The sequence below is a fragment of the Acinonyx jubatus genome, chromosome C1, assembly GCF_027475565.1.
Source record: "Acinonyx jubatus isolate Ajub_Pintada_27869175 chromosome C1, VMU_Ajub_asm_v1.0, whole genome shotgun sequence".
NCBI lineage: Eukaryota > Metazoa > Chordata > Mammalia > Carnivora > Felidae > Acinonyx > Acinonyx jubatus.
This window is the reverse complement of record NC_069381.1, coordinates 91,343,529-91,404,476: the sequence shown is the minus strand read 5'-3', so window position 1 is coordinate 91,404,476 and position 60,948 is coordinate 91,343,529. Positions and strand designations below refer to the sequence as shown.

At 36.8% G+C, this 60,948-nt stretch overlaps 1 protein-coding gene across 5 annotated transcripts; it reads right to left on the bottom strand.

The window, feature by feature from the left end:
• Positions 1-889: 889 nt before the first annotated feature.
• On the bottom strand, positions 890-48,899 carry GPSM2 (G protein signaling modulator 2). Of its 5 annotated transcripts, none has more exons than XM_027058444.2 (15): positions 48,571-48,709; positions 36,732-37,036; positions 28,413-28,634; positions 27,894-28,029; positions 27,422-27,564; positions 26,757-26,880; positions 26,528-26,643; positions 23,837-23,992; positions 22,608-22,716; positions 21,304-21,433; positions 18,744-18,814; positions 14,569-14,745; positions 11,882-12,041; positions 10,805-11,022; positions 1,971-2,735 (listed from the first exon to the last, which is right to left on the bottom strand). In XM_027058444.2, exons 2-15 carry the CDS (start codon positions 36,785-36,787, stop codon positions 2,508-2,510), a joined length of 2,046 nt encoding a protein of 681 aa, XP_026914245.1. In that variant the 5' UTR covers positions 36,788-37,036; positions 48,571-48,709; the 3' UTR covers positions 1,971-2,507. The 5 variants fall into 5 exon arrangements, 4 of the variants coding, with proteins under 4 accessions (XP_026914242.1, XP_026914243.1, XP_026914245.1 ...); XM_053214560.1 differs by lacking the exon at positions 48,571-48,709 and adding an exon at positions 48,362-48,476; XR_008295117.1 differs by lacking the exon at positions 36,732-37,036 and adding an exon at positions 3,542-3,728 and having other exon boundaries at positions 2,599-2,735; positions 48,571-48,899.
• Positions 48,900-60,948: the final 12,049 nt, after the last annotated feature.

Sequence of the window (60,948 nt, the reverse complement as noted above, 5' to 3'; positions counted from 1 at the left end):
TCTCTCAACTCTCCCAGCGATGACTGGGCCCGCTTCCTGGCCACCTGTCTTACTTTACCCTCAGCTAAGAACTGAACATTGCCAGGAGAATTGAGTTATTAGCACAGCTTAAGTCGGTAATCTGGGTTTTACACAGTCCGTAGACTTTGAGAATAGCTCTATTTCAATATGTACTTTACACATTGGTCAAGTACATTATTTTTGCTAAACAGCATAATCTCTCTACATCCCTGGTCAAATACTAAAAAATGCCACTGTCAAGATTTTTAAAAACTTACCTCAGCAAGAGGGTGTCAAATTTAACGTTAATATTATTTTCTAGTTTCATCTTGCAAACATCTTTAGTATTTCATCAAAAAGGTGTAGTATTCCCCCCCCCCCCAATACAACAGAATTTTGTATAAAAATTTGTAACATAGTAGGTATGTAATATATGAACTAATGCAAAGGATGCCTGCAGTTTGGGGATTTTTGAACATCAATACATATAAAGGCCTCTCTTGTGGCACCTGGGTGGCTCAGTTGGTTAAGCATCTGACTTCAACTCAGGTCATGATCTCACAGTTTGTGAGCTCAAGCCCTGCACGGGCTCTGTGCTGACAGCTCAGAGCCTGGAGCTTGCTTCAGATTCTGTGTTTCCCTCGCGCTCTCTCTCTCTCTCTCTCTGCCCCTCCCCTGCTCATTCTCTCTCTCCCCCCCTCTGAAAAATAAACATTGAAAAAAAAGCCTCTTTGAGGGCCAGACCTGTTTATGCCAGTTGGTAAATATGCACCTAGGGGGGTTAGGTGTCCTTTGAGCTGTGATTAGACTCTAAAGAGTATCGAATGCCTCAGGTGACAGACTGTAACAATGAGAGTGGAGTTAATGCTGTTTGAACTCCTTTTTATCAATCTAAAAACGAGTCTGTAAAAAATTAAAATATCATCTTTGTATTCTTTCATTACAGATAACTGTTGGGGGATGCAGTCCACTTTGACAGCTAGCAAAGCAACATACATTCAACTGCTGTCGAATGACAGCAAAGAGGGAAGACTAATTAAAGCAAACTGAACAGATCAAGGGCAGTCTAGAACTTGGAATAATAGGCTTGTTTATTGTCCAGCTCATATTTATCAAAATCAAGAATTGTAGCAACAGGCTTTTAGGAGAATCAGTAGGGTATACAGCTTTTTAAAAGCAGTTTTTAAATGGAATAATGAATGTTTACAGGCTCTTAACTACAGTATACGCAAAATACTTATTTTACATTATTGTGGTTTGGTATGCTGTCTTTGCTCATTGAATATGCTTATAAGAAAAAAACCCATGAAACTTACATACAGGTTTTAAAAGGACGCTATCTAGGACATTATATCCTATATATAATATATACATCATAAAGTGATCCAGGTGTTAACAGAGTACTTTTGACAAAATTTGTCTGATCTTAGAACCAAGAATACTTTTTTTTCTGAGCCTTTAATGTGATTCCAGATCGAGTAACTTTCTTCTGTTTTATTTTTGTGAATATTGGCCATTTGGAGAAGTGATTCTCACTGCCCATCAAGTCACCTGAAGGACTTTGAGAAAGGACAGAGGCCCAGAGCCCCAGATACCATCCCAGCTGTGCAGAATCAAAAGCAACCAGAGGTGAATGCGTTCTGGGTGTGGGCATTTGCATTTTACAGTTCAGCCTTAGCCTGTCCCATCCTTGCTGTCTTCTTTTGCTAAATTTACTTCCTGTCATGTTGTATTGTGTACCCTTGTAAACTGCCTTCAGTTCCTGAGATGAAGGGAGGCTTAATGACGACTGAGAGCTTAACCTACATCTTTCATACTTAAATTTTGTGAGTTTTCATGTGTTCTCTATTTTCATGGCCTAGGTTCTTGATACAACCACAGGAGTTTGGGGTTTTTTGATATTAGGTCTTAAACAGTATTTTGCAACAGAAGATATAATTTTAAGCCACACACACTTTAAAATTCAAGGGTCCAGAACATGCTAAAAGTTTATTTCTTAGAGTTGTTTTTATAATGGGTTTGAACTAATAACATACTGAAAATAGGATTTTTAGCAGAAAAATCTAGATTCTTTTAATAAAGACTATATAACTTTTTTACACATTGGTCAAGTATGTTATTGTTTACTAAACAGCCTAATTTCTTACTATATCCACGGTTCAGTATTTAAAAAATGCCATCATCAAGAGTTAAAAAAAATTATCACTTTACAAACACTACGTAAAGGAATCTAAAAAGTTGCCAAAGAACACAATCCCAAGCATTATTCAAAAAAGTTGATGAAGCACCTTGTATAAGACACCTCCACCCTGAAACAAGTGAGTGTCCAGAGAAATGTGAATTAATGCTATACTATTAAAGGTTAAATATTTACATCATTCTAAAAACATTTTAAGCTGTATTACAGTGCTATAATTTCTCCTTTTAAGGAAAAAAAGAGTTTCCCTGCAGTGTTCTGAAAGGAAATAAGGTCGTTTAAAAAAAATATATCCATAATAACTAGTGGTTTATTTTTTTCCTGTATTTTTAAATTCCAACAAAGCATTACTTTGCAAAATGTCTTTCAGCCCAAATTCAGCGTCTCTGTTTTGATCTCTTTGTAAAAGAACTCTCTGTTCATCCATTCTTTTCGCCTGAGAACGTAGAATCAGGCTAAAAAAGTCCTCGTCTGGTACTGTTGGTCCCTTTGTGGTGGCAGGTGGTGGAGCACATCTTTGATCATCTAATCTGGACCCCTGAAAATTTATGAGAGAGATTGAAACACAAATATTGTAGGGAAGGAGAACACCAGGTTACATTATGTTGTCATCACAAGAAAAACATTTTTTTTTTTTTGCCTTGTCTCAGAAATTTAATCTTTAGACCTGAAACCTAATAAAACCTTTTCAAAGACTTACATAATCAGAACATAACAAGTACTATGTAGAAGTATAGCCATAAGCTCAAGACTTTGGTAAGATTACTTAAGATACAAGGTCAAGTCTTACATAATCAGCATTGACAACTTACCAATCCTTAGAAATACAATGTTATATATAAAACCCCTGCAGCACTACTGTGTCAGGTCAGGGGTCAGCAAACCATACCCTGGTGCCTGTTTTGTGCCTAAAGTTTCCTTTCCGTTTCACCACAATACTCATGTGTCTACTAATTACGAATTAAGTGTGGCTGGCAGAGTCCAGCAGTTGTAAGGGCCTGAAAAGCCTAAAATATTTTCTATGTAGCCCTGTACAGAAAGTTTGCCTCGCCCTATCTTAATCTGTTAAAGAAGCCAGATTTTTTTCCTTGAAGTTCTAACTTCTGATTCTTCTTTTAGAAGTACATTACAAATGTTACCCATCAAATAAAAAATATAAGCATTTAAATGTGTATAGTATAGTATTTGGTATTGTAGCTCCAGAGTGGGACTGTGACAGCTGACATTTGAGTGCCTACTATGTTGCTGGGCACCGTGCATTTATATGCCTTAACCTTTCGCCCCACAGCCAGCCCTGTGACTCTCAGTGGCCGCCTTGTCAGCAGCCCCCCACCACCCACACACCTGGCTCCTGCTTCTTCATTTCTCTTGTCTTTAAGTTGGGGTGATTTCATTGTCCTCCAATTCATCCAACACTTCGGTACTTCACCTTAGACCTCCTCTCCTCTGGTCTCCAGTCTTCACCTCTGCCTTATCCATTAAGCTCCCATCGTCATAGGCCAGACTTGGTCATTCTCAATAACTGCACTGTCTTGAAAATCAGGATTTCAAACATCTCATGTTGACTGCCACCTCCAATTTTCCAGATCAGGCTAGAGAGTACTCCCCAGGAAGTTTTTGTTAAATTGTGGTAAAACAGAATGTTTACCACTTTAACCATTTTTAAGTGTACTGTTCAGTATTAAGCACATTCATACCGCTGTGCAGTCATCAGCATTATCCATCTCCAGAACATTTTCATTCTGCAAAACCAAAACAGTAGCTCCCATCCTCCCCTCTCCAGCCCCTGGTAACCACCATTCTTTGTCTCTGTGAATCTACTTTGCCTCATGTGAGTGGAACTGTATTTGTCCTTTTGTGACTGCTTACTTCTCAGCATAATGTCTTGAGCCATGTTGTAACCTGTGTCAGAATTTCCCTCATTTTTAAGGCTGAAAAATACTCCATTGTACATGCACACCACATTTTATTTATCCATCTGCCAATGGGCACTTGGTTGCTTCTACCTTTTGGCTATTGTCAATAATGCTGGCTGCCTGAAGGTAGGTGTACAAATATCTGCTCATATCCATGCTTTCAACTGTTTTGGGTATATACCCAGAAATGAGATTGATGGATCATATGGTAGTTCTGTTTTTTAATAATTTTTTGAGGAATCACCAAACCATTTTTCATAGCAGCTCCATTTTGTATTCCCACCTGCAGTGCACAACAGTTCCAATTTCTCCACATCCTTGCCAACTGTTTAATTTTTTTAATGTTTATTGTTTAGAGAAAGACCGAGCATGAGTGGGGGAGAGGCAGAGAGAGAGAAGGAAACAGAATCTGAAGCAGGCTCCAAGCTGTCAGCACAGAGCCCTACCTGGGGCTTGAACTTGTGAACTGTGAGATAATGACCTGAGCCGAAGTGGGATGCTTAACTGACTGAGGCACCCATTTTTTTGTTTTTTGTTTTAATGGTAGCTTCCCAATGGGTTCATGAGATGGTATCTCATTATGATTTTGATTTGCATTTCTCTAATTTGTGATGTTGAGCATCTCTTCCTGTGTTTATTAGCCATTTGTAGATCTTCTTTTGAGAAATATCTATTTGGATTCTCTGCCCGTTTTTGGAATAGGGTTTTTGTTTCTTTTTTTGTGGTTAAGTTTTAGAGTTCTCTATATTCTGAATTAATCCTTTTATTGATTATATGTTTTGCAAGTATCTTCTGTGGGTTGCCTTTTTACTTTGTTGATAGTGTCATTTGATGTACAAAAGTTTTAAACTTTGATCAAGTCTAGTTTGTCTATTCTTTTGTTGCCTGTGCCTCATAACTAAGAAATCACTGCCAAATCCAAAATCTTGAAGCTTTCCTCTTATGTTTTCTATAAGTTTAAAGTCTTAGCTCTTACATTTAGGTCTCTGATCCATTCTCAGTTTTTACATATGGTGTTAGGTAAGGGCCCAGCTTCATTATTTTGCATGTGGATAGTTTTCCCAGCAGCATTTGTTGGTGAGACTCCTTTCCCCATTTAATAGTCTTGGCACACTTGTGGAAAATCATCTGAAGACACATTCAAGGATTTATTTCTGGGCTGTCTTTTCCATTGGTCTATATGTCTGTCATCATGTCAGTACCATACTGTTTGATTACTGTAGCTTTGCAGTAGAATTTGAAATCAGGAAGTGGGAGTCCTCCAACTTCGTTCTGCTTGCTCAAGATTCAGTTATTTGGGTTCCCTTAAGATTCTATAGGAATTTCAAGATGGAATTTCCTGTTCTGTAAAATACCTTATTTACATTTTGATAAGGAATGCATTATGTGAATCCATAGATTACACTCTGGGTAGTACTGGCATTTTAACAATATTCCCATTTATGTAATTTCTTTCAGAAACATTTTATAATTTTCATTGTTCAAGTCTTTCACTTCCATGGTTAAGTTCATTCCTGCTGATGCTGTTTTAGGAAGGTTTTCTTAGTTTCCTTTTTGGTCTGTTAACACTGTTAGTGTATGGAAACACAACTGATTTTGGGATATTAATTTTGTACCCTGTTATTTTGAATTTGTTTCTTAGTTTTTTTTTAACGTTTATTTTTGAGAGAGGGAGCGAGCGCGTGAGTGGGGGAGGGACAGAGAAGGAGGGAGACACAGAATCGGAAGCAGGCTCCAGGCTCCGAGCGCTCAGCTCAGAGCCCGACGCGGGGCTCAAACTCACAGACTGTGAGATCATGACCTGAGCTGAAGTCGGACGCTCAACCGACTGAGCCACCCAGGCGCCCCATGTTTCTTAGTTCTAACAGGGTTTTTTTGTTTGTTTGGTGAAATCTTCAGGATTTTCTGCACATAAGACTCCTTTCTGAACAGAGATAATTTTACTTCTTTCCTATCTGGATGCTTTTTCTCTCTTTTTCTTGCCTGATTGCTCTGCTCGAACTTACAGTACCATTTGAATAGAAGCGGTAAAAAATGAGCATCTTTGTCTTATTCCTGCTTTTAGAGTAAAGCTTTTGTCATTTACCATTGAGTATGATGGTAGTTATAGGTTTTTCATAAGTGACTTTATTGCGTTGTGGTAGTTTCTTACTATCCCTAGTTAGTTGAGTGTTTTTATCATGAAAATGTGTTGAATTTTGTCAAATGCTTTTTCTGCATCAGGTTTGATGATCAGGTGTTTTTTTTTCCCCCCTCTTTCATTCTATTAATGTAGTGTATATATTACATTGATTATTCCCCTATGTTGAACCATCCTTGCATTCCAGGAACAAATTCCACCTAGGCATGGTGTATAATCTTTTAAATATGCCATTTGATTCTGTTTGCTAGTATTCTATTGATTTTTGTATCTATATTCAAAAAGGATATTGGACACGTAGTTTTCTTGTAGTGCCTTGTCTGGCTTTGTTATCAGGGCAATATTGGCCTCACAGAATGACTTAGGAATAGAAAGTATTCCCTTTTCAGTTTGGTAGAATTCACCAGTGAAGCTAGCAGGTCCAGGGCTTTTCTTTGTTGGGAGGTTTTGATTACTGATACAGTATCCTTATAGATTATGAGTCTGTTTTCTATTCATGATTAAGTCTTGGCTGATTTTGTTTCTGGTTATTTGTCCATTTCATCTAGGTTATCCAACTTATAAGCATTCACGGTATTATCTAAAAATTCTTTTTATTTCTGTAATTAGAAGTGATGTCCCTACTTTTGTTTGTAATTTTAGTAATTTGAGCCTTTGTCAGTTGTGTTAAACCTTTTAACTAACCTGCTTTTGGATTTGATTTTTTTTTTTTTCTGTTCATTTCCTTCTTTCTGCTACTTTTAGGTTTAGTTTGTTCTTTTTCTAACCCCTTAAGCTATAAAAAACTAGGTTGTTGATTTGAGATATTCCTCTTTTAACATAAGCATTTGCAGCTCTAAATATCCCCCCGAGTACCGCCTTCCCTGCATCCCAAGGTTTTAGGATATTGTATTTTCATTTTTATCAGTCTCAGGGTATTTTCTAATTTCCCTTGTGTTTTCCTCTCTATCCACTGGTTAATTTCCACAAATTTGGGAATTCTCTAAAGTTTTATTTATGTAGAGAGAGACAGTGTGACCCAGGGGAGGGGGAGAGAGAAAATCCCAAGCAGACTCCTCACCTTCAGTGCAGAGCCCAGAACGGGGCTTGAACCCACAAGATCATGACCTGAAATGAAACCGTGAGTCGGATGCCCAACCAACTGAGCCATCCAGGTGCCCCTCCTTATTACTTTAACTCCATCCTGTTGCGGAGATGTGGAGAAGATACTTTGTATGGTATCTAATCTTTTAAAATTGTTGAGACTTGCAGCACCTGGGTGGCTCAGTTGATTAAGCATATGACTTTGGCTCAGGTCATGGTCTTGCAGTTTGTGAGTTCCAGCCCCATGTCTGGCTCTGTGCTGACAGCTCAGAGCCTACTTTGGATTCTTTGTCTCCCTCGCTCTCTGCCCCTCTCCCACTCATGCTCTGTGTCTCAAAAATTAAACTGTTGAGAATTTGTGGCCTAACATGGTCAATCCTGGAGAATGTCCCATATGCATTTGAGAAGAATGTGTATTCTGTGAGAACTAGCTGATTTATTGTGTTGTTCATCATCTGTCTGGTTGTCCTACCTATCACTGGGGTGGAGAGTCTTGAAATCGCCAGCTATTTTTATAGAAATGTCAATTTCTCCCTTCAGTTCTGTCAATTTTTTCTTTATGTTGATGGCCTGTTACTAGGATTTCAGTATTTTTTTTTTAATGTTTATTTGAGAGACAGGGAGGGAGACACAGAATCCAAAACAGGCTCTGAGCTATCACTACAGAGCCTGACACAGGGCTTGAACTCACAAACCATGAGATCATGACCTGAGCCGAAGTCTGATGCTTAACTGACTCAGCTGCCCCAGGTCTTCACTATTAAAGCCACCAGGATTACTGACAGTTGTCACTTCCATACCCTTCATTTTCCTACCTCCTTTCTTAGATGCAGCCTAGGTTCCAAAGTCCATTATTAAAATCATTTCCTGGCATGTGCTTCTCTCCTCCTCCATCCTAGTCTATCAAATTACTGACCCTGATTAAATCTCTATCCTTAAGTAGCTGGTTATGCCTTGAGAAAATACATCACTGTACTTACTTCAGTGACTGTGAACTTCGAAGGAGTCCTCAGCGTAGTTCAATAATCCTATTACTTTTTGCTGGTCGACATACTTTCAGTTTCTCAAAGTAACTATGTTCTATTCTCTTCAAAATTACAATGCTCCAACCCCAATCTCTGTTAACGGCCCTACTTCTTACTTTGCTAAGAAAAGAAAAACCAGAGAATTCCTACCTGCACCTAACTCCAAATTTGTACACACATACTCTGCTGCATCACTGGTTCCTCCCTCTACTTGATCATTTACATCAGCAGACATGAGGTATTAACTCCCAAAATAAGAAAAAAACCAACCTCTATATACTTCATCTTTAACTCTTTGAAAATCCCTTGAAAGTTTTGTTTACTGTCTCCCCTTTAACACTTTCCATTTTCTCAACCCCCTCAATCCTTTGTCCCCATCACAGTATCTTTCAGAATGACTAATAATCTCCACATTGCCAAAGCTAGTAGATCAGTCATCATCTTACTCGGCTTCTCAGCAGTGTCTGACACAGTTGAACATTCCTTAAAACATTTTCTTCGATTTGCTTCTACCACTCTCCAGGCTGACTGCTGCTTTGCTGGCTCATCTTCCTCTATTCAGGTAGATTTTGGAATGCTCAGGGCTTAGTCCTCCTATTTCAGTATCTATTCTTTAGGTAGTATCTTCCTGGGACTTTAATACCAGCTATATGCTGATGACTCCCAAAGTCATTTCTCTCTGGGGCTATAGGTTTTTTGGGGGAAGGAGGGGAGAGTGAGTATGCATGAGCCTGGGAGGGGCAGAGACTGCGCCGAGTGTGAAGGGGGCTTGATCTCATGACTGCAAGCATCACAACCTGAGCCCCCCAGGGGCTCCAGATTTTTATATCCAGTTGTCTACTCAACATCTCCACTTAAATACCTATTTATGTAACTCAAATTTACATACCGAAAGTAGAACTCCTGCTTTTTCTTCCCAAACCTGTTTCTCCTCTCAACTTCTCTATTTTAGTAAACTGTACCATCCACTGACAACAGTTATTCAAAGCAAAAAAGGCAGGAGCCCTTCTTGATTGTTTCTTATACCATCTGATTTATTAACAGGTCTTGCCAATCAACCATAACTTCACAATATATCCCTGTTCTGACTGCTTATCATCGCTACTACCACCACACTAGTCAAAGTCATATCTTTTGCCTGAATTACCACATTGGTTTTCTAGCTGGTTCTCCTACTAACAGCCTTTGCCACTCCACATGCTTTCAGCAGTAGACAGGATGATCTTTCAGACCCTCCAGTGTCCTCCTATCACATCTGGAACACAAGACCTCATCATGGCCTATAAGATCATAAGATCTAGGCTGGTTACTTCTCTATCCTTATCCCCTACCACTCTCCCTTACCCTTTATTTACTCCATGCCAGTCACACTGGCCACCTTGCCATTCCTTGAACCTGCTAAGCTTTTATATCCAAGAAGGGACTTGTCTCTGCATAGAATGCTATTTCACTAAATATTCACATGGCTATTTCACCTTATTCAGATCTCTGTTCATCTGTCAATCCAAGAACATCTTCCCTAACCACCACCACCCCTGGCTACCCCACCCTTTTATCTGGCTCTAATTTTCTTTATAGCAAGTATCAGTACCTGTCATATAGTATCTATCTCTACACGCGCAGAGACTTACTTATTGTCTCTCCCATTAACACATAGGATCCTTTAAAAGCAAGTACATGGCAGGGCACGTGGGTGGCTCAGTTGGTTAAGCATCCGACTCAGGTCATGATCTTACAGTTTTGGGAGTTTGAGCCCCATTTTAAGGCTCTATGCTGACAGTGTGGAGCCTGCTTCAGGTTCTCCCTCTTTCTCAAAAATAATAACTAAAAAGCTTTAAAAGCAAGTACGATATCTCCATAGTAAGTGCTCAGTTTTTTTGCTGAATAAATGAGAGGTTGGTAGTATGTATCATCCTCTCCTCTTTTTATGAATGAAAAAACAGACACAGAACTAGGGTCAGGCAGTGGAAATGTCTCTTTAGTGAAAATAAGGATTATTTTTCTCATGGTCGTGTTCAAGCCATCTGAGGTATTCCTTAACCATTGTGGCAAATAATTATTAAAATAAAAAATGAAAGCTATCTCATTTCTCCTAAAGCTCTCAACAGCATAAAGGGCCCCAGCTAGACTCTCCCCATATTAATCACTGGTTGCTCCCGATACTAACATTTAGGAAAGCGGGGCTCTTTTCTAGGTCTCCTCCCAATGCCCTTCAGTCTCCTCTCCACCACAGGTCAGAGAGAGGCATCAGCAACACCTTACCTTACCACCCAAAATACAAAATAAGAAGCTATCACAGGGATCTATAGTGTCTGAAGGATCCCTAAATGATAAGTGTGTCCCTAATACAAAATGAGCCTTTCCCAAATTATAATCAAAATACTGCCAAAGCTCTCAACAGCATTTGAGCTACACACAGACCAACAAAAATATGCATACATACTTGACATTTTACAAGGATGTCAAAGAAGTCTTCATCAGGCTCTTTGTTGTCATTAGTCATCAAGTGGCCAAGTACGGACTTATTGTTGTTTTGTGTCAGACGAAGCCCTGGCAAATTACTGAAACTGGCCCTTTGGTCATCGAGACGACGGCTCTGTGAGCTGGCAAGAAGGTCTAAAAACTCATCTGTGTTGGGGGACACCACGGAAACAGACGGTGCTATGAACAGGGGAAAAAAGTCCCAAACATTATGAAAATATTTAAGCATATTTTTAATATACATCTAGTTCTTTCTGCCTTTTTCAGTCCCAACATCCACTGCCTCCCGCTTTAGCTCTGAGAGGCTGGGGCCTGACCAGATGGGCAGGGAGGGAAGAATAAATCCCAGAATACTTCAGGTGATTCACTTGGAGGTTATTCAGATTTGACTATCTTTCCTTTTATCAACCACCTGCTCAAAATGTAACTTTACAAGATCTTGGGCTAGATTTCAGAAGGTAAATAATCTCTCTTACATAATTTCTCACGTGAGGATGAATGAGACTGTTTTTATTCTCTGCCCTGCATGGGAACCACTTAGCTAACTTAAACTATTGCTGCTAAGTCCTGGTCTACAGAGGAAATCTTCTGGTAGCTGAAAGAGAAAATCTTAGGTAATCCATTTTAGACCTTTCTAAGGCTCAGGCAGGCCTTAGCTTCAGCCTGAGTTAGAGGTTCCTCTTCAGTCTGTCTTGGCTTTTCTTTTTAATCCAGACAGAAAGCATTTGTCTTTTACATAGAATTATAACTAATTTTTTCCTATTTTTAAAGTTAGATTTTTTTTTTTCCTCCAGTCCCAAAGAATCTAGGGAGGAAATATGATATAGTTAGTAGAAAGTACCTGGACTAAAATACAGATAAACCTAGGGAAACCGAAACAAAACCTTGTTTCGAACTGAAGAAATACCAGCGTTTCAGATACACCTGGATTCAGGCTCATTTACTGTACCTGCTCTGATGAGAACTAAACTCTCAGAAAGAAATCACAAGAATATCAAAGGGAACTACTAAAATTGGGGGAGAAGCACAGATCACTCACCTTTCATCATCACTCGAGGTGGAGTGGAAGAAGCCGCAGCTGAAGCAGTCCCGCAGCTCTGTTCTTGTAAGCAGCACCTCTGATCATCCATCCGATTGCTCTGAAATCGGCTTACCAGGTCAAAGAACCCTTCGTCTCCAATAATACCTGCACCGATTTTCTGAAATATTGAGAGAAAATCTGAATATTCCAGCATTATCATGAGATCAATGGAACAATATCATGATATATATGCAAAAGGGTTAAGATTAAAAATTGACACTTTCGGGGTGTGTGGGTGGCTCAGTCGATTAAGTGTCCAACTTTGGCTCAGGTCATCCTCTCGTGGTTTCAGTTCGAGTCCTGTATGCAGCTGTCTGCTGTCAGTGAAGAGCCCGCTTTGGGACCTCTGTTCCCCTCCCCCCCCAAAATAAATAAACTTTAAAGAAAAACTTACATTTTCATTATAAAGAATTCAAGATGGCAACCCTGGTAATCAAGTTATTTTAATCCAATTAACAAAAAGCATTTCTAGTTATTTTAGTTTTTAATCTCTGTATTTCCAAGGCTAAAGAATAAAGAAATGTACCTCAACTCTGGGGAACTGCTCCAGATATTGAATGAATTATGTAAATATTAGTGATCCCAGGCTCAAAGTTTGGTTCTAAGATTCTACAACAGAATTTAAAAGTAAACTAAGAACTGAAAACTAAGAAAGCACACTGATTTCCAAGATCCTTTATTATATTTACAGATTTGAAGATCTTGAAAAAAATGTGAACTTCAAATAAATGAGTATTTGAGGCAGAGGGGAACTGGTCATACTTTATTTGGAAGGCTTCAAAGCTTAATATGACAGATGCAATGTTTAATAGAAGTTTCATTCTTCACAATGATGTAAATATTATAGTAGATATATATATATATATATAATGTCCTAGGCCTCAGGAAAAAGGCAGAACTAATTCTTCAGGGAAATAGGGGAAACTGGTATTTGAGTTGGCTCCTGAAGAATGAATAACCATTAGCAGGGCAGATATGTTTCATACTGATTAATGTGCAATTCCAAAGGTCTGTAGTATTCAGGGGATTAAGAACTGAAGGGTTGGGGAGGTGAAGAAGGAAGAAGCTGCCAAAACAAGGGCCTCTGTGTGATATACAAGTTATACTGTGTGAAATAAGAGAAGCACTGGTAACAATTTTAAACAGAACTGACACCTCCAAAAGGTTGCAGAAATTACGTAGGGAAAGAGATCAGGTTCAGGTGCCTATTCCAAAAATCTGGCTAAGAGATGCAGTACTGCCCTAAGAACTAAGACACAGTAGCAGAGGTTTATTTTCAAAAGGTGGGGGTGGGGACAGATCTAAAGGATGTAGGGATTGATTGGATATGATTAGGGGGAAGGAGTCTAGAATGACACCTAACTTGGGTGACCGAGTACATAGCATACATAAAGGAAACAGGAGGGTTTGAGAGAGTACAGTCTTTAACATGCAATCTGAGGTTTGGGATTAAATATATACATACGCTATAGTAAGATGTATTAATCACTAACAAGACTTTCCTAGGTGCAAAAAAGGCTCAAATTCAAACTTCTAAACATTAAAACACAGGAAGGGTCCAGAAGTGGACGTTTTTCAGTTGAGCTAAGTGGGCTTTGTTAAAACCTGAAATCTTGAACAAAGGGTATGCCTTTGAGATCTGCTCTAGGTCTATAAAAATATTCCTGAGCCATTTTTATATACCCATAAAGTTTCCTTTTGTTAGTCATACACATAAAAAACTGGTAAAAATCAATACAAAAGACACTACCAGGGTACAGATATGATGGGATGCTGACAAGAGGACCAAGAGAAATTGGTCAAAAAAATAAAAGACCAGCAGTTTTTCCAAAACCTCAGTTTTCCAAAAACTGAGCCACTGAGGGGTGGCTCAGTCGGTTGAGTGTCCAGCTTCAGTTCAGGTCATGATCTCATGGTCTGTGAGTTCGAGCCCTGCGTTGGGCTCTGTGCTAACAGCTCAGAGCCTGGAGCCTGCTTTGGATTTTGTGTTTTCCTCTCTCTCTGCCCCTCCCCTGCTTGCACTCTGTTGCTCAAAAATGAATAAACAAAGAATTTAAAAAACTCTCATTGGAAAATGGACTTGATAATTGGAAATATCATCTTTGTAATTTATTTTGGTTCTTTTATCAGAGTGTAGGGTAGCTAGATTAGAGATATTCCTGATATTTTCTTATTTCTAAATATTTTAAGTTATATTTAATAAGCTGATTCCCGTGATCATTTTTCATCAAAGCAGTTTTTAACTGTTATAATTTCAACATAAATAGAACTTGATGCTAGCAGATACTATTTTAAATGAGCATTTTAAAATCCTTGAACCTATGAATTTAATTTGTTCTAACTTCTACAATGAAAGGAGTTTTACTAGGAGACACTGTAGTAAACTAAAAGGTAGTATTTTTGTAATCAGTGACAAATAATTACTGTCCAGAGCAGTGAAGCAACATATCCATGAATGGAGTAATTACAGTTTCTAGCTTTGAAGAAGACAGAAAAGATAGGGAAATATGGAAGACTTCTTTGAATAAAAAAAGATATTTTATATTAAATGTCTAATATAATTTATCAAATATTCAGTATGAATACAAGAAAACTAAAATGTAGGTACTCAAAGCAGAATACTCAAAAACTTATTTCATACATACCCTCTCAGAATTTGGAATTCGATTATCAATGGAATTACTGGCATCTTGGAGAACTTTAGTGGAGGAATTAGTTTTGCATTTTTTCCCCTTCAGTCTGTTGACAAAGAGCAGCTTCGCAGAAGGTTTGGCAATAAGAGGTTTTTGTTTAGCAAGAATTTCACTGTTCCAGTTCTGTACCTACAAAATTATAAACAGATATGGAAAACAGGGCATGAAAAAACCAAAGCTATTTCTGGTTTTCTATCATATTAACCTGCCATTGCCACTCCTCTAGTGTGGGGTGCAGCTAGATCTCTTAATAAATTCCTTTTTGCCAGTATATCTATTTTCAACAGCTTGTACCAAATGCATACTGTGAATTTTTCATCACCAAAACATTAAAATGGTGACTTTTAGGAACTTAAGAGTAAGAAAACAGGGGCACCTGGGTGGCTCAGTCAGTTAAGCATCTGACTCTTGATTCTCACTCAGGTCATGATCTCAGAGTTTGTGGAATCAAGCCCCCATTGGGCTCTAAGCTGATAGTACGGAGCCTGCTTGGGATTCTCTCTCTCTGCCCTTTCCCTGCTTGTGCCCTCTCTCTCCCTCTCAAAATAATTTTTTAAGAAAGTAAGGAGTGCCTGGGTGGCTCATTCGGTTGAGCATCTGACTTCAGCTCAGGTCATGATCTCACAGTTCATGGGTTGGAGCCCCACATCGGGCTCTGTGCTGATAGCTCAGAGCCTAGAGCCTGGAGCCTGTTTTGGATTCTGTGTCTCCCTTTCCTCTGCTCCTTCCCACTCACACTCTGTCTCTCTCTCCTTCAAAACTAAATAAGCAAAAAAAAAAAATTAAAAAAAAAAAGAAAACAAAGTTTGCCAAAATCCCATAAAAATATGAAAGGTCAAAGAGCAAATTTTATTCTGGATGTGAGTTAATTAACCTGTTACAACTGGAAATTCTGGATATATGTGGAATTTTTAACGGTATAAATTAACATCTAAGCCATACAGCAGTAATTTTTTTTTGTCATTTTTTGTTTTCACTAACTACTAAATTCTCAACAGGGAAAACATCAGTCATTTATATAGGCCTAGACCTGGTTTAAATATACTTAACCTCTAAACAACAGACTCAATATAACAAATATTTACTGGGGGTTGTGAGAGGGGGGGATGGGCTAAATGGGTAAGGGGCATTAAGGAATCCACTCCTGAAATCATTGTTGCACTATATGCTAACTTGGATGTAAATTAAAAATAAAGTTACTAAAAAAAACCCCAAACCCTAAAATAGCAAGAATGACTAAAAACCATAAAAAACAAAAAACAAATATTTACTGAGTGGAAAGGAAAAACACAGTATGTATAGTAGCTACATGACATTTGCAGCTTTAACATTCGGTCTTAAGTGTTTGTAGTCCAAAGGTCTATAAAGTTACATCACATGAGACACAAATTAGGATAAGTCTTGCCCTGAGGCTATTGTACCTGAGTGAGAGATAGCTAGTGAGTGAACAAGCCAGCTATCTGGGTAAATTCTGGGTAACAAATGAAGTTTGTTTTATTTTTTTCCCTCTGTTTCTTTTCTCATACAGGTGATAAGGAGAAACTATTTGTTGGGGTGGACTACAGGGTCTATTGACTGGAGAAAAGTAAACAAGCTCAATTATTAGAACATAAAACTCAGGGTGCCTGGGTGGCTCAGTCGGTTAAGCACCTGACTCTCAATTTGGGCTCAGGGCATGATCTCATGGTTTGTGATTTGAGCCCCATATTAGGCTATGTGCTGACAGCCTGGAGCCTGCCTGGGATTCCCTCTCCCTCCCCCTCCCTCACTCATGCTCGCTCTCTCTCTTAGAAATAAATAATAAACTTAAAAAAAAAAACCAACATAAAACTCTACCTAAATCCCAAGTGGAAATGTGAAAAAAAAAAAAAAATTTTAATCTTTATTTTTTAGAGAGAGACAGCGTGTGAGCAGGGGAGGAGCAGAGAGAGAGGGAGACACAGAATGCTAAGCAGGCTTCAGGCCCTGAGCTGTCAGCAAAGAGCCTGATGCGGGGCTCAAACTTGTGAACCTCAAGATCACGACCTGAGCCGAAGTTGGACGCTAAACCGACTAAGCCACCCAGGTGCCCCAGAAATGTGAAAAATTTTTAATGTTTCCTATATACTTATTTGGACTTCTCAACAAAAACACTGAAGAATACAGACTGGAACAATGTCTTCAAAATTATGTAGGAAAATTATTTCCAATTAGTAATTCCATAGTAAGAATTATCAGTCAAATGTGAGAGTAGCAAAAAGGCATTTTCAGACATCCAGGGTCTCAAGAGTTCCCTTCAACTGTGTTCTTTCCTAAGAAATATCTTTAACACAGAATCTCCTTTCTTCTTTACATATGCTTCTTAGCTTGGTCGAGAATAATGAAATAATCGCAACTTTATTATGAGGGAAAGAAAACACAGAACTAATTCCAAACATATTTTAGAGACAAAACTTTGCCATTATTTGGCTCTTGGAAAATTAAAGGGTTGAATCTAGTCAGCTTCTTAATGAAATCTATTGTTAGTACCACTTCAGAGCTAGGCACAAGGCAGCAAATTAATTTTGCTAATTAGTATGTTCCTACAAGAAATAGGAAAAGAGACCTAAATTGACTTAAAAGGTGTTTGTTTTTTTTCTCTTAATTTGCAGGGGTGCCTGGGTGGCTCAGTCGGTTATGTGGCCAACTTTGGCTCAGGTCATAATCTCAAGTTCATGATTTCAAACCCCAAGCCAGAATCTGTGCTGATAGCTCAGAGATTCTGTATCCCCCTCTTTCTCTGCACTTCCCCTGCTTGTGCTCTGTCTCCCTCTCTCTCTCAAAAATAAACAAACATTAAATAAATAAATTGCAGATTAGTCTAATTAATTAATTGCAGATTAGTCAGATTTGCAAACTGACAAGATAAGATGTAGACAGATATCTGGGGAAATCACAAAGTCCTTCAGGAGTTAACTAGGATTTCTGAAAAACTTTATATATATCTGGCTGATTTGAACTTATGAAAACTTTTCCCACAAAAAAGTCAATATTAAAAAATCATATGCCTATTATAATAGGGCAGAAAAATGTTTAATAACATGGAAATAATAACTACACATTATAAAATATCTATAAAATATTAATATTCACATGAAAATGCAAGATGAATAAATACCAAAATATTACTTGTAGTTACCACTGAGGGTGGGATTACTGATAATTTTAATTTCCTTGTTGAAATTTTCTGAAGTTATTATAATGAACCTATTTTATAAAAAGTATTTTAAAAAATATACCATAAAAGAACAACAGCCTGCTTTAACAATGTAAAAATTAAAGGTGGAAGAAAGGACCTAGATTTCTTTTCTTCACTAATCTTTTCCCTGGGTGGGGGGATGGGTGAAATAGGTGATGGAGATTAAAGAGTACACTTAGCACGATGAGCACTGAGTAATGCACAGAAGTGTTGAATCACTATACTGCACACCTGGAACTCCCATACACTGTATGTTAACTACACTGGAATTAAAAAACTTAATAGAAAATTATAAAAGAAAAAAATAACTTTTCTAATTATAAAGTCCCTTCTCTGTTACTGAAAACAAAAGCCTAAGGAAGATGCATCTTGAATAAACAGTTGTTAGTGAAGAAAATGCTTTTAAGAAATGCAGCCAGAAAAACTAGCTTGATCATACATATCACTTATCTTACTAATAATGTTGCTGTTACTTAGTTGGGGGAAAAAAAGCTTCCTAACCCTTTAATTTTCCCATTTAAAAAAAGTAATTAAAAAAAGTAATACGCGTACATGTTAAAATGTTCAAACAGTTCAAACTAAAACTGTGTACAAAGTATCTCTTCTGAGACATCCACTCCTTTTCCCAGAAGCAATTGTTATTTTTATTAGCAGGTTTCTTAGAGATTCTTCCTGAAATGTTTTAAGCATCTACAAAGGATATAGATGCATAATGCTTCTCTTAAACAGATGGCAGAATATTAGGCACATTCTTTTTAGACTGTACTTTTTAAAAATTCTTTTTAAAGGAAAATTTTAAAGTGATACCCATACAACACAAGGTTTATTTAAACTATTCATGTAAGTTAAAAGTTACTTAAATATTTGATTATAACAGTTCAAGAAATTTAAAAACCTAAAGGCTGCCAACCTTTTCTGGTGTTAACTTCATAAGTTCCATGTTTTCCATACTGTGTCGGCGTCCAAACTTCGGGCGTGCACCTTTGTGGAAAAAAAAAAAAAAAATTCAAATACATGGGGAAGTCCTTAAGACTACAAATTCAGCATGACTAGGTTATTCAATTTTAAAGTCTGTTACACAAGCCCATATGGAAGGAGGAAACATACAAACATGTATTTTTTTAAGAATAATAATTTTCCATACCAACTACATAAAAATAGAATATACACTCCCTCTAAAATGCTTTGATGTAGGGAAGTTACATTTTGGTTGGAAACTAACTTTGGTTACTGACATTACCCCTTAATTTAGAAAAGGCATTTTATAATAACTGGTTTTATACTATCCACAGAAACTCTTAAAAGAAAATGAGAAGGACAAATCCCGTATGATCTTATAGTGGAATCTAAAAAGAAAAAAAACAACCCGAACTAGGAAAAAAAGAGATCAAACTTGTGATTTACCAGAGGCAGAGGATTACGGAGGGGGAAAGGAAGAAGGTGGTCAAAAGGTACAAACCTCGGGTTATAAGGTAAATAAGTACTAGGGATAGAACGTACATCATGATGACTACAGTCAACATTGCTGTATGACACTTAGGAAAGTTGCTAGGAGGGTTTATCCTAAGAATGTTCATCATAAGAAGAATATTTTTTTCCCTTTTGCTATCTGTATGAGAAGATGGATGTTAACTGAACCTACCGTGGTGATCATTTCACTAGGTATAAATCAGGTCATCATACTGTACACCTTTAATTTACAATCATGTATGTCAAATATTTCTCAAACTGGAAAAAACACAAATTTAAAAAAACCACTAAAATGATTATAGTAGGGGAAAAAACAAACTGTAGGGTAGTTTAAGTAAGTAAAAACCAGTCGGTTAAATGTTCGACTTTGGCTCATAATCTCATAGTTCATGGGTTCGAGCCCTGCATAGGGCTCTGTTTTCAGCATGGAGCCCGCTCCAGATCCTCTATCCCCTGCCTCTCTATGGCCCTCTCCAGCTCATGTTCTATCTCTCAAAAATAAATAAACATTAAAAAAAAATAATAAGGGGCTCCTGGGTGGCTCAGTTGGTTGGGCATCCAACTTCAGGTCAGGTCATGATCTCACGGTTCGTGAGTTCAAGCCTCGTGTCAGGCTCTGTGCTGACAGCTCAGAGCCTGGAGCCTTCTTTGGACTCTGTGTCTCCCTCTCTGTCTCTCTCTGCCCCTCCCCCACTCACATTCTCTCAAAAATAAACAAACAATAGAAAAAATTGTTTTAATTAAGTAAAAATTCAAGGAAAAGGCTTTAGGCCTTCAATTTCAAGGTAAGAATCAAAGTAACACCTCTAGTTCTATATTGTTACTCATATTCATTTTAAGATCACATTAGATGAGAGATTTAATGCTGACCAGGAAACATGTTAAATAAACATAAACATGGTCCTCAAAAGTTTTTTCAATAAAGTTAGCATTGAATATAGAGAAATATATTTTCATATCCATTTTCACATTTTCATATCCATTCAATATTTTAAAGATTAAGCAATATTTTAAAGGCATAAGGAATATGATACCTAATACCCAGCTTAACAAATAAACCACTATCAACATATTAACTCCTCTGTGACTCTCTGAAAATGTGCCTCCTCCTCCCTATAATTTTTTATATTTTCATATATTTCATATGTTTCATCTATATATTTACATATATATAGATCTCCAAGCAATTTAGTTTATTTTATAATAAATGCTCTCATACTGTATATATCATCTAACTTGCTTCCTTTGAGAAACTTTATGTTTGTGAGATTCAGCCAAGTTCATATGTGTAGTTTAATTTTGACTGCCATTTTAGGACTAGGAAATTCTTTATCCATTCTACTGGGGACAGAGATTTAGAGTGCTTCTTATTTTCTGTTATCATAAGCAGTACTATTACAGAAATTCTTGAAAATGTCTCTTTCTCTTAGTGACACGAGCAAGTGTTTCTTCCAGTTTGGATATCAGTGGTATGTAACTGGCAGTGGAAATGCCAGATCATATGCTCAGTACATCCTCAACTTTACCAGAATGTTGCCACATTGTTCTTGAGAGTAAACACATCTCTATCACCGTCAACACTGAATGAGAGCTTCCATTACCCACATTTCAATACTGGTATTTTCAGACCTTTTAATTTTCATCTAAGAGATAACCTTAGAAATGAAACAAGAGCTAAACAAAAATCAAATATGTAAAAACATTTGAATCAAAAAGAATAACTAAACAATAAAATATTTTAATTTTGTCATCAAACATTTATAAATTTGAGTGACCCTATAGAAAATAATCATACCTTTACCATTCCTAAGTTCAAGATAACAACCGTAAAATACCATATTCTATAGTGATACATCAACAGGACTATGGTAAAGCAAAAAGGTACTATAAAAATTTGAGCTTCCTAAGTTATATATTCTCTCTGGAGATGGTTAACATGTGATGAGTAATTTAAATGTAATTGAGGATAAAGAAATTGGGTTTGAAGACCTGTTACTTACCATGCAAATTGTTATCAATTTCAATATTTTCAGACATTATTGAATTATTTGTGCTGTAGCTCAGACCAAGAACCATTTGAAGATCTGAGAGATTCAGTCGTGCTGTTAGTTCACCACTTCTATCCCCAACCTACAACCAACAAGCATTTATATTTTAGAGTAGAATTAAAGACAATGGTGAAGATTGGCTGAAAATGTTATGAACCTAAAACTGGAAGAAAATAGAAATGAAAACAGATCTATTAGAATTAAGAGACTGAATGAAATGGGTTTTTCCAATAATAGTTGCTTTAAAGAAAAGGGAAGCTTCTAAAATATGGCAATAGGAAAGCTGATTACATTCTACCAATACTTCCATTCTCTAAATACTAATTGCTCTTAATCTCTACAATCATATTTAATAACGCAGGTTATTCTGTGACACATTAAGTTGCCAACACATGAATAAAATTTCCTTAGAATATTGTTTCCATACCATAGTAATAGTATCTATTAAGCCAGCAATAGATATTACACTAGGCACTTTTACATACACTATCTCTAATTCTTATAATGATTTGCAAGGTAGATGTTATTCTTCCCATTTTACAGATGAGAAATGAGGTTCAGAAAAGATTTCCAAGCTCAAATAGCCAGAAAGCAGAACTGGAACAGGAATAGATAACAATATTTTTTTTTTTAATTTACTTTTTTAATGTTTATTTATTTTTGACAGAGAGAGAGAGACAGACAGACAGACACAGAGCATGAGCGGGGGAGGGGGCAGAGAGTGAGGGAGACACAGAATCCAAAGCAGGCTCCAGGCTCTGAGCTGTTAGCACAGAGCCCGACGTGGGGCTCAAAACTCACAGACAACGAGATAATGACCTAAGCTGAAGTCGGACGCTCACCGACTGAGCCACCCAGGTGCCCCAGGAACAGATACAATCTGGATTATAAATCCTTGATTATAACAACCATGTTAAAAAAAAAAAAAAAAAAAAGACAACTACTACAACAAAAAAAACCCCGTTTTTTCTTTCCATACCATGCTACTTTTCCATGTAGAGACAGGAGGCATATTTTAGTAATCTTTCCATTCCCCTATGCCTGGTCTTACCTTCCTATCTTCCTACATCAAAGCCAATGCAAACAGACCTCTGATCTGTATCTCAAAATGCTTTGTGCAGTTTTTATGCCAAGGGAATAACATAGATTTATTACTAGGTTATACAGGAGAAATCCAGAGAAATAATAGGCCTTCCCCCACCCCCCCACTAATTTGTGAATCACATAGCACAGACAGCTGTTTTTTAGTTACATACCTCTCTTGAAATTTCCAAGTGCTTTTCAGCAAAATGCATTGCTTGATCATGATTCCCTAGAGCTGTGTATGCATTTCCTAAGCTCCAACATGCTCTTCCTTCACCAATTCTACAAAACAATTCAAAGCTAAGATATAGTTATATGAAAGGAGAGCTGTGTGTAGAATAAAAGCTATTTAGCAGTAATTAATGGTATAAACAATGTTTTGGATTTGTTTTTTTTTTAAATATATGAAATTTATTGTCAAATTGGTTTCCATACAACACCCAGTGCTCATCCCAAAAGATGCCCTCTTTAATACCCATCACCCACCCCCCATCAGCCCTCAGTTTGTTCTCAGTTTTTAAGACTCTCTTATGCTTTGGCTCTCTCCCACTCTTGGATTTGGTCTTTCATATAAAGAACATACTATCACATCACTGGAGACATATTAGAATACCCAGATAATACCAAACTCAGAGTCAAGCAAAAAATGGGAAACATCCTTTTCAAACATACAATTTATTATAAAATAATAAAATCTAATAGGTCTTCTAGTTAAACTGCCCATTTTCTTTCCATGACAGCCCTACCAGGTAATCATTCAGTCCAGGTTTGAACACCACTGGGGAGAGAGAATGTACTACCTCTTGAAGTAACATATTTCATTTTGAACAATTACAGAAAAGCAGTTCTTCATACTGAAGTAAAAATCTCTTTCTAAAGTAAACATCACAGACTAAATGCCTGCACAGATTCTGTTTTATCATACAGTTTTTTATTTAAAAAAAATAGCCACCAATATTTAAAAATCAGAAGATTTCAAATAAAACTCAGGACTTCCAGCTTCTCTTGAAAACAGAGGAGTACCTGGACATTACAGACCCTTGGTCCTGCCTGGCATCAGTTAGCTGGAGCTGAGTAACAGCTGTCCCCTTACGCTGGGCCTTATCTCTAAGATCACCACAATTCCCACACTGTTCTAGTCAGGAGGACCTTTGCAGGCAACCGAGTTTGTGACCTACTTATTGATCTTGGTTCAAGGCTATATGGACCATCGCAAACTCCTATGACATGCTGGCCTTCAAGCAGTAACGTACAGAGAAGGTAACTAAAATAGAAGAAATTCCTTAAAAAAGAATTAAAAAGAAAACAAAGGAAACAAACTTAAAAACAAAGGAAAAATTCTAAGGATTCAATAATGCATCTATATTTTACTATAATTATAGTAGGGAGCTGTATAACTTACCTATCATTTAGCTCTTGAGCAATTGCTAAGTGCTTCAGATGATAATCGATGGCCTTTTCATAGTCTTGAAGCAAAGTGTATGTATTTCCGAGACTATAGCAAGACTGTGCTTCTACAGCTCTGTCTTTAAGCTGTCGAGCCAATAGCAGTGTCTTTCTAAAAAAAGAAATTAATTCTTACATAATGATCATTTTTATTTTTGGCTATAATAATCAAAAAATAAAACACTCATTTTTCTTCCTGCCTCTAAAGTAAATTTATTTTAGAGTTTAATATCTCATACTTTCTCCATTACTTTCAGACAAAATGAAGTTGTTTTGGAAACACAAAAACCAAATCTAGACTCTCAGAATAAATTTGAGAGCCCTATTAAATATTCTTCAGAGAAAAGGAATACTGACACAAGACTAAGTGTCTCTAAAAAAACTATCCAAGTTGTAGTGGCAATAGCTTAAAAGTAAGAAAATTTTGTCCAAATAACCTCTCTTTTCAATTATACTGTTGTCTTTGCATTTTGTCAAAATTCAAAACATAGTACTCAAAATTCTAATGTGTAGAATGTGTACAATCAGTAGTCACTGATTCATGAAAAATATTAAATACCACATTTAAACATTAACCAGATTCTACCTAACACACATTGAATCAATGAGAACCTAGTGTCCCAGTTAAGAGTGTGGACCCTAAAGTTAGAATGGGTTCAAATCCCAACTTTGGCAATTATTAGCTCTGTCACAGGGCAAGTCACTCAAACTCTCTGTTTCCTCGTCTGTAAAATGGGGAAAATACCTCACAGGGTTTTGTGAGGATGAAACACATTAGTTTATATGAAGTGCTTAGAATGGCATCTTGCTCACAGGAGATGGTAACAAATGTAAATACTGTTTTGATTATTATTATCAGCACTTAAGCCTACAGATGCTTTAGATCCAGTAACTTAAATGACTCCTACAGTTTCTGCCAAATAGTACAAATATTTCATGTGATTTATGATTACACAAAAAATAGGTATATGATAGATAATATAGTTTTAAGCAAACAAGCCTGAAATTTTATATTTAATGGTGATACCTTCAAAGCTGTCACCTTGGGAGACCACACACTTATTCTAACACTGCCTCCTCTCAAACATTTTTGCAAGACTTCTGGAATTGCTTTGATGTCCTGGAGTATTTTTCTGGCACACCATTATTCTTTGACGATATAATTTGTAAATATTCAGAAGTCCTTCTGGAACAAATTCAATTGCTAAAGTAGGTTTACCAAACTGCTACTACTACTGCTTTCTATCCTGAAGGATAGCGATTTAAAACATTAAGATAGCCTTCTTGTGCAGTCCTGAGAGTTCTGAGTTTTAGCCTGCTTATGGAGAGGGCAGCGGGAAGAAGTTTCATTACTTCGTACTCCTGTTCTTTACTCAAACAGCCACCATCCACTTTATTGCAGAACTTTTAAGTATTTAATACAAGTAGATCATCTATTAATTAAGACATTTCCATGTCTTTTGGCTTTAAAATATAAGAAACTTTTATATTTAAAATCAAAATATAGGGGTGCCTGGCTGGCTCAGTCAGAACAGCATCCAACTCTCAGGGTCAGGAGTTTGAGCCCCACGTTGGGTGTAGAGCTTACTTAAATAAATAAAACTTAAAAAAATAAATCAAAATAAAATCAAAATCAAACTACATATTCCTTATATAGTTATGTATTTTATTTAGGAGGATATCTTATATCTAACTAATCAACGAACAAATATTAACCATTAGTCAATGTTTAAAGTAGGGTGGAATGACATTCTAGTTTTTAAGATGGACCTAAAGCAATTTTACCTTTTGTTTTTAGATGACAAACTATCCCAAACCCTCTCACACTGGATTCTTTAACAATAAAATACAACTCAATCATTGTATCTTTGGTTCAAACTGGCTTCTGCCTAAGGTCTATATGGGCCTTCAATCCCCACTAATTAGAGAAAACTCCAAACTAGAAAGCACAGACCAGACAATCTCAAACAGTCTACACTTTCCTATTATCTATGTGTCAAGTCTATTGAAAGGCCAGAAAGACCCTTCCCAGAAGAAGCTAGGTTTGCCAACTCCTCAGGCAAGTGAATGGGGGCCTCAGTTTATGGTGAGGATCAAAGATGGGCAGGAGAGGGTGGGTGAAATGTTCAACATGAGGGTACAATGGTGGGGAAAAGAATTAAGTGATCACTGATGAAAACTAGGGCATATTTTTGTTACCAGACTTTCTTGTGGCTTTTTGCAAACACATAACTGGGTGAAAAAAAGCATATAAATATACATACCCCACACACTAAACAGGTTTAAAAGACTTTAAAAGTTTAGAATTTCATTTAAAAACAGTTTTAAAGATAAAAACTAACAAAAATATAAAGGAGTCATACTGCTATGATTAAATCAAAGGTACAATATTTATTTAGGACTATGAGCCACGTCCTATGCAAAGTAAATGCTTAATATATTCTTTCATTCAATCCTCACAACAATCCCAAAAGCATCGTCCGTTGCTTTTGGGCATCATCCGTTACAGATGAAGAAATTGAGGCTTAGAAGTATAAGTTCCTGCTGCTAGTATGTGCAAAAAGCAAGTTTTAAACCCAAAGTCTATGATTTTATAGGACTGCATAACTATTCATTTTACATTTATCTATAGAAATATTAGACTAACTTGTAGTATTCAGAGGCAGTTTCAAATTCACCAAGAAATATATATGCATTTCCAAGGTTGCTATATGCTCTTCTTTCAGCTGCTTTATCTCCAAATTCTTTTGCAATAAGGAGACGCTGAAACAGAAAATTCAAGTTAGATATAGCTATAACAAAACTAAAGAATAATCTAATCACTATTCAGAACACTGATGGGGAAAATGATCTGGCCTCAAAGCCTTGCACTATACCTGTTCATGGGCTATAACCGCATCCCTGAAGTTGCCAAGGAGGTAATGTGTGTTTCCAAGATTTCCAAAGGCACGTCCTTGGGCTGCTCGGTCACCCAAAGCAGTCACTAGTGATAGGTTTTCCCTAAATGATAACAAAAGTTGTGAAAAAATACGTTTGAGAAAAAAATGTATTGATTTAATTTACAAATCAAATTCTTATCAAAAAAATTTCTAAGCTTACAGTCATAGTGTAAATTTTAGAGGTATATGTATGATGGAGGATGATTATGGGAAATAAATGGGAACACTTTACTGAACCATTCAGGCAGGTTTCTGTCCAGAGTCAAGGACAGAGTCAATCTTGGAACCGTTGCAGCTAAGAAGTTCTATGAAATTCTACTGATAAAACTAAATTTACTCCAAATAGTTTAGACTAACGATTGATATTTCTTGTTTTTGCCACTAAGTGGCACCGGTTAACAATTTAAAGGAAAGCTTTTCTGGGGAGGGGATTACTCTATTCCAACACTGTAACATTTTAGCAGCGGATTTGATGGTTTATTTTTACTTGCTAGTCCAGAATTCTAAAACCTTTCCCAAACTTAAAAACGTATTACTGGATAAAGAATGTAGAGCAGGTCCAAGCCTTAGGTGGGCCACAGGACTGCATCAGTGCTACTTACTCATAATAATCCACAGCTGCCTGCAGAGCATTTCTCACGTCTTCTGGAAATTCTCCCATGTCTTGAGGACCAGGGCAGGCAAAACTTTTCCCTTTGGCATGATACACATTTCCAAGATTGTAAAGTGCTCTTGCTTCTCCCACCTAGATGAAGATATCAACAGAGTTTACATTTTGAAATCAGAAGCCAGGTATTATAATGCTTATCACATATATTTATTTATAATTATCCTTGATGGTCAAGAGAAAGAAATGTTTATGATGGCCATCCATACAACCAAATAAATGATTACTTATGAAAGAATGTCTACTATTTTTTCTCCACTATTTAAAATTTTTTACTTCTATTTTTCTATGAATACTTTCTTCATTGGTATTAACTTTTAGATAAACTACAGAATAATTAAGTAAAATTAAAACACAAAGCAATTTCAAATAAAACATTTGGCCCACTATGTAATATTCCTTATTACCTTGTCATTAAGCTCTCTGGAAATATCTAGGTGTCGCTGACAACAAACTACAGCTTCATCAAAATTCCCAAGAACTTTTAAGGTGTTTCCCAGATTACCGCTAGCTTTGGCTTCCCCCAGCTGATCTCCAATAGTCCTGGGGGGGGGGGGGGGGGGGGGGGAAGCAAATGGTGTTAAAAATAAAGCAAGCAGCCAGAGTATAGTTTTCCCTAGAGGACAACTGACATGCTTTAGGTAAAAAGGACCTGTTATTAGCCCTGAAACCTACTTTAAATAAAAATGTAAGACTTATGTTTCTGTATTTAAATGTAATTAATTTTCATTCATTTAATTAAACCCTAGTGTCATTTCACTACTATTAAATCATTTAATTAAACTGTGATCAGCCTAAAGTTTTAAAATGCAGTGCTACTGAATCAGAACTCACTAAAATGTATTAAGTTCATTTTTTTTAATTGAATAAACATTTTTTAAGAAACATTCAAGGAGAAAGAGTATTAAAAAGCTTAAATTAATTACCTTGCTAGAGTTAAATCATGATGATGGTATTCTAATGCTTTGGCATAATCATGCAAATAGAAATAAGCATTGCCCAGCTGGCTGTAAATAGCACTAAGTGTTTTTAGGTCTTCAGTTCCAACTTGAACTGCAGCTTCAAAGAAGGACACACCAGCACGGCAGTCTCCTGACTTACACAGACGTTCCCCTTCCAAGGCCAGTTCTAGGCAAGAAGCTTCCATTCTATAAAATTACATAGGACAGACATTTACAACATTATATTATAACTGCACCACAGTTATTTTTAACTTCAGGTAATACAATTTTAATGTTGGCTGTGTCTACTCTTGCTTAGAAGAGCTGCCTCTATAATTAAAGTATATATACATTATTGATAAAACAGTAAACTATTATTTATAGCATGAGCTAATTTGCCTAATCAAATGTCTCTGAGCCCCAGATGTCTTTTATATAGGATAGCTAAATACCTCTATATGGAGCCCACTTTAATTGGCCCACCCAGAGCAACCCACTTCACCAATGAGAAAACCTAAAGTAGTGTTTCCTAAAGTATTCTGAGTTGTGGCAGACTTATGGACTTCCTCAGAGTGTGGGAGAAAACAGGTACCTGGGGAAGGTGATGTCCTGTAATACTCTTCTCTATCTAGGTATCTAAGTGATCTACTCAGCCATACATCAAGCCCTCCTACCATCCCTATCTCTTTCTCTGTCTCAAACACTCACACACACTCCTTTCTGTCCTTACCACCACATGGTATCTCTACCTCAGAAAAAAAAGGAGCAAAGTATTTTGATCTATAAGGCATACTTCTATAAGAGAACTAAGTGACAAGAAACTTTGTTAGAAAGCAGTAATTTAAATATTTTCAGAAAGTCTAATTCTCAAAGTCTGTCACTGGATTTTTAAAAGCTAGAAGAATTAAGTTATTTTAAATCTTCATTGGAGAAAAAGCAATGATACTTTAGGTTCTAATCCTAGATTTTAGAAGGTGACTTTTACCAAAGTTGCCACTGTGTTTCTTTAACATTTTTATGATTTCTGCCATGTTTATATTTTACATAATCATCCACTTAAGTGTGTTTCTACAATTTGGCAAATTTCTTTGAAATTGGCACATGTAATTTTTAAAAATCTGGCTTCAAAGCAGTATCCATGGAACTGTGAGGAGTTTGGTGTGATACTTATTTTCTAATGCACATTAAAACAAATATGTAAGTATTAAAATAAAAAAGTAAAATTACCTTATGTAACACCAGTGGTAGGGACACATATCACCCTTTGGGAAACTCTGATTAAGCTCATCAAGCATTCTAATTTTGTTGAGCAGCATGAAATTACTCCTTACTGGAATTAGCTTTGAACAACTCTAACAGAGCAGTGATTCCTGATCCTGGCTGCACCACAGCAGAGCTCATATGGAGTGCTTTTTAAAGCTCTCAATGCTGGGTCCCACTGTCTAGGTATGAGGTCTGGCTCATAGTATTTTTTAAACACCCCCAAGTAATTCCAACATATAAGCCAGAGTTGAGAATCACTGCTTTAACAAGAAATAGAAATTAAACCACAACTCGCCCTAAAGTCATTCAAATAGGAATATACTTTTGTATTTCTAGTAGCAGGCCAATCAATTAACATGTTTCTTCAGATGCTGTCTTTTAGCCTATAAAACTTCAAGGTTCCTTAAAGCCATAAATTAAAATGGGATTGCAAAAGTGGAAAATAAATCTGATAAAGAGAAAAGTCTGGACTAAGATTAACAGATCCAATTGCAAAGGTTCAAAGCAGACTTTTGGTTATGTAGCAGATTTATGTAGTCATCTATGATAGGTAAATTTCAAGTTTTACATCCAGGTATCCTTTTTTTATAATTCAAGTAATTAAGTAAAAGGATACAGTGTGATCACAATTACACTAGTGATTTCACCCCCACTTAATGGATTTAGACAAAATAATGCAAGTGAACCTCTACTTAACATTTTGCTTCAACATTAGACCAATTATATACAAAGAAGAAAGATCTAAAGCACACAGAAAAATTAATCAGTTAAACCAGAAAACTTAGAATTTTTGCTATATTTACTTACTTATAAATTTTTTTTAATGTTCATTTATTTTTGAGGGAGAGAGAGACAGCACAAGCAGGAGAGGGGCAGAGAGAGAGAGGGAGACACAGAATTCGAAGCAGGCTCCTGGCTCTGAGCTGTCAGCACAGAGCCTGACACGGTGCTCAAACTCCGAAACTGCGAGATCATGACCTGAGCCAAAGTTGGACACTTAACTGACTGAGCCACCTAGGCACCCCTGCTATATTTATATTTCATGTCATTTCAAATTAATAAAACCAATTTTCATCTTTCACAAGTAAAAACTGCCCTTTAAAACTGTATTTTTGAGGGGCACCTGGGTGGCTCAGTGGGTTGAGTATCCAACTTCAGCTCAGGTCATGCTCTCGCTGTCTGTGAGTTCAAGCCCCGCATCAGGCTCTGTGCTGACAGCTCAGAGCCTGGACCCTGTTTCAGATTCTGTGTCTCCCTCTCTCTGCCCCTCCCCCACTCATGCTCCGTCTCTGTCTCTGTCAAAATTAAATATTTAAAAAAACTGTATTTTTGAAAATTAGGGACTTCATAAAGAAAAAGATTATTTTTGAGGTTTTATGAGGTTATTGCTGTATTTTGTGTATGAAAAGAAATGAGGCAGTACAAAGACTACTATGTAAAAAATGTGATTTTCTTAAAGGATTCTTTGGCTAGACTGGCTACCTAAACTAGATGTCTTTATTTGTCTGAATACTGAAACCACTGAACTTTCAAGAATTACCATAGGAAAAAAAATTGGAAAAGATATTTTTACATATAAAATACTTTTTCTATTAAAAATTTTTAACTTAAGCATGATTCTAATTATGTAAGAAAATTATATATTGAGCAATTTCACTGGTAGGAATTGATCTTAAAGTTTTATGTACACAAATTCAAGAATATATATGTGAAAGGACATTCACAGCAGCAAAAACACACACACAACTTAAATGTCCATCAACAGAGTATTAAGGAAAATTACACGCCACTGTACAACTGAATACTAATAATGGCACATGATTTCACTGAAGGAGAAGTAGAGAAATAGTTACATACAGCAGCACCATCAGTTCAAGATGATTAGCTGGCTGGCCAGGAAATTAGGGACAAGGCAGAACTGGCTATTCATAGATAAGACATGTAAAAATTGGAAGTTTACAACATGTTTGCCTATATCCATGTAAACCAGAGAAGTGTCTTCTTCAAATAAACATCTTCACCACAAATATTTGACTTTCTGGTTTGAAACTTACACAACGTTTTACCAGAACCATCAATCCAAATTATGTATGTAACAAAATTTAGCTGCAGACTGAATTTATAGCTACAAATTTTTAAAAAGACATTTTAGATAATTTCATCAGAAACAGTGACAGCAAACTGGAACCCTGCTGGCTGCTCAGCTGTCTCTGAAGTCCATGAAGTAAGAATGTCCTATAAGAGAAACTACCTTGGAAAAGTTATTTCAGTAAGTAATTCCCAAAATAAAGTCCCCAACTCTCTAGTAATGATTAATTCTGAGATATATTGTAGCTCTGGTATGTTTTATTAGAAAAGAAGTCAACATTTTGGCAAAATCTCCAACACCTAAAATCAAATATATCTAATTGCATAATAGTCAAGGCAGGTTGGCTTATAAATTTTTTAGAAGATCATTAAATAGTAAGAGAGAAAGTAATTTCATATCCTCTCTCTCTCTATGAGAGAATAGAATTACTTCATTTGTTTACCAGCTGGGTTGGAAACAAAGAACACACTCAGAGTAGAAGACAAACTGGGAAAATACCTCCATTAAAATACATCCCACATACAAAGTTTCTTTTATTCTTCCTAATGGCCTAACTAGTTGTAGAATCAAAGAAAGTACATTCCTAATAACTACAAATAAGCACAGTACTACTATACTTAACTGAAATGTTTTCATTTTGCCAAAATGTTATAATTATAGTTAATTCCTCATTTTTTGCACAAACCCATGTCATTTCAATTTAATTTTTATATTTTTAATTATTATTACTATTCACTTTTCTTCCACGCTAGATTTTTCCTTTACCTTCTTAATTTTAGTTTCTTGTGTTCATAGTATATCAATGAAAGCAAGAGAGGATTAAAACCTCAATGCTACATCATTTTAAAAGATTTCATACAGATTATGTTCAAATTTGACCCTCCCCTCAAAAGGTTTACATACTATTTAAGAATAAACAATGGGATTGAGGTCTCAGGCTTCAATACGAGAGTGTTCTGCATCTTCTCCACTGTGCTGTCTTCTATAGCTGTCAAATCTCTTTACAGACCTTAGTTCCACCTTCCATGTGTTCTAATTGGGCATGGATCTTTTCCATTACCAATCCTACCTCCCACAAACAATTTTCATCCATTCTGTTTACCACATATATCTATTCTAGTTTACTTGCAAAAGGGAAAGTAGTATAAATTTACCTTGATTTAGATTTAAGTTTTGATTGGTAACTTAGTTTTAAAAGTGATTTTACTGTATATTATATTAAGTTAAATTCTCAAAATAACCTTCTTGAGAATTACTGTAGAGGTATTACTACAGAAGAGGAAATTGATGCTCAGACAGGTTCAGTGACCTATTAAGATCATAGGACTGCAAAGCTGAGAAATGAAATCCTGTCTTTGTCTCTAAATCCAATGCTCTTTCCACTATTCAACATTACCTCAAACTCAATATTCCTCAAATACTCTTCAGGAAAGAATATTAACCACTACATTTACCTAGCAAAATTAAAGAATTCAACACCAAAACTGTATTCCTTTACAAATTGTGTGCAATAGTCTAATTTTTACAATATGAAAGTTACTGAAGTAGGAACAAAGACATTTTTCAAAGAAATACAAGAGAAACTAGTTTACTAATGAACCTGATACATCCATCTTTCAACATCAACAATTACCAATATATAATATTACCAGTGTGTTTCATCTCTATTTCCATCCTCACTCTCTAACCCTAGATTCTTTTAAAGTAAATTCCAGAAAGCATATGATTTCATTTGTAAATATTTTAGTATATGTCTCTAAAAGAGTCATTTTCAAAAAAAATTAATACTATCATGCCTAAGAAAACTAATTACAATTACTTTAAAAACAATCATATATTGTTAAAACATTTTTTTTGTTTATTTTTTAGAGACAGCGTGAGTGGGCGAGGGGCAGAGGGCGATAGAGGCACAGAATTTGAAGCAGGCTCTAGGCTCTGAGCTGTCAGCACAGAGCCCGACATGGGGCTTGAACTCATAAACTGTGAGATCATGACCTGAACCGAAGTTGGCCACTTAACCGACTGAGCCACCCAGACACCCCCATCATATATATACTGTTTTAAAGCTTAGAAACTAACTTCATTTTACTATCAGTCTCCATTTCTCTCTACCTTGATAAATAGGTCACAAAATATTTCATAAAGTATTCTAGTATCTCTCAGGAGGTTCCTTAGTGTCTAAAGAATTATTCTATTTCAAAATTATAAACTCACTGTGTCACAGAATGTTCTCCAAGGATGGATGAAGACTTCCAAAATGAAAGAACAAGAAGGATAAAACAATATATGCTACCTGTTTACCAGAGCAGAGTAATAACTTATACCAGGCCATGAGTCCTAACATAAAGGATAAAAAGTATTACCTGCAATTATACAATAATCCAATATACAGAATATATATCAATATACAGAACGCTGATCCTAAAGCACTGAAGAAGCTAAAGCTTTGTTTGGCATATTGGGATTTGGTTTTTTGTTTGTTTCTGTTTTTGTTTAAGCCTAATCTCATGACCTTGAGATTAAGACCTGAGCTGAGATCAAGTTGGATGTTTAACTGGCTGAGCCACCCAAGTCCCCCATGGTATATTCTTACTAAAAATAGTTACAGTGTTTAAAGTTTCGTTTGGTGAAGTCCTATACCAATACACAACTATGTCTGACCTATGCTATATCATAGAAAAAGGACAAATCTAACTTTCCCATAGGTAGATGTATAATCCACTCCTCCTTACCTGCTGCTCTTATACAGTATTAAGAAGTATACCACTCTTGAAAATGTTTAGCAAGACGAAATCTTACTTACTAGGTTCAACTGATAGTTATGTCCAGTGAAGTTCAATATACATTCCATCACATGTGCACTATGAGTCAGATAACATGCTTAGCATCATGGCTGCCCTAAGGAAGTTAATGGTCAAAGGGAGGGGTCAAAGAGGACACAAACTTATAAACAGATCAAATGAATTTTAATATAGTTGATGCAAAGAAAGAGATATGCAAAGCATGTTATGGGAGCAAACGGAGGGCACATAGCCAAACTATGGCATTTGGAAGTGGTTTCCAAGAGTAGATAATTCAAGTCATAGAGTGCATCATGAGCAAAGGCACAGAGACACGGAACAGCAAGACATGTATAGGAAACCAGAGCTCAAAGTGCAAGGCTAGGACTGGAAGAAAGTAAGAACAAAGGAATACACAGAAGCTAGAAAAAGGAAGATATTGTATACTATGTTAAGCTTGGCTCTGCCCTACAGGTGACTGGGAGGCACCAGTGATTAAGCAGAATTTGCACAGTTAGCTCTGTTTTTAGAGTGAGCCCCCTAGTGGCAAATTAAAAAGATGGCTTCTAAGAGGTGAGAATGGAGAATGGAGTGAGTCTAGAGGAAGATGAAGGGGGCCTAAACCACAACAGTGATAGGGAGGATACAGATGGGGTAGATAATTCCGAGCAACATTTAGGAGATAAAACTGACATGACTTCACAATGGATACAGAGAGTGAGAAGCGGAAAAAAGCATGTAAGATAACTCCCAAACTTCTGGAACCATGCCCAAAAGGGTAGAGTTATATTAAGAGCTCATTTTAATTATGTTGAATGTCCCCCATTTCTTTATTCAAAACTTTTTTATTTTTATAAAATTTTTTAATGTTTATTTTTGAGAGAGAGAGAGAGAGAGAGCGCGCGCAACCGTGCGCGCGCAGGGAAGGGGCAGAGAGAGAGGGAGAGACACAGAACTCAAAGTGGGCTCCAGGCTCTGTGTTGTCAGCACAGAGCCCGACATGGGGCTTGAACTCACGAACTGTGAGATCATGATCTGAGCTGAAGTCGGACACTTAACCAACTGAGCCACCCAACTGCCCCTAAAACTTTTTTATTTTTAATAGAAATACCCTCAGATTACAGACTATACAGACTTCCTTGGCACCATGCCCTAACACAAATCTGCTCCAAAGTACAATACATCTATTTCTTAAATGTGTGTTAAGATATCTAGGATTTGGCAACCAACACCTTCAACTTATTAGATATGCTGAATAATCCTCACTGCTACAAGTTTTATTTACTATTAGCTTATGACATTTATGTTAAAGAATCTATTAGTATTCTAATCACCTTACTAATGGTTACATGCCTTTCATTCTAATATTTATGTTTATGTTCATTATATAGTTTAGTGCAATGACCAGAACTTCTAGAATAAAAGTTAAATAATGATGGGGGCACATGGGTGGCTCAGTCAGTTAAGCATCTGCCTTCAGCTCAGGTCACGATCTCACAGTTCATGAGTTTGAGCCCCACATTGGGCTCTCTGCTGACACTGCAGAGCCTGCTTCAGATCCTCTGTCCCCCCCACCACCTCTCTGCCCCTCCCCTGCTCATACTTTGTGCTCTCTTTCTCTCCCTCTCAAAAATAAACAGAAATTTTAAAATAAAAAAGATATCATTGCTTTGCTCCTAAATGTATCCGAAATGTCACTAGTATTTTATCATTAAATATTAACCTATTAGTTTATCATGTTAAGAAAGTACCCATCCATTCCGTTACTGACTTTTTAAAAAGTTCACTTATAAAAGATCACCAACAAAAACTGAAACATAAAAATTAGGTCATTCACATATGGTCCTATTACAAATCCAGCTTTTACCTCAAACATTTAGAAACAGATTTTATTTTTATACCTGTATTATAAGTTACAAAATATAAAGTAACTACTCATAAATTCTTCCAAAAAATGTTAATAAACGATAATATATAATTGATCTCTACCACTATTTTCCTATAGAAAGGATATAAAATCTTACCACAACAAAAAGAAAATATAGTTTATAGGAGATACTAACTACAGCTAGTATATTTTGAATATATTCAAATTTAAATTTGAAATGATCAGAGTGAAATACATGTTTAATAAGGATTAAAAGTCACCCACTAAGAAAGTAGTGGTCTTACCTGTAACGAACATGAAAAGAATGGTCTTCCCTCATGCTTATCAAATTTTCCTCCATCGAGTCATATTATAAGCTGAGTAAAATATGAAATTATTTTATTTTCAGCCAATCCAGTTCTTTACAATGTAGAATTGTTGCAGAACATTGTCCAGTTAGTATATTAATGAGTTGGTGTTAATACATCCTAAGCTCCTGCTTCTTCTTTATTAATAATGAAAGGAGGTCAATGTCAGACAGCTTAAAGGTTCAAAATGTGTCCCAAATCCTTGCATCTTTGGCCCTTTCAGCAGCACTTCAGCAACATTTCTGCAAAAGGAATACAAGATGCTTTGCTTGAAGTCCTATTTTCAAACAATAACCTAAAGTAATTCCAAGCCATACATAATCACACAGACTGCTGTCATGTCAATCATGGGAGAAAAACAGCAGAGGGCTTAACTGTCATCACACAGCTTCTAAATAAGGATGGGAATGAATAGATGAGATTCATCTGAGGCCTGTACTTTAATTTTTTAAATCGTCCTAAAATACGATAATTTTATGTATTATTTTCTATTTATACACAAATTTAGAAGAATGTGTTAGAGTATCTAAAAACAAAATTATGATACTTCAAGCTTTTAAAAATTGCTATTGTAACAAGTTAAATGAAAAATTGGTAATTATTCGAACAAGTCAAATCCAAACTTTAAATTTATGTCTTCACTATATTTGTGCTGATCATTAGATTATATTTGTATTCCTTTGTTCTCAGAGCATATTCTATTTTTACTTTTTAAGATCTTTAAAATGTTTTTATTACTATTAAGTACAAAAGAAATTTAGAAAATATGTGTATAGTAGAGTAACATAACATTTATATAACACCACCCAATTTAAGAAAAACAACAATATTATCACTGCCTTTGAAGTCTCTTGGGTGCCTCAATCTAACCCATCACATCTTCCTTTCCCCTCTAGGATGATCTCTAAACTGAATTTTGTTCATTATTCCTTTCTTGTCTTTATAACTTTTGTACAATGCTTATATAGGCCTAAAAATCATATCATTTAGTTTTATGTGGTTTTACTTAACATTATGTTTCTGAGATTCATCTTGTTGCACATAACTACAGTTTGCATATTTTTACTGCTGTGGACCAAATATATTTTTATTCTGCTACTGATGGGCATTTGGATTGTAATTTTTGGATTTTTTGCTACTACTAAAGTACTGTTATGAACATTGGTAGTAATAACTCAATGTACTGGTTAAAAACTACAGCAGATAAGCTAAAGAGAGAATGAATGAACTAGAAGGATATCTGAAGAAATTATCCTGACATTCACAAATAGATTAAATAGACAAAAAAACATTGAAGAGCAGTTCAGAGAACAGGAAGACAAAATGAGAGGCTCTGACAGAGGTCTAATTATAGTACTAGATGGAAAAAACAAAGAAAAGTAAAGGCAAAATCTTCAGTGATAAAGAGAATTTTTCAGAATTGAAGACAGATTTGAATTAGCAGATTGATAAAGCACACTAAGTCCTAAACAGGATAAATAAAAATGAATCCCATACCCAGATCTATCACAGAGAAACTACAGAACATCAGATATAAACTATAACTTCTAAGGTAACAACTGACAGAAACAAAGAAGATATATGTATGTGTATATATAAATAGATGTAATTTATAAACACACACACACACAAAATTATTAAGTCCTGGAATCTCAATGTTATAAACAACACTATAGGTAAATTAGTCTAACATTTTACTACCTCATTCCCGGAAAAGTCTTAAGGCAGCTAATCCTAATTTTGAATAGTCCTTTTACAAAGTTGTTCCATACTTTGAATAATCTTTCCATTTCTACCTATTTTTTCCCTTCTCCATCCAATAAGCCTAATTCCTTTTGCACATCATCCTTTTAAATATTTCAACTAGGGATGCCTGGGTGGCTCTGTCGGTTATGAGTCTGACCCCTGCATTGGGCTCTGTGCTGAAGAGTGCAGAGCCTGCTTGGGATTCTCTCTCTCCCTCTCTCTCTGCCCCTCCCCCATTCAGGCTGTCACTGTCTCTCTCAAAAATAAACTTTTAAAAATAAATGAATAAATATTTCAACTATAACATAAACTAGACTCTAAATCACACATACCCACTGCTTTGTTAATCAAGTACGGTTTGAGAGAGGTTAGTAGGAAACAGAGCAGTAAGGATTCCTGAGGAGGAAGAAGGTAGAAGGTGGAAAGGACTAGCTTTGGGAATATTGACAAGCTTCCCAGAGGAAATGATGTTTTCATATTAATAACCAGTTTGACACATAAAAAACACAAAATATTATTCCTCTTATCCTTCCCTTGGCCAGCAAAAGAAAGTGTCTTAAGAAATGATGAAGGGGCGCCTGGGTGGCTCAGTTGGTTGAGCGTCCGACTTAGGCTCAGGTCATGATCTTACGGTTCGTGAGTTCGAGCCCCGCGTTGGGCTCTGTGCTGACAGCTCAGAGCCTGGAGCCCATTTCAGATTCTGTGTCTCCCTCTCTCTCTGCCCCTCCCCTGTTCATGCTCTGTCTCCCTCTGTCTCAAAAATAAATAAACATTAAAAAAAAAAAAATTAAAAAAAAAAAGAAATGATGAAAAGACAGGGTAGCAGCTATTAATCCAACAAACTTCTTTTTCTTTTGTTCAGAATTCCATTGTGCCTCCTTAATAAAAAAAACTCTATTAACACTATTAGTGTAGATATTAACAGCAATAGCTTCAATGTACATCTAGATTACACAACAGCTAAACTGTCAACCAAAAGGTCTTCCCCTATCCACATTGCAGTTTAGGCTATTTAGGCTGTTATTTATAAAACGGGGCAGAAGGTGAAGAATTAGAATAAATTAAATTTTGAATTAAGTTATAACTTAATTGGAATGTTATTTTATCCAGATTATGAAATTCCAAATTTTAGCAATCATTAAAACTATATTAACTTCATACTTATTAAAATGGATACATGTAGTCAAATTAACAAATGTAAATAAATGGAATTGTGAAATACCTTATTTAAGACTGCATAGAGAAACATTTTAAAAATAATTAAAACAAGCAAGAAGATAGAATGTTATTCACCATTTCTGTATGGACAATTTATAACATGGTTTTACCATTCCCAAAAGAAATGTATACCCAAAGAAGTCACTCTTTCATCTACAATCTCCATAATAAAGTAGCATTTCTTATCTTATAATTATTCACTGAACAAGTAATTCTTGATTCAATGATTAATTCTGAAAGAACTCTCTGATTTAGTAACAATGTGTTCATTTACACTTCACATTACAAAGAGTTAACCCACTTCATATTTAACACACAGTTTATATATTACCAGTGTGACAGTAATAAAATCTGTAATAAATATTAAATTATGTTCATTAGGATAAGAAAATTTAATGACAGGACCAGGAAATGGAATGGAAATTATAGGTTTGAAAGAATATTAAGAAGTCATCAAATTTAACCTCCTATCTCCATTAAGACTTATAACTAATACTTTACAAGGAACATATATGTGCTTAGTAGTATCTCCCAGGTTTTAAAAAACAATGCTCCTAAAACGTCACTGCTAACAAAAACCCTCAGCATCTTTTGGTCTGACCATACAGAAATGAAGAGAAAGATATATATTTTTTTCTATATGCTAGAAATTGACAAAAGCATATTGAAAGATAAGCTAGTATATAATTCTGATTGCCTCAATTTTTTTTAAATTTTTTAAAAAATATTTATTTATTTTTGAGAGGGCGAGAGAGAGGGAGAGCATGAGCAGGGGAGGGGCAGAGAGAGGGAAACACAGAACAAGAAGCAGGCTCCAGGCTCCGAGATGTCAGCACAGAGCCCGACGCGGGGCTCGAACTCAGGGACTGCGAGATCATGACCTGAGCCGAAGCCGGATGCTCAACCAACTGAGCCACCCAGGCGCCCCAGCCTCACTTTTAATTACCTGATTAGGAAGTCAAAATAGGCAGACTCCCATTACACAGCTAGGTGGACTTCTAGGCACTGTCCAAGGTATGTAATCAGAGTAAACAATAAATCCTATCCTTACTTTACTCCATCAACAGTAAAATATTTGCAAACTAAGCGATGCGGAAACATACTACACAGTTACATGTATTATCATTTGTCCTTTCTTTCAATTTATTCAAACTATCCAACTTAAATGCCGATAACCTCTGGTCTGATTCTTTAAGTATCTCTATAAACTGGTAACACTCATCAGACAATAAATATAACTTACTTTTTTTGCCTCCTGGTTAGATAATCTAAATTCTTTAAACTTTTTATCCTAATAATTCCCTGTAAGGAGCAACAGTCAAATTCTCCAAATCCCTTTCAATTGTAATGTTTCAAGTCAGATACAGTAGCCCTTTAACAATTTGGGCAGGGATAAATATGGACAAAGAATCAAGAACACACTTAAAATGAAGTTCTTTTATATTAGACTTAAGGGTACAGGTTATAACAAATACACATCACAATAATGGGGGTAATAAAAAAAGAATGCCAAAATAAAGTCCAATAGAGAGAAAAGTTCAGAGCTTGGTTTTAGTGTGGCAGGTGCTGAGGGAACAAAATAAAAGCAAGAAAAATTATTTTGACATGAGAATACATGACTGACATGGGAAATTAGTGCCTAAAGCAAGGGAAGTCAAACCCTAGAATGGCTGGGTACTTGATTAGGTAATCTAGCTAGGAATACCTAAAGAAAAATGAAAAACAATGGCCACTGATTAGATATGAGAAGTAAAGGTCAAGCAGTAACAAAGAGCACGCCAATATTTCCAATTTTCAAGGTAGATGGAACAGTAGCATTGCACAGTGAATGACAAATTGGATTGCAAGAGGGATACTTCCAAGGTGAGAAAATGGAGTCTTAGACTTTGAGGAGGGAAAAGTGTAATACTTCTTTTAAACTTGTACTTCGTAAAGTCCTATATTCACAAATAATAGCTGGAAAAAATAAAGATATCAAACGAGATAATTTGAAATCATATAAAATTTGATAAATGGGAAAGAATCTTAAGGGTAAAAAAGTAGAACTGAGTGACCAACATTACTGAATTTTTGCACAATTTACATTAAAAACTGTTAAAGTACCAATGAGATCTAAATGTTAATCCTGCAATAAGTCAGCGGCAAAATTAAAGAGAAAGTGCAATGAAATAAAAATTAAAGCAATGCATAAAAGTTCTGATTCTTTTTTCAACATGCTCAATCTCTAAACCAATACTATAACCAAATTTTTACATAATACTCTGAACTAAAGTTAACTCAAAATTATACCTGTGTGTGTATCCATATATAATCTATGTATAGTGTTGAACATGGTTTTAGTATCAACTGATAATTGTCATATAGCAAATGTAAATTACTTTACAAGATCCCAAGTTAATAAAATAAATAATCACAGTGCTTAGTTAAGCAAATCATTCTATTCTCTATCATTCTGGAGAAATGCAAATTTACCACAGATTATGCTGTAAAACTGTATGAATAAAATTTTCCTTAAGCAAATACATAATCCCAAATACATACTCCAATTAAGGCTAAGTCTTAATTTATTGTAAATTTTTAAATCTGCAACAATCAATGTTAGTCTGTGAGACAGTAGGCCAAGTTAGTTTAGAAAACAAGCATAGCTAACAGTGTAACTGCTATGTAACAGTGTAACTTTCTAATGAGCTGTTTGTGACTATCAATCAGCTAAATAAATAGAATAAAATTCAAAGAACAGATTAATGGTTCTAGATTCCAAATAAATCTTAAAAAGGTATACTACCAGTCAGAAGGCTTTCCAAGTGTATTTGAAATGAATCCTCAAGGTCATTATGAAAGATAGCAAATCTATGCAAACTAAAGGCACTATTTCAAACTTTTTTATTTATTTATTTTTAAGTTTATTGGTTTATTTTGAGAGAGAGAGAGAGAGACAGAGACAGCACGCATGCACAAGCAGGGAAGGGACAGACAGGGGGAGAGAGAGAATCCCAAGCAGGCTCTATGCTGTCAGCACAGAGCCAGATGTGGGGCTCAAACTCACCAACAGCGAGATCATGACCTGAGCTGAAACCAAGAGTCAGATGCTTAACCGACTGAGCCACCCAGGCAACATTCTCATTTTTATTCTTGGCAGGTTAAAAAAATATATTATGATCCAGGGGCTTCTGGGTGGCTCAGCCAGTTAAGCATCTGATTCTGGATTTTGGCTCAGGTCATGATCTCACAGTTTGTGAGTTCAAGCCCCATATCGGGCTCTTTGCTGACGGTGCAGAACCTGCTTGGGATTCTTGCTCTGTGCCTCTCCCGCAGTCATGCTCACACACTCTCAAAAAAAAAAAAAAAAAAAATCTGGAAATACGTGTGTGTGTGTGTGTATACATATATCCAGAGCTATGGCCTTTAGAAATGTCAAAACAACAAATGCAACCATTTCAGAGTACTATAACCTAAACAATTTTAATGATATACAGTAAGAATTCCTTTTCATGTTTTCAATGTTTACAACTAAAAGCTCACCACTCTAAACAACTAAACTACGCATAATCTTCCTTTTTTGATGGGGAAAATTTATACGTAAAGACTCCAATGAATTATTCCTGGATAACCAAATACAAATATATATGAAATTTCAAATTAGATAAATACTAAAGGAAAATGTAATGTAGAAGAAGAAAAAGATTTGAATATTTCAAACCTTCATCTTAGCATTGTTGTTAAACAGCGAGAAAGGACCAAGTATGCATCTACTTGTATGAGAAATGCTGAATGTTTGTAGGTCAACAGCAGTTTCCAAAAGTCTCCACACAAAGCACTATGGATATAATAATTATTGCATGAGCAAACTCAGTGTCTTTGGTTTGGCAGGCCATAATAAATCAGGAAGAATATTGAAGATTTTTCTGGGGGGTGATAAACTAGAAAGGGGCTCCATTTTTATACTATACATGGAGTCAATCTGAATTATGCCAATCACTACACCAATCATTAAAACTGCTGTTTTGTAATTACAATCCTCAGTGATTACAATAATTCAAGAGGATGAAATAGTTGTTTAAAAATTTCAAGGACAAAAGACAGATTACTTTTATGTAACATCCCTAATCTTGGTTTCCTTTTTTCCCTGCAAAGCAGTTACTGAATCACAAGTACTGCTCCAACGACACTTTATATTTAAAAATATAGGTAAAGGAATAGGTATGTTCGTTAGATAAAATAAGTATTTTTCTCCCTATTACTCGGTTTTCTCATCAAACTACAGCCCAGAGTTTACAAATAATGTTAATTTTCTCTCCTACAAAACAATGTTAAATATAGTCCTTTTAATCTATTAGAAAATTAACAATCTTCTGAGTTTCAATGAGACACATAAGAAAAATGATTTATAGTTAACTGTTATAAACACATAAAAATGGGATTCATAGAAGTATTACAATACCAAAGTTACAAAAGACATTGTAAGGACTGAGGAAAAAAAACACATTCTAAATTTTCATCATTCCCAATTATATATTCAGTGCTTTCCAAATGACTACTCAGGTTAAAAGACCAAGAGATCACAAGAATATGTCTGCAATCCAAAAACACTGACAATTTACACTAAGCCCAATTTCTACCAAAAGAAAACAAAACCCTTAAGTGTATATATATTAGTTCTTGCCCTTTCTGATCTGTAATCTTTTTGTTAATGAATGAATGAATGAATGAATAAATAAAGTAAGTTTATTTAGGTGTTTTTCTTTTTTAGGGCCTATATAAATTTTGAACAACCATGATGCAGTTAATTGGAGCTCAAAGAAACAAATTAAAAATACAGCTTTTGAAGACACTGCTGTGCCCCCCCCCCCCCCAAAAAGAGAGAGAGAGAGAGAGAGAGAGAGACAGAGACAGAAGAGATAGAACAAGGAGAACACAACTCACAGAAAAACTCGTTACCAAGTTACCAGAGAATATTGACTTATAGCTATTTAGTACTATCTGTGTTGGTGAGTCATCAAGCTTAAATCAATACATATATGAAAAACTCAGTAGTGAACAGAAGTGGTCCTTTGTATTAGGCATTGTTCTAGAGTTAAGTGACAACAAACTAGTTCTCTTAACAGAAGGACTTTAAAGAGGCATAACTGGTTTCAAATAAATTTTTAAGTAGAAATAAATCCCAAACGCACAATGGTTCAAAATGTCTATAAGGGTCCCTAGACAGTTTGAATTTAAAATTCTTTATAGGAAAATATAACTTTATCTTCTTCCAAATGTTATCACTATCCTGTGAAAAAATATGATTATTCATGGGATGAGCACTGGATGTTATATATGTGATGAATCACTAAATTCTATTCCTGAAATCATTATTACACTGTATGTTAATTAACCTGGATTTCAATTAAAATAAATAAAAATGATAATTTTTTTTAAATGTGCTTAGTCAATTCAGTAATGCTATGAGATATGGTAAGAATGATTCTAATTTTTTTTCAGGTTTATCTATTTTGAGAGAGACAGAGAATGGGGGGAAGGGAAGAGAGAGAGAGAGAGAGAGAGAGAGAGAGAGAGAAGGAGACTGAATTCCAAGCAGGCTCCGCCCTGTTAGCGCAGAGCCCAACACAGGGCTCAACCTCACTGAACTGTGAGATTATGACCTGAGTGGAACCAAGAGTCCTACGCGTAACCAACTGAACCACCTGGGTGCTCCTGGAATGATTCTAAATAAAAAGGACCAGGGAAAGCTTTTTGGAAGCAAGGAATCCACATTGCACCTTTTAAAGGATGGGTGGACCCTTGTTAGGCAAATGGAGGAAAGGCATTCCAGTCACAGGGAAATGACTCAAGCAAAAGCAAGGAGGTAGGAATGCACAGAATGTGTGCCCAGGACAAGTACACTGGATTAGGAGTAGGAAAAGACAAGTCTAAGAAGGTACTAAAGTGTACCTCATGATCTCACAGTTTCCTGAGTTCAAGCCCTGCATCAGGCTCTGTGCTGACAGCTCAGAGTCTGGCACCTGCTTCAGACTGTGTGTGTGTGTGTGTGTGTGTGTGTGTGTGTCTGTTTCTCTCTCTCTGCCCCCCCCCCCCCCACTCTCTCTCTCAAAAATAAACAAACGTTAAAGTATTAGGGGCTGTGAATATATATGTGGCCTTGTATTTAACCCTGTAATTTTTTCAACGAAGGGGTAACAAAGTTGGGTCTGTGTTAGTAAGATAAACTGGCAGCAATGCATACGGTAGAACATGGAGAAAGAAGACAGATACTTCAAAAAATTCTAGAAGCTGGGCACCTGGATGGCTCAGTTGGTTGAACATCCAACTTCAGCTCAGGTCATGATCTCATGGTTCCTGAGTGCAAACCCTGCTTCAGGCCCACAGCTGTCAGAGCCTGCTTCAGATCCTCTGATCTCTCTCTCTCTGCCCCTCCCCCACCCATACCCTCTCTCTCAGAAATGAATAAACATTAAAAAAAAAAAAAAAATTCCAGGAGTACCTGGGTGGCTCAGTCAGTTTAGCATCCAACTCTTGGTTTCAGCTCAGGTCAAGATGCCACAGTGAGTTCGAGCACCTCATGGGGCTCTCTGTGCTGACAGCAGGGAGGCTGCTTGGGATTCTCTCCCCTTCTCTCTTTGCCCCTCCCCTGATTGCTCTTTCTCTCAAAATAAAATAAATAAACTTTAAAGAAAAGTTTTGGAATAATTCCAGAAGCAACTATTGAATAGGAAATTTTCTCTTGTCATCTCACAACAAACACCAAGCAAATTGCTTTGCACATAATTGATGGTCAACAAACTTTTGATTTCTTGCCTGTGAAGAAGAACTATGAAGTGGCAAAGAATCCTAGAATAGTGAGAAAACTGGGCCTTAACACATATCTGCTCCACAGTAAAGAGTAAATTCATATTCATGTAAATACCTCAGAAAAGTTTTACTCAATTTTTTACTGTCTTTATAAAATAGATGATTAAAGGATATTGAAAGTGTTACATGATTTAAAAGGTCCTAAAAGGAAGACAGTTGTCCTAAAAGGAGGACTGAAATATTTCTGCATGGTTACCAACACACAACACCTAAAGGCATCTTAAAAGTGAATTATGTCCCTACAAATGGAATCCAGAGATCTGGAGGAGATTTAAACAATCGCACAGAAGCAACACAGCGAGGGCTCTGGGATCAGGCCACAGTTTGAATCCCAGCACAGTGACTTATTAGTTACGTGATATTGAGCTAGTTAAACTCTTAGAGTTGGTTTGGGCATAATGACACTTATCCAACATGTGTTGTGATGATGAGAGATAGGATTTATAAAGTACCTAACCCAGTGCCTGGCTCTGGTACTTAACAAAAGCATAAAGTATAGTAGCAATAATGATAGATGTCATTTTTTTAAATGTCTACTATTAGACTAATCTAAATCCGCATCAGGTTTTTGAATTCCAGAAAATTACCAAATTTTACTGTTTGGGTAAATCTCAGACATATTCTATGCTTAAGTACAAGGCCATTTACAAAATCACTATAGGCTATCTTCGTTGTAATTAGCCTAGCACCAAGTCTGGAATTTATATTAAAATATAATATTTGTAACACTTCATGCCTGACTTAATAACATTAGAAAATACAGCTAAACTGCTGATCTAGCCAAAGCAGATTTGGGGGGAAATGATTCTACAGCAATATCGTACAACTTTTTACTTTGTATCTGCTCCACTGCTTATATTATAAATAACAGCCTAAAGAAAGAGCTTGCCTGAATGAATCCACGGTAAGGTGTAAAGCAGAGGAGGTCCGAGACTGTCCCCGTCCCGAGCCCTCACTCTTCTCACACCCGCCCGGGTCAACCAACAGCGACCGTCCTTTGTTTAGAAGGAGGCAGCAGAAAAACCAACTAAAGCTGTTTCTCCAACAGGGACAACCCTAGCAAAAGTGGTTTTTATCTGAGGTAATCACAGCGGTGGTTATCAGACCGGAAATCTTCGCGCACCCTCCTAAAGTGGCAGCCTGAAAATTCAGCTGGGTTGGTACATTAACCCCACACACACACCACGAGAGCTTCCAACACAAGCCGGCAGAAAGGAAAGCCAAGAACCTACTCCGCTTAACTCTGTGGCAGGCTTAAATTATGCATGAAGGCAAATAAAATTGCCACCCTTACTCGTTTTCTTGAGCAGAGTTCAAATGCTACCTAGTCAACACGATCTAACTAGTTACCATTTAAACAAGGAAAGTATAGATTGTCCACTTTTTACTCTTCGTAGGTTTTTTATAGATTTTCGGTAAGGGCTTTCTCAACATTCTCTGCTTGCGAAAACTTTCCGCAGCAACTACCAATTTCTACGGTAATTCGACAAGTCTGTGCCCAGAATTCGCGAACTGAAAACGAAGGAGACGCAGGTGTCCGACAAACACTGCCGGCTTCAGTCGGCAAGCGCAAGACTACAAGTGAATGCTGTCTGCCTCGGGTTAATTCCACAGGCGTTCGGGGTTTTAAGCCACTGTTTGTTACACTCAGAATGCGTGAGGAGTCGCTGTACCCTATCATCCTTTTTATTTTAAAAAGGGAACAAAGCTCTTAAACTTGAAAAAACTTAAAAAATCTCTCAACAAGAAAGCACCTCGCACATCAGCCAGCTACTCCCCATCCCGTTTCTGGTTTCTTCACTCGGGTCCCTGGCAGCGCCTGTCCCCGCCGACCACCTCGAACAAAGCGGACGGCCCGGGGACCACGGACCCTGAACCCACCGCCTACCCCACGGTGCCGCACACACCCGACCCTCCCCGTCAGTTCCCTCCGCGAGGCGCCCTCAGACGCCTCAGAACTCACCTCCCGCGGGCCGGCGAGTCCCGGGAGCGCGGCGGACGCCACTGAGCTGCGGCGGCGGCCGCCTGGGGCGAAGGACGGGTGGCTGTGGCCCCTCCCCCAGGCGAGTCCGCGCGCCGCGGGCGCCTCACCAGGCAGGGGCACCGCGGCAGGCAGGCGCGCGGCCCCCGCCCCAGCTCGCTGCGGGTCACGTGAGCCAGAGCTCCTACGGCTCTCCTCGCCCCCCTCGCCTCCTTCCCCTGTCCAGGGGTCCCGCAACACCGCCCGGCCTCCGCCGCTCCCTCCTCTGCGCCTGCGCCCCAGCTCGTCTCTCCCATTCAAACCGACAACGCCCCGCGTCTTTCGGACCCGCCAATGGCCGGCGTGGGGGAGGAGGGGCGGGGCGGGCGACGGCGTTTTTGCCTCTGGGGTCCCGGACGGGCGTGCGGGAGGGGAACTGGGCTGAGGGAGACTTTGGGGGGCTTGGCCCCCTGCCGCTCCGGGGCCTATCCTCAACCGTCAAGTTGAAACTGCACTATTATTTCTTCTTCAGACGCTGAAGGGTGGAGCGATAAATATCTCCCAGCAAAATGTTCAGAGAGGGTGGGCGCCGAGAACTAATGCGATCTGCGCATAAAGCTCCGACGGCCTGGAGAATGAGTTTCCCAAGCGGCATATGCGGGATATTTAAGAAAAAAGAGGGCTCTGTGACAGGAACAGAGGGACCCGTGTCAAAGTCGAACAAGGCAGCCTCAGTTCTTGCGGGCCTGTCACAATTCTGGCGTTTCCATCTGTTAGGAAAGCAAACTTGTGTTGACTGCAGAGTTGCCCGTTCCCAGGAAAACTGGGTGGCAGTCTACTCAGTTTCAGGCCAATGCATTCCAAACACACTGGGAAGAGTAGTTTTATTTCCGTGCACCTCCTCTCCACGTCAAGTTTAACCAAAAAACTGGTCTCAGTTTTTCACAAAAATAGCAAGTCTCGCTGGGCTGAAGAATCAGATGAATTTAATTAGATTATTTCTCAACTATTTCTCCACCAAAATGAAATTTACATGTTTCTGCAGGCTTAAAGAGGTGTTAGAGAAATCCCCACTTTCAGTATCTCTCTGAATGATGGCCATAACCAGTGATCCAAGCAGCATTTCTCTTGCTGGGAATGTATTGCTGCAAATTGGTTAACATAACAGCCTTGGCATCAGACTAGACCTGGATTCGAGTTCCATCTCTGCCAATTATAGGCTGATTGACCTTAAACGAGTTCCTTATCCTTCTTTAGCGTTAGTTTCCTCAGCTGTAGAACACGGGAAAGAAATCCTATTGTAATATAAGGGTGGTTGTGATGCTTCAGTGAGGTAAGTTTTGTTAAGGAGTTAACATAGTGTCTGACTGCTTAATATATGGTACTTATTATCGACAACTACCTTTAATATCAGGTACTTATAAATAACAACTGAATTAGATGGCTGTAACATTTCAGAGGTAGGTATTATAATACCATCTTACTCACAAATTCTTTTTTGGGTGTTGATAGGAAAACCACAAAGGAAGTGCCTTATGTCAAATTCAACATGTCCAAAAATAAATCATTATTTCCCGCCTGCAGATCTTCTCTTACACATAAGACTTTCTATCGCTGGTATTAGTTATCTCCATCTTACTCAAGTTAAATTAGTTTTTAAATTATCTTTTAAAAGGCATAACTCAGATTATGTCACTCTCCTATTTGAAACTTTTAGTTTTCATTTAGATTACATTCATTTCAATTTCTCATTTGATTTAAAATAAAATCTAAATTCCCTATCAGGGCCCACAAAGCTCTCAGTCATCTTGCCCTACTCACCTCTCTCCTCTCCTGTATGTCTCTCTCCTAGCTTACTTCCCTCCAAATACACAGGTCATTCCTCCACCCCTAGAATACACTTGATCTTAGCCAAAAGGCCGAGAAGCGATTCTCCATCCCTAGAATAGACCAAGCCTCAGGGTTCTCTCAGGGCCTTCTCCCTGGCAGTTGCCCCTGCCAAGATTTTTCCCCTCCGGCCCTTTAAATGGCGGGCTACTTTTCAGCCCTCAGCTTTCAGCTTATTCATTACAGTATTTAGCAAGTATTTATTAAGTTTCTGCTATGTGTCAGGAACTGTTCTAGGTGCTGGGAATATAGTAATGAGCAAGACCAAGCACAGCCCCTGCTGTCATGGAGCTCAATAAAAATAATGAGAAAAATATCAGGTTGTGACAGGTACCAAGCAGAGAATTCAAAATAGGGTGATGTGAGAATGAGTGACTGAAAGACTGCATTGAGGGTCAAGGTAGAAAGAAAGTCCACTTTGGGAAGATGGTATTCAAATCAAGACTTTAATTATAAGGAGCCAACTTTCAAGTAAAGCTCAGGGAAGAGAATATTAGGGAGAGGGAACAGCTAATGCAAAGCCCTGTGAGGGCAAGCTTTGTCTGGGAAAGTGGAAAAAGACCACTATGGCTTAAATGAAGGTGAGGTAGAGAAGAACATACAAAGTGAAGTCACACCAGATCATGTAGACCTCTGTAAGCCAGGATAATGAGTTTGGGTTTTATTTTCCAAATGTTATAATAGCCAGAGGACGATTTTAAACTTGAGAACAACTTCATTTGTTTATATTTTTAAAGGAGTACTTTGAAACAAAACCAGAATCTCAGACATTCTGTAAGACAGTCCAGACTCTTCATAAACACCATTGTCATGAAAAACAAACCAATCAAAAAAAGGTACATGAATCTTTATGGAGTCCTAAGTCAGAGAGGGAGGGAGAGAAAGAAAAAGAGAGGGAGAGAGATACACATTTTATTTTTCAGTAAACATTGAATCCAGATGGATATCTTCTCTTTATTGAATAAGCCAACAGAAAACATTTCATCACAGGGTTTATGAAATCCCCCACAAAATAAAGGAGAGGGAACCTCTTTCTGAATATTCAGATGGAGAGTAAAGTCTGAAACAACTTATTGCAGAAGTACAAGAACATTCCAGGGAACATCTGTATAACGGGATGCAGGAAGACCTGGCATAAATAAGAGAGACACACATTTTAGAAGCAATTGGGGAAATTTGAATGTAGATAATATATTACATAGTATTAGAGATTTACTGTTAATTTTCCTAGAGGTGACATGGAATTATGGTTACATAGGAGAATTTTTTTTTTATTTTTAGGAAATGCAAGCTGAAATACTCAAGGATAAAAAAACCATCACTTCTGCAACTTATATTCAAATGGTTCATCACTTCTGCACCTTATATTCAAATGGTTCAGCAAAAGACAGAGAAAGGAGAGAAATATAAACTAAATATTAGCAATTAGATCTAGGTGAAGACATATCTCTTATTCTTGTACTATACTATTCATGTATTATTCTTTTACATTTGCTAGAAATTTAGAATATTTCAGAATAAAAAGTAGTGAAGAAAATCACTCTGTAGACTTCCATGTCTGACAGTAGTAAAGCAGATTCCCTGTTCAACTCTCCCACTGAAAACTAAAACAACTTAAAATGCTTTTAAATATTTTTTAAAAAATAGAAAATTTATTAATGAACCAGCATTCGGATTAGGATTACTCAGAAGCTAGGAACTAGTAAAATAGATTAGCAGAGGAACTTGAGTTTTAGTTGTCATGGTCTCATGAAGCATGGAAAAAGGAGACAAAGGTCAAATCCTACCAAGATGAGGAATCCAATGAGAGACTCCACACATAGGTCAGGACCCCCTAGATCTTTTCTTACTGTCTTTTACCAGAAGACAACAAAAGAAAATTACCTGTAATCATCCTTAGTATAGAATGAAAGAGGAAATATCTCCTCTGAGATTTTTTTTTTTAAACCAAAGGCAATAATCTGCTCTACCTGGCTTTGTCTGAAACTCAAGCACATAATTTAAAGTGGTTTCAGGTTGGTGGTGCCTCCAGCCAGCTGGCAAAGGTAAACCAAATCACCTCTAGAGAAAACCAACTGCTATAGACTGAATATTTGTGTCTCCCCCCAATTTTATGCTTAAACTTAATTCCCAATGTAGCAGTATTTGGAGAGAGGGTCTTTGATTACGTCATGAGGGTGGAGCACTCATGAATGAGATTAGTGCCCTTATTAAGAAAAAAAAGACCCTAAAAGCAGCCTCTTACACAGGGACACAGTGAAATGACAGTGCTCTGAGAACCAAGAAATGGGCCCTCACCAGACACAATCTGCTGGCACCTTGACTTTAGACTTCCCAGCTTCCAGAACTGTGAGGAATAAATGTTTTGTTTAAGCAACCCAATTTATGGTATTTTGTCAGCTCAAATGGACTAAGACACCAACTTAATCCAGACCCAAAAAATTTACACAGAGAAAGTTCCAAGAATTATTCTTAAGCAAGAATTAGCAGGGAAAGACAATGGAATCAAACTCTTAAAGACATTGAAATTGGAATTACCAGTCATAGATTATAAATATGTTTAATATATTTAAAGCAATAAAAGATTGAAAATATAAATAAAGAGCAAAGTTCTGCCAAAAATGAATAGGCAGACTTAAAAAAGAATTCAAGGGGTGCCTGGGTGGCTCAGTCATCTAAGCATCTGACTTCGGCTCAGGTCATGATCTCACAGTTTGTGAGTTCGAGTCCTGTGTCAGGATCTTTGCTGACAGCTCAGAGCCTGGAGTCTGCTTCGGATTCTGTGTCTCCCTCTCTCTGTGCCCCTCCCCCACTCAAGCTCTGTCTCTCAAAGATAAATAAATGTTAAAAGAAATTTTTTTTAAAGAAGTAAAAAAAAAACCCTTCTAGACTTAACAAAAAAAAAAAAAGACATAATAATTAGAATTTAAAAGTCAATGGGCAGGTTTAACAGTGATCAGACATGCTGAAGAGAAAATTAGCAAATTGGAAGCTAGAACCAAATTCATTTTTTCATGTAAAAGAAAAACATGGAGGATAGAGGGAGCTCTAACGTGTCTAATTGAAATTCTAATATAAGAAAAATGGACAATACTTTAGGCAATATTTTAAAAAGAAAAAAAGAGGGGCGCCTGGGTGGCTCAGTCGGTTGAGCGTCCGACTTCAGCCCAGGTCATGATCTCACGGTCCGTGGGTTCGAGCCCCGCATCTGGCTCTGTGCTGACAGCTCAGAGCCCGGAGCCTGTTTCAGATTCTGTGTCTCCCTCTCTCTCTGACCCTCCCCTGTTCATGCTGTGTCTCTCTCTGTCTCAAAAATAAATAAACATTAAAAAAATTTTTTTTTAAAAAAGAAAAAAAAGAAAAAAGATATTTACACATAAGATAATGAAAATGCGGAGCACCAAAAACAAGTAACTTTACAAGCTGTACAAGAGAAAGGGCTGACTACCTCCAATGAAACAACACTTAGCTGATAGGTGAGTTTGCAACTGTAAAAATATAAGCTAAAAGAATGTGCTGAGAGAAAATGCCTGTCAACCTAGAATTATTTAACCAGTGGAAATATCATCTAAAAAGGAGAGTGAAAGAAAGGCATTTTTAGATGAACAAAAAGTTATTTTGCCATCACAGGCCCTCACTAATGGAACTTATAAAGGTTCTGCTTCAAGAAGAAGGAAAATGATCTTAGATGGATAAAGATGCAGGAAAAGAGTGATAATCACAGTAAGTGGTAAATATGTGAATAAATATAAACCACTATTAACCAATGTCATTGCTCTTTCTTTGTAAATTCACTCATTCATCTGTTCAATAACACATATGTTTAAATACCTACTATGTGCCAAACACTATTCTGGGTGCTAGGGACATAGTAGGGTTTTTACTGCATTTCCACATCTCTTGAAAACCCCTCTGGTGTTGACACTGCTGACATTGACACTTCTTGACCATTTTCCAATGCCTTGGAGAAGAGAGAGAGCAATGAGAGTGTGCATAGCCTTACAACATGCAAGGTTGTTAGGATAGCCCAAGCTTAATGTCTTCTTTTTGTTTTGTTTTGTTTTGGGTTTAAGGTAAAGCTAGGGTGGCTGGACTCTCCTCTGAGTTATAAAAGAACCAAGTCGAGGCAAATTTGAATAATCAAGGAGAAAACACTTTTTCTTCCCTTTCCAACAAAGTCTATCAGAGTGTAAGAGTGCTTCCTTAATTAAAACCAAGTCAGAATATTAGGTATAGGGGTTCCTCAACAAAGATGTGGACTTGGTAGCTCTCTACCTTTTGGAATAAAAGAGGGGGGAAATGAGAGGGAAAGAGTTTTCCAAAGGAATATCTAAGAAAAGGGGCATGGAACGGAGACATCAAAATCCAGGAGAAACAGTCTATTTGTAGGCTTAATCTTCCATTTGAAATGTAGAATGATTTAATAAATAATGATAACTAAGATTTATTGATGCTAAATATGCACCAGCACTGTTCTAAGCACTTTACATGTTTCAGGATTATACCTGGACCCTGACTGATTTAAGGACTAAATGAATTAACATGTGTAAAATGTGTCTGACAATGCCTTACCCATAATAAGTACAAGATACTATTAATTAATATTTAATCTTAACCACAACTCTATGACACAGGTACCAAGAGCATCCCTTTTTACAGAATCTTAAGTTGGTTCCCTAGAAGCAGATTCTGAAACAGGGATTAAATATGCATGATTTATTGAGGAAGGGCTTTTCAGGATGAACCTGTAAGGAAAAGAGCAAAACCAGATAGGGAACAGAAAACAGACAAGCAAGACTGTATCTTAGAAAATCTAAGCCTTGGTCTGATTTATACAGGGAGGTCTCTAGACTGTAGAGCATAAACCATAAAATTAGCCCCCACTTTATAGAAGAGTGGCAGCTTTTTGTATCCCTGTATTGGGATGGGATGGGGTATAACTTCCCCAGCTCCCTGTAGTGCAAACTCTAGAGAGAGGGACAGCTGTAATCCTTAGTAGCCAGCCTCACAGGTCTGAGAGATGTGGGTACTGGTCAGTAAAAGGTATCTGAACAGGGCACCTAAGCATCATAACCACAGCTAGTAAATGGCAGAGCTAGTCTGTTTCAGGGCCATGCTTTTAACCTTTCCCTATATTGCTTCTTATAAAGTTAAAAGGAAAATGGCAAATGGAGACATGTGATAGGCAAAGGGTTAATTATGAAATACTTATATTTAAAGAGCTCTCACAATGAAGCAGCCTAACAGAAAAAAATGACAACAATCCAAATAGAAAGGCAAAGGACAAGTACTAGCACTTTCTAGTGGAATTTTAAGAGACCACAATGAACCCACATATTAACTTCAGCTTCACTAGTGTTGAAATAAATTCAAATTAAAACAATGGGACACTTTTTTTTGCCTGCCAGATTTCAGATGAAAAAGAATAATACTCAATGTTGGTGAGGATATGATGAAATTAGTCCTCTCACATGTTGCTTTTGGGGCTGGAAATTGGCATAACCATTTTGAAGGGAGATTTTGTAAGGTATATCAAAAGCTTCAGTACCCCTTGACCAAATAATTTTATTTATGGACTTTACCTATGTAAATGATCAGACAAGTGTGAAAAATAAATGTACCAGATGTTCATCACTTTCATCACACAATCATTTATAATATGGAAACATGAGATACAACTTATATGCCCAGAGATTGGTAAAAACAATGTTTGTTCATCCATACAATGGAATATTATACAACCATTTAAAGTGATGGCTTAATACACAGTTAATACACAGTGGAATGACCACACACAAAACCATTCCCTCAAGTTTAGAAAAAGTAGCTATTCTGCCTAATTCATAGAAACAAACACAAAACATCAAGCAACAAAATATCAGCAAACTGCATTCAATAATATATTAAAAGGATCATATGCCAAGATCAAATAAGATTTATTTCAGGGATGCAAGAATGGTTCAACATCTGCAAATCAATCAGTATAACAAAACACATTAACAAAATGAAAGATAAAAATCACATAATAACCTCAATAGACGCAGAAGAAGGGGCACCTGGGTGGCTCAGTTGGTTAAGCATTCAACTCTTGATTTCGACTCAGTTCATGATCTGACGGTCATGAGACTGAGCCCCATGTCAGGCCCTGTGATGTACATTGAGCCTGCTTGGGATTCTCTCTCTCCCTCTTTCTCTCTGCCCCTCTCCCTGCTCATGAGCATGTTCTCTCTCTCTCTCTCTCTGTCTCTCAAAATAGATAAACAAACATTAAAAAATTAGATGCAGAAAAAGCATTTGATAAAATTCAACATCCATTCATGATAGAAACTCTCAAAAAAGTGGGTTTAGAAGGAACATACCTCATGCTTGCTTCAGCAGCACATATACTAAAATTTGGAATGATAGTGGGAATATATGTCAACATAATAAAGGCCATATATGACAAACCCAAAGCTAATATACTCACTGGTAAAAAGAAAGAAAGAAAGAAAGAAAGAAAGAAAGAAAGAAAGAAAGAAAGAAAGAAAGAAAGAAAGAGAGAAAGAAAGAAAGAAAGAAAGAAACCCAAAAACCTGAGAGCTTTTCTTCTAAGATCAGGAGTAAGACAAGGATGTCTACTCTTGACAGTTTCATTCAACATAGTACTAGAAGTCCTAGCTATGGCAATCAGACAAGAAAAAGGAATAAAAGGCATCCAAATTGGTAAGGAAGAAGTAAAACTGTCATTATTTGCAGATAACATGATACTATACATAGAAAATCCTAAAGACTCCACCCAAAAAACCTGTTAGAATTAATAAATGAATTTAGTAAGGTTGCAGGGTACAAGATTAATATACAGAAATTGGTTGCATGTCTATACAGTAATAACAAAATAGCAGATATAGAAATTAAGAAAACAATTCAATTTACAATTGCACCAAAAAGAATAAAATATCTAGGAATATAGTTAACCAAAGAGGTGAAAGACCTGTATGCTAAAAACTACAAAACACAAATGAAAGAAATTGAAGATGACACAAAGAAATGGAAAGGCATTCCATGCTCATGGATTGGAAAAACTAATATTGTTAAAATGTCCATACTACTCACAGTGACCTACAGATCCAATGCGATCCCCATCAAAATACCAATAGCATTTTTCACAGAACTAGAACAAATAATCCTAAAATATGCACAGGACCACAAAAGACTCTGAATAGCCAAAGCAATCTTGAGAAGGAAGAGTAAAGCTGGAAGTATCACAATCCCAGATTTCAAGATATACTACAAAGCTATGATAAACCGGTATGGTACTAGCACAAAAATAGACAAATATCTATGGAACAGAATAGAGAGCCCAGAAATAAACCCATGCTTATATATGGCAAATTAATCTACAACAAAGGAGGCAAGAATGTACAATGGGGAAAAGACAGTCTCTTCAATAAATGGTGGCAGGAAAACTGAACAGCTACATGCAAAAGAATAAAACTGGATGGGGCACCTGGGTGGCTCAGTCGGTTGAGCATCTGCCTTCAGCTCAGGTCATGATCTCACACTTCATGAGTTTGAGCCCTGCGTTGGGCTCTGTGCTGACAGCTCAGAGCCTGGAGCCTGCTTCAGATTCTGTGTCTCCCCCTCTCTCTGCCCCTCCCCTGCTCATGCTCTGTCTCTCTCTGTCTCAAAAATAAATAAAAACATTAAAAAAACTTTTTAAATAAAAAAATTTATAAAAAGAATTAAACTGGAGCACTTTTTTATACCACACATAAAAAAAAACTCAAAAAGGATTAAAGACCTAAATGTGAGATCACAAACCATTAAACTCCCAAAAGAAAATATAGGCAGTGATCTCTTTGACATCAATCTTAGAAACATTTTTCTAGATACTTCATCTTAAGCAAGGGAAACAAAACCAAAAATAAGCTATTGGGACTATACCAAAATGAAAAGCTTTTGCACAGAGAAGGAAACCACCAATAAAACAAAAGTCAATGTACTGAATGGGAAAAGATTATTTGCAAATGATATATCCAATAATGGCTTAATATCTAAAATATATAAAGAACTTATACAACTCAACCTTAAAAAATTACCTAATTCAAAATGGGCAGAGGATCTGAATAGACATTTTTTTTCCAAGGAAGACACACAAATGACCAACAGACACACGAACAGATGCTCAATATCACTAATCATCAGGGAAATGCAAATCAAAACCACAATGAGATAAATTCACATGAGTCAGCATGGCTATTATCAAAAAGATAAGAAATAACAAGTGTTGGGGCACCTGGGTGGCTCAGTTGGCTCAGTTGGTTTAGCTCCAGTCATGATCTCACAGTTTATGAGTTCGAGCCCCACATCGGGCTCTGTGCTGAGAGCTCAGAGCCTGGAGACCACTTTGGATTCTGTGTCTCCCTCTCTCTCTGCCCCTCCCATGCTCACACTCTGTCTCGTTCTCCTTCAAAAATAAATAAACATTAAAAAAATTTTTTCATAGCAAATATTGGCAAGGATATAGAGAAAAGGAACACTCATGCACTGTTGGTGGGAATGTAAACTGGTGTAGTCACTGTTGAAAACAGAACAACAATTCCTCAAAAATTAAAAAAATAGAAATACCGTATGATCCAGTAATTCCACTACTGGGTATTTATTTACCCAAAGAAAATGAAAACACTAGTTTGAAAAGATATATGTACCCCTGTATTTATTGCAGCATTATTTACAATAGCCAAAATATAGAAGTAACCCAACTGTCCATCAAGAGATGAATGGATATCATAATCTCATATATATATATATATATATATATATATCAGATACATATACAATATTTGCAATTTGCAATTTGTGACAACATGGATAGACCTAGAGAGTATTGTGCTAAGTGAAATAAGTCAGAAAGGGAAAGACAAATACCATATGATTTCACTTATGTGTGGAATCTAAAAAACAAAACAAATGAATAAACAAAGCAGAAAAAGACCAATGATATAGAGAAAAAACTGGTGGTTGCCAGAGTGAAGGGGGGCTGTTGAGCAAAAAGTGGTTAAGGGCAGTGGAAGGCACAGGCTTCCTTTTATGGAGTGAATAAGTTATGGGGATGAAAGGTACAGTGTAGGGAATATAGTTAATGGTATTGGAATAGGATTATATGGTAGTTATACTTGTGGTGAGAATAGCATAATGTATAGAGTTGTCAGAATCACTATCTTGTACACTTGAAACTAATGTAACATTGGGTGTCTGTCAACTATATTTCAAAAAAAGATGGCTTAAACATACACTGGTTGACAGATACAATATATTGGATTGAGTTCTTTAAGGGGCACTATAAACAGTTATAAAACACTATCAATACTAGCATTTTCTAACACATTTCACAATGAACATGTATTACTTTTGTAATAAGAAAAAAATTAGTCATATTGTAGATAGTAGATAAATGAGCAAAGGACTGAGGTAATTCACAAATGAAAAAAATAAAAAAGACCAATAAACATATGAAAAATGTCCAACCTTACCAGTCATCAAAGTACTGCAAATTAACACAGTGTTGACATATTTTTTTTTTATTGACTAAGATTTTTTTTAACGTTACTGTTCAGTGTTACAGAGCATATCAAAGTACCACTGGCATGTTGCTGGTGAGAGTATATGCTTGTACAGCCTTTTTGAATTCAGTATTAGGAACATTAAAATGTTTATACTGTGTCTTAACACTTTCCCACATAAGAATTTATCCTGAGGAGATAATTTAAAATATAGGTAAGGATGTTTACTGTTATGTCACTTAAAAATATTGAAAACTGGGGGCGCCTGGGTGGCTCAGTCGGTTGAGCGTCCGACTTCTGCTCAGGTCACGATCTCACGGTTTGTGAGTTCGAGCCCCGCGTCAGGCTCTGGGCTGATGGCTCAGAGCCTGGAGCCTGCTTCCGATTCTGTGTCTCCCTCTCTCTCTGCCCCTCCCCCATTCATGTTCTGTCTCTCTCTGTCTCAAAAATAAATAAATAAAAAAACATTAAAAAAAATTAAAAATATTGAAAACTGGATACAATCTAAATGTCTATTGTTAGAGAAATGATTGCAATATAGCCATGTAGTAGATATAACTATTAAAAAGATATTTATTTCAAAGTATAATATGGGGAAATGTTCTTTATGTCCGGTGAAAAAAAAGCAGGTTGTACAACTGCTCATTTATTATGACTCCAACTATGTAAAACATGTTTAATAAATAGAAAGAATTATGTTGAAGTTTTCTGACGCTGGACATTTCTGTATTTTCCCATTTTATACATTAAGTTAAAAGCATAAAGCAATAAAAAAGGTTTAAAAACTAAGACAAAATACTATGGAGATGAATATTCGCCCATAAGGGTGCTCTCTGTTACTTCCTTCTGGTGCTTTCTATTTAAAAAAGAGACATGAAACAGGGATAAATATTTAGAGGTGAAAGGATAACAGGTTAGGAGCTTGGCAGGGGTGAGGGTAAATGCCATACAC

Bases quoted from the DNA above. Each gene is read 5' to 3' on its own strand.
- GPSM2 (XM_027058441.2), bottom strand. From the start codon at position 48,884: ATGGGAGAGACGAGCTGGGGCGCAGGCGCAGAGGAGGGAGCGGCGGAG. The intron at 26,881-27,421 runs GTAAGTAGCACT...GTTATCATTTAG, and splicing joins GCAGCTGTGGATTATTATGA to GGAAAACCTATCACTAGTGA. The intron at 14,746-18,743 runs GTTGGCAGCCTT...ATAATTTTGTAG, and splicing joins TGAAGTTAACACCAGAAAAG to GTACAGAACTGGAACAGTGA.